This window comes from Brachyhypopomus gauderio, unplaced genomic scaffold, assembly GCF_052324685.1.
Source record: "Brachyhypopomus gauderio isolate BG-103 unplaced genomic scaffold, BGAUD_0.2 sc121, whole genome shotgun sequence".
Classification (NCBI taxonomy): Eukaryota; Metazoa; Chordata; class Actinopteri; order Gymnotiformes; family Hypopomidae; genus Brachyhypopomus; species Brachyhypopomus gauderio.
The window spans coordinates 172675-244763 of NW_027506942.1; the positions used below are offsets into that span (position 1 = coordinate 172675).

The following is a 72089-nucleotide window of genomic DNA, read 5'->3' on the forward strand; positions in this document are numbered from 1 at the left end:
CAGTTGAGTGGTATGATAATTTGGTTGTGACCTAGTAGTTTGCATGTGGGAGAGAAAAGTGAATAGTTTCAAGTAGTCCAACAGAAGCACTGAAAGTTACAGCAATGTAAGAACAACATTTAATGTGAGTGGAGGTGTGCAAAGCTGAATTTCACTCATTTCACTTACAGTAAAATGATCAAATTACTCCAGACCTGAATGTTACTTGCAGCAAGTGTGTAAAGGGACACCTTCCGTTTCCTTAATGTGCACTTCATATGTATGGAGTGCTGCAGTTTTGGAGAAAACCAGGGCTCATTGTGAGTCTCCTTCACTGAACAAGGTTTGCAGGGCTTGATGAGATGACTGTGACTTGAGGACCTGACCTGTCGAAAGTTCTTCTGTCCCCATCTATTTCTTTTCCGTCCTTATGGTGGAAGATTGTGCAACTTGAACTGTCAGTGAAGCACAAAACCCAGCTAGTCATGCAGTACGTTTGGGGCCAAAGTCCAAATTATTTTTAGATGGGCACCACTGGATGCTGAGAGGCAGAGCGGTTTAGCACTTATACCTTTATATAAGTGTAGTGGTTCTGGGTGCATCTGTTTGTACAATGCAGCCTGTGCAGGGTTCTCAAAATGCAAACTTTTCATCAGATATGCTACTTGAACATTTATGATTAAAGGGATTGCTTGTAGACTGACAGATCTAATGACAGATCAACCTTTCTATGAAGGCCAGAATTGGAAATTATTCAAAGATCATTATCAAGAGAAAGCATATTTGCTTAGCCATTTCATGCATCCCAAAAATGTTTGCCAAATTGCAGATGGGTTGGAAACAAGTCTTTGATGAAATGAAAGGGTTCCAAATGTCCCAGAACAAATCATGACAGTGTCTGGGAAATATCTTTGCAGGTTTCCTCCTCATGTGAAACAGCAGTGTTTATTCTCTCTGCTTTGCTACCTCATGTGTGACATGTGTTTAAATGACGAACAGAGCTGCGACGGAACACACTGCGGAGACACATGAGATAAACACGTGTTCTACATGTACTGTAATCCTAGTGAGTATATTGCTAAAAGACCTAAAAGACCATATGGTAGCAACCAAATGAATCAAAACAGGGAGGAATGAGTTATAACATATAGCATCCCACATTCTAGCTTCATCGTGTGCTCCAAATAGAGACCTAGCTGTGTGCAGATTTCACTTACTCAAAAGATATGGGATAATTCAGAGGAGAGGATATTCCTCGCTGGTCTCTCGACAGGTGAGCAGTGACTCACTCACCTGTCAGTCTTACCTGTCCATCAAAGAACGTGGTGGGAATCTTGATTGGCCAATTAGCACCAGCACTGTCGCCTCCTCCACTCTGGGCCAGGTAGGCTAGCCAAGGGCGACCCCAGAAGAAAAAAGAAAAAAAAAACCCCATAATCCATTTTTATTTGGAAAAAATCACTCACTCTTCCTTGCCTTAAAAAGGGTCAAAAGATAAAATTATTTTATTATAAGTGGGGAGACTGGCATATTATATGGTGAGGTGCCTGCCTGCTTAGGCAAAACCTTATCTCCACACATGCTAGCAGGCCTTAGTGGCATGTGATTACGGTGTTCCGTAAATCAAAAAGCCTTAGTGGCATGTAAACATGGTACATGATAAAGGATACATTTCTTTTCTTAGATCTTAGTGCTGCTTTCAACACCATCAACCACAACAATCTACCGGATAGACTGGAGACTCATTGGCATAAAAGGTCAAGCACTCGGCTGGTTCAAATCCTACCTGACAGACCAATTTGTCCTTGTACATAATGAAAGCTCAGATCACACAAAGTCAAAGATGGTGTCCCCCAGGGATCTGTACTGGGCCCCATATAATTCTCATTACATATGCTACCATTAGTCATAATCATTCATAGGCAGATGACAGTTGTATATATCTTCTAATCCAGCTGATGCCAATCCTACTTCCAAAATTGATAACTGTGTCCAGGAAATTTAAAAAATGTATGGCCTCTTAATTTTCTTCCTCTAAATTCCAATAAGACTGAGGTGTTACCTCTTGGATCCAAAGCTGCATGAAGCAATTTGTGTAATATTCCTCTTATCCTAAGTGGTTTTTTCAGTAACACCTAAATCTATCGCAAAAATCATAGGTGTCACTATCGATTTTGATCTTTCATTTGACACACACATATAATGTCACTAAGGCTGCCTTTTTTCATTTACGTAATATTGCAAAGCTGAGACATTTGCTTTCCATATAAGACGTAGAGAAACTGGTCCATGCTCTTGTCTCGTCATGAAGTGGAGTACTGTAATGGTCTTTTAATTGGATGCTCTAAAAGAAGCTCCAATTGGATGCTCCTTAAGAAACTCCAACTCATACAGAATGCAGCAGCCATAGTCCTAACCTGGGCTGGAAATTTTGATCACATATTGATCACATAGTCCTACTCTCTCGGCATTGCATTGGCTCCCAGTAAAATGTTGAATTGATTCTTTGGTTAACCTATAAAGTGCTAAATGGTCTTGCCCCATAATACCTGAGTGAACTCATTGCATACTATAACCCTTCTTTCCTGCTGCGCTCTAAAAATGCAGAGTTTCTCTTAGTTCCGAAAATGAGCAAAAGTACATCTGGAAGCCGAGCCTTCTCCTTTAAAGCCCCTCAGTTTTGGAATAGTCTTCCATCTTCAATCTGAGATTCAGACACAGTTCCAATTTTTAAATCTTGGCTTAAGACGTACTTATTTAATCAAGCCTTCAGTTAATGTACTACATATGAAGGTGTGGAGCTCGGGAGCTTTCAGTCATTGAGTCTTCTGGTAATCTGAGATGTTGATGCTGTCATCCAGCCATGTCATGTGTTCACTCTAGTTGTGATCACGATTTGGATGGAAAGCAATGGCTCAGTGAGCCCTCATGACTGTAGTCACCTCCAGGTCCACATTTTAGCTACTATAGATAAGCCAGCCAGAGACACATGCTAATCACTGGCATGTGTACTATATATACTGTATATGGATGTTTAATTCAATGTTTACATATTGAACCTGTATTTTGTATCCTGGTTATGATTCTACAAAGACAATTCCATAAAGCACCTAGAAAATGCTCTGGCATATCAGTGGACATGCCAAAGCCACCAGCAGACACGTTGATGCAGTCACCTACCTAAGGCTCAACATACTCATTGAAGGGACTGCTCATGCTGATGTAAGTATCGGAATTTGGCACGTCCATGTTGTCTGCTGTGCAGCCCTGTGGGACTACTGTGTAGACCACTGTGTAAACTGCTGTGTAGACCTGTACCAGACTCATTTACCCCCAAAACCTCTCCTCCCACAATCATGGATTGCGTTTCATGATACCAAAAACAATGGTATTCACTGGTAATGTTATAAAAGACTATGCTTCAGATACATAACAGATATCAGATGAGCTGACCATTTCTATTAAAGTTTTACCAATGCTAGACGGAATGCACACATGGTAATTTGCATATGATATTATCCTCTGTAATAGGTATACATTTGTCAATTACAATACCATGAATAGCTCTTAAAGGGGAGGCTTTATTCACATATTAGAAAGAACCTCATCTTCAGAACAAGGTGCAAGACAGGTACCATAAACCCCTGAGAGTTGTCAGTTTAAAAAAGGAATATAGAACAATGATTTAGTATGAAGCTTTGTAAGAAAACATTAATAAGATCTACCACATTCAGCAGCAACATGTCCTCGGCTACAAAGGAGTCACTCTTCAGACTCATTAAGTATTATTGCCCTGCAGAATAACATTTCACATATAAAACCCTGTAAATTGTCTTTTTGTGTTGTGTAACCTTTCGTTTTTGGAAAACTGTGACAGTTGAAAATAGGGCAACTTATTCTCCGGCCCAAAACGTTCAACGTTCAGATGAATTGAGCCTTGACTGTTTATGTATTCATCTCTTCTTCTCTTTTTTTGGCAACCTGATGCTGTATTACAGCTGTCAGAGATTTCCAAGGCAAAGTCCACTTTTGTGTGGATTGAACAATAACAAAGACATTTATTTGACCAAGTGCTGCTGACATGATGGGACTTAAACCGTATTGCACACAGAACAAGTTTCACTAGAATTGCATTAATACCAATTAATGCTGCTTAATTGATCAAAGTCATCTTTTTAATGAGGGCTGTCTAAGCAGGGATTATGTCATAGCACATGTCATATCTACAGCTAGATGTTTTTCAGGAATCATATTAATTAAAACTGGCAGATTTATAAACAAACCCCTTTTGTGGACAAGAAATGTCCTTGAACATTAATTACAAACGTTGTGATTCAGTAGATGTTTTATACATTTTATGTAAGTTTAAGCATTACACAGCAGTTTCATGTATGGACAGTGCTTTAGCAATAACATCCCACTAATCTAAAACTTGGCAGTTTTACAATAACAGGGGTCAGAGACCAGCCAGGCACACAGAGCACAGTGACAATACCCCAACAATTAGACTGATTTTTCATTCTGTCAGTCAGCAGTATGAAAGTTTTCCAGGAGTGGTCAAACACAAGGGGGATAATGGATTTGGAAACTTTAACCACTGGGAATTTATGGCTAGTCAATATTTATGTGAGATATCAGCAAAGTCAGCAGTCAGCACAGTTGCTTGAAAGAGAATGAGCCCCTCTCAAGATCATGATCAGAAACAGAATGAAGCACAGATGAACGTGGGTGAACGTCTAGAGGGGAATTATGCATTTGTAACTCTGCACACTTGCAGTTTTAGGCCCACATCACACCCACGGCATTACGGGAAAATGCTATTTTCCCCCAGACCTCTTCCAAAATGAAAACTTCAGAATGGCATTACCTGTATCACCAAATAGAATTGATCTTCATGGATTTAACAGATTTTAAATCTATTTACATACATTATTTGCAATTGTGAAATTAAATAATCATTGCCATTGAAAATGTTGCCATTATAGCTACCAATAAATATTTGAACCTGTTTGTTACCTGTTTCTCATTACTGGTATTACTGGTATTACTAGTATCTCTGGTAGCTCTGGTATTTCCCAAGATGCATTTCATTGTATCATGTCCAATACAACGTTGCTGTTGGATACCATGGTGACATCTTATAACAGAGTTCAGTGAGATTTGTAGATGTGACAAATAAGGGCTACACATGAAATGGATCTGTGAGCTGAACTACCATAGCTGAAGATGCTGTCACAACCCAGTTTAGGTTGGGTCTGTACCAGAAATGATGGTACTGGTGAACTGGTGTAAATGGGACACTTAACAACAGGAAAACTGGACATGTGATTAACAAATGTAACCAGCCTCAGAACATGATGATGTATCGTGCGTATCTACAATATGATAATACATACAAAACGGTAGTAAGACAAGTATCCAAACACACCAGAAGTCTTTGGGCTGGCCAACGCTGTGCACTGGATGATCAAACCTGACACACAGACTGTATAAGTAGTGACTTCCTCACCTAACGATGCAAAAGTGAGTCAAAAGATAACGTTTACTCACTGGATGGTTGCGATGGTGACACGGAGCTCAAGGGTATCAGGTATAATGAAAACCAGGCAGATGGTTGGAGGTTTGGGAGTTTAGATTTAGCTTGGCAGCAGTGCTATAAATGGGAGAATAACAAAGTGTTTATTTTCTGTTAGAGTGAACCCTGAGCATCAACGAAAACCCAGTAACCGGAACAACACTGATGGCTATCTGATGCTCACAGCCTGTTCTCTCTCTCGACTTCACAAGTGAAGTTTTTCACTGACACGATGAAAGATTAGACATATTCCCACTATAGTAGTGATGTCATTGCAAGTTGTTCTAGAGTTGAAATGCATGGATGTAACTGAGGGGCAGTCAGAGGGGACAGCAGTCAAGATGTCTTAATACCTTGTGCTCTCTCTGGTTCAAGAAAAGACAGAGAGTGTCTTGTTACTCCAGTAGAGACATTCTGGCTGGTCTATGAGTTATTTGCCTTATTTTCATGTTTCCCTAGATCCCCCTACCTTATCTCGACCTTGATGTTTGACGGACCAACAGAATAGATGGCTGAATTGTAGCAGCTGTTCTTATGGTGAGCAGAGTGGGTCTCCTAATATGTTGTAGTATTTAGCATTTAGTGAAGTTTAGCGAAGTTTTAATTTTGTAACACCACTCAGCCCAAATTGCTTTTGATTAAGTGGGGTTCGTATGCATAGACAGTTCTTTAAGCTTTGTTTTATCATGGAAACCTCAGTCTTAAATATGAATATGAAAGCTCATATTCCAACTCATATTTCACCTAACCCCTCCCCCCCAACGAAGCCACAATAAAAACTGTAAAATACAGAGTAATAATTGGAATTACACAGAGATGATCTCCACAAGTATGATTACTGCACCTTGGCCATAAAAATAGTTATTATAAGCTTAAGGCGGCTGGAAGTTTAAGTAGCTGAGCACTGGAAGAGCACCTTCATTAGCCAGACATGATTAGTAAGTGTTTAACAGTGCCAATAAATCATTATGACAACCCATCCATTACAAATATTGCCAATTCTTAAGTTCATGATGATTAATGAGAAGGTTTGCATTAATGAAGCTGCACGAACAGACGTTTTTTTGTTCCATTTTTTTTTTATTATGCTTTATAAGCATTACAGAAATTATGTCCAAGAGGATCATGGTGAGAATTAGAGTGTTTTTAAAGGCATTAACCTTAGGTGACTTCACTGAATGCATTCTTGTGTTAAGGTGAACACACACACACACACACACACACACACACACACACACACACACACACACACACACACACACACACACACAGAGCAGCATGTGTCATTATGGGAGTAGAGCTGGCTAATAGCTCACAATTTGTCTTTTAAGTGCCGAAGGGATTTAATGGGCTGGGGATGTTAATTAATAAACAACGCTCCATGGTACATAACTGGCCAATTAATAGCTGTCTAATGAACATGGTGATGGATGAGTGGGAACACGATGGTCCTGTGCTCCAAACAACTGGTCACCCAGTGGAGCCGTTGGTCTCAGGGTAGTTGAACCTCAGATGAAGAATGTGACTCAGAATATGTAATTTCCATAATTAAAAAAACTCAGTGGACAGCTTTCCAGCAGATGTCGCCTCATCTCTGAGCCAGTTGAATGCGTTTTTCAAAAGCCCTGCTTGAGTTGTTCTCGGGTCAGTGGTTTGTGTAAATGCTGGCTTGTTTGGGGGTATATATTTATATATTTATATTTATATTTTTTAATAGTGCATTTCAACTCCATATATATATCAAATCGTAGCATTTTAAGGACATACTAAAATATGTTACAAATGCCACACTTTATAACCTTTTATTTTCCTCTTTGACATTAGCAACTGCTATTTGGAACACAGTAGTTATGTAGTGGGGAAAAGAAGCAGAAACAGATGTTGCCTGAATAACTTTGTTGTAATTTTAATCTTTGCGTGATTCATTATTAGGTGCTTCCCTGATCAACAGTGATGTATTCCAAGGATTGTGTTTGTGAGTGTTTGTTATACTGGGACAATTTGTAATGCCTAGTTATGTATTCAGAGCACCAATATGAATATCAAACCTTTTAGTCTATCCATAATTATCTTACTCTCATCAGCTATGCAGTGCAAAGATAGGATTTCTCTGATGTGTTGGAGGGTATTTTAGAGACAACCTGGTTAAAATTAGCATTCTCCATCTTGGTTGTCAGTGATGGCATATGTGACCGCAGGTGTTTGTGTCTAACCTGTGCAGCAGTAATGAACACCCATCAAGAGCAGAGGCCAATTTAATTAGTATAACACGGTGTTGTAGAGCACAGAGGGAACACGGATCCCTGCGAATATATATCCTGAAGCCTGCAATGAAATCAGTATTCATGGTCTGCAAGTGTGATCCTGCATTCTGCCTCTGTATCCATCTTTACACAATGCTACTGGACTGGTACCGAGTTCCTTGTGCATCCACCACTGTGCTCACCTGAAAGTCACTGGAGTCCCCAGTGTCACCAAAACACCAGAGTGAGGCAGTGCATTTTAATATTTATTTCGTATTCCAGTATGATGACTAAAACACATCGTGACAAAATCCCGGTCCCAGCTCTGCACTCACAGCAGCCGCTGCAGTTCTCGCTGTCGAGATGGTGGGGAAATATCGATTGATCTTGTTTTTCCCCAACGCTGAAGCTTCAGGCGGTGGGAATGTGTCCGGTCCCCTGTGGCCTCTCCGGTATGCGCCATCCAGTGTGAGACATACACACATGGCTTTGTGATCCCTGGGTCATCCAGAACCGGTTCAGGAACAGAGAATTAGCTTAGGAGGAATGAGCATGTGTGTATAGTGAGATGTAGAAAGAAGCTTGCCAACACTGCACACAGCTAGCTAATGGTGATGTGGTCTGTGATGAACCTTTTCTCTCAGTCAGAATATGTTTTTGCCTGATCTTGTGGACAGCAAGTACTTTAGGACTAAGTGGTACTCCTGCTTCCTTCTACTACGGCCCATGCCTTTGCTTGCCTTTGCCTGCCCGTGCTAGAATCAGTGTACTTTTCTCCTCATGCAGTGTTATATGGAATGATCAAGAAACCGGAGAGACCCTTTTCACATGGTCGCTGAAATGCATTATTTCCTTGTTTATATTATATTTGTAAATGGCATTCAACTCTTGCAGTCATGGTCCTGTGTAAGGGGACTGGTCTTGTGACCGGAGGGTCGTGGGTTCGCTTCCCAGGCCTTGAGGCCCTTGAGCAAGGCATTACTCCCCGGATGCCAGGCTAGGGCTGTCCACCGCTCTGGGCATGTGTACACCAGAGCCCCCTAGTAATCACTAGTGTGTGTGTATGTGTGTGTGTGTGTGTGTGTGTGTGTGTGTGTGTGTGTGTGTGTGTGTGTGTGTGTGTGTGTGTATGTTCTAGCTGCACAGATGCGGGTTACCCAGGAGGCATTTGTCCTCCTGGGTAAATGCGGAGGACAAATTTCGATTGCGGTGAAAAATCACTATTGACAAATATGGCACATTTCACATTGTTTTTCACATTATTTTTCACTCTGTTCTTTCTCTTTGAAAGGTGGTATGAGGATGTGAAAAGAAGAATAAAGGCTAAATAAAGATGTGCAGAGGAAGGTGTCACCACTGTCTTTCTTTCTGTCTTTCTTTCAGACTTGTGAGTTGTTCTCTCTCTTGTCTCTCACTTTCTTTCCTGCTGTCTTTGGAATAACTCAGTGGCCATTCGGATTCCATGACTCACTATTCAGAAGCCATATGAGGCAAGGAAATCAGCTCGACATCTGCTGGTCTCCTCAGACTGGCGCTGCACAGCAGTTCAGAGCACGTGAGCCGTAGCCAGCTGGAAAAACAGACAGTGATTGCATCAACCTAATATTTAGTTTTTTAACCCTCTGAGGTCTGACACATCACCAGTGATGTGAAGAAGCGTGTTGTAACACTACATTCATTAAATTCGAATATATAATCCTATGCTCCAAGAACCATATATTGATTATAACTGCAAGTAATAACTCTGGACCACAGAGGGTTTTAAACACACATGAACACATGTTTAGGCACATCACACATTTACTGTTGAATCCAGCAGCCAACAGGATGTCAGAGACCCTCCCCACTGTACTCCTTCCATTTCCCAACACATAAACGTTAATCATAGTTATCAGCTCTGCAACACATTGTCTTGCCAAGCCAGTCTTACACTGAACACAAGCTTCTGTACAACAGCAATCCCATGCTGTCTCCACATACCTGAGTCCTGGTTCTATTCCGAAGTTGATACAGTCTCCTGTGTTTGTGCCAATATGTCTCCCACTAAACCCAGTTTAGCCATTAGCTCCATAATCCCCACATACTCCATGAGACTCCTTATAGCATTCTGCCTGGTGCAGGTGTTCTGCCAATAACTCCTGAATGATTAATGACGTGGGAGTTGTTGAGGGAAGGGGCAGAAGGCGTGGTGACCGGGGTGGGCAGGAGGCGTGGTGACCGGGGTGGGCAGGAGGCGAGGTGACAGGGGTAGGGGTGTGGGGGGTGTCAGGGTCAGCCAGGTGCTGCATTGCATGACATGACAGCTTTGGCACGTCCGCAATCTCGGGCTTGTTTGGTCTGCCTGGCTTGACATTAACAGATTAATGGATTGATTAAACGTTTGGGCAGGCACGAGGAAATAGGTAGGAATGTGATGCATGCTCGGTGGGGTCTTGAAATGCTAGGTACAATGTGTGTGTGTGTTGTGTGTGTGTGTGTGTGTGTGTGTGTGTGTGTGTGTGTGTGTGTGTGTGTGTGTGTGTGTGTGTGGTTTACATTGACCTCAGGAGTACAGCATTAAAGAGATGGGAAGTGACACAAATGAAGGCTCATCAGTGGCATATTAGTGTCTCCTTTGATGCAGAGTAATGTAAGAGAAACCCTGACTACAGCAGAGCTGCTCTCTGGAACACAGAAGTGCAGGTAAGAAATGACTTCATTTTGCTCAGTATTCTTCAGCCCAAAGTTTCAGATGAGAGATCACTAAATACACCTGTGTTTTTTGTGGATAGTTCAGTTTATTTCAAAAGACCAAAAATGTCTTCCCAGGTAATATAATCAAATAAACTATTCAGGTAAATATAAAAAATAACCCAGTTAAATATGTGTGAATATCAAAGAGAACTCTTAAAAACACACACACACACACAAACATAAATACGAATTTGTAAACAAGTCCAGGTTCAGTTTTTCTGTGAAAAAAAATGCATTCTTTGTTTTTAATTGTGCTTGAAACCAACAGCTTCTAAGGCACCAGTTCATCACTGTAGCCTGTGAGTATTCTATCAACACACAAACTCCACGTCTTTACACACAACTACGGTGCTTCTGTTAAATCCTTAATTACAATTCATTTCAGAAAAAAAACACGTATTTCTTTTAATTAGTTGGTGTAGCATTAGAAAGTTCATGTAATTGGCTCTAGTGTAAAGGGCTGTCGTGCATACATAAACTTGATAAATTAAATGCAAGCTAATAGGCAAAAAGTTTGAATGTGTTTTTAATCCCACCCTGCCTAGCCAACGTAAAGGTCTGCAGAATTAATTAGAGGTGGTGAGGTAGTCATCGATGCGGTCATCACAGCAGCATAAACAAACAAGCCATCAGAAGATAATGAATTAGGAGATCAGGAAGGTGGTGGTAAAAAAACACAAGGCTATCAGTCTGCATGACAGGAGGGTAATGCCAGGAACATAGACTGCATGGGAATCCAATTATACTGGTTAATAAGCTGACACTGACATATCCCAGAAGGCCTTGTCGCTTGGCCTAGCCTGGCTCATGGTTGCTTTTAATGCATCTGTATATACTGTATATATATATATATATATATATATATATATATATATATATATAGAAACAAGATGTTTTGGACAGAGGTCCAGCAAAGGTCAAGCAAGTTAATCTTGGTGAATCTATATATATTGGTCAGAAATCAGGAGATCTTCCAACTCTTCCTCAGCCATGGAGACATGCCTGTTTAGAAGCAGCTGACGGTAATGCTTTGGCTAGTAGTATAAACACATAAGTTGTCAAATAAAGTTTATCTAATTAATTAATGTTATTTTATTCGCTGGATAATTTGAGTGCTTAAATCTGCGTTTCATAAGAACGAATTTCATGGGAACAAGAGTGACTCCACAAACAAACCCTCATATGTTCCTGTTCAGTCCATGTCTGTGTATCTTTAGTCGGCAGCGACTCTCTACAGCCTGTGATCCAGAGTCCTAGGATCTCCTGCAGATCCTGCACATCTCCTGCAGATCCTGCACATCTCCTCCAGATCCTGCACATCTCCTCCAGATCCTGCTGTCACACCTCCAGCACTGCTGCTCTCCATTCTTGTTTCAGTGTTGTTTTAAGATCAGATCTTAATCTGACAGATTAATTGTAGATCTTCGTTTCATCTGTTCATAAACTCTGGTCCTAGGACTCTGCAGACTTGGCTTGCCAGTTTGCACTCTGTAGTGAATCTTTTCTGCTGGTGCAGTTATTCTTTCTGGTAGTGGTATTCTTTCTGACACACTTTTTAAAAACATTTTTGTTAGTGACTGAACGTATTCTTTGATCTTCCTCCATGGTCTATGAAGCTGTTTGCCAGTGCTATCTCAGCACTGTGTTGTTGCTCCGTAACAATACGCCAAGCTCGTGATTTTGACATCAGCTCTGTCCCTGACTGATGTGTTGTGGGTTGTTTTTTTGCTCCTTCTTGATAGCCGACTTCGTTGTTTCTGGCACTTCTTTTGTCTTCAAGCTAAGGAAACAGAAGCAGCCTTCAGATGCCAGTGTCACATGATCTATTCCCAACTCTCCTGTGAATGAACTACCCGTGCAACACACATATGGCCAAAAACTACATGGAAGTCAATTGTTCAGTTCTTTTAAAATAAATTCCAAAATGTTGTTTATATAAATATAAAGTCATAATTTTCACAATACATTTACACCCATTTGGGCCATTAAAGGTTTTCTGATCAGTTGGAAGTACATGTACATTTAATAAGTCTATCCAAAACTCATATTTTCAGTGTCAGTAATTTTTCAGGAGTATTTTAATAATGAAGTGATGTTGTCATTGTATAATATTGGGTGTAGTTGTTATTTGGAAAATAAAAGATGTTCACATTAAGGACTTAGAGAATTAGACTTAGAGCGAGTCAGAGAATGAATTAAGGTGTTAGATTCTACTTCTCAATACTCACTTTAATAAAAGAAATATGGAATTGCATAGCTGTCCAGTCAACTAACTAGCACTGTGTTAGCATGGCAGTTCCATAACACTGCATGTAGTGTAATTAAACATAATCTCAGATGAAGCCATTTTAGTCTTCACTAAATATATTAAAAATAAAATAGTCATGGACATGAGCTTGAATATTTCATTTGCTTGTCACTGCCCACCCGAAAAATATTCTAGTTTATAGATGACAAGATTAATTAACAATTTACTAGACACACAACTCACTCACATTGACCAACCCACCAAAGACATTTTTTGTCATTGTTATTACACACTTGAAAAAATTCAGCAATTTATTCATGCTTTCTCTAAATATCACCCAGCCTTAAAGTACACAGAGTATTGTGTGATTAAAAAAAAACTATATTTTGGTTGGTAGCCAGGAACAAGAATCTGATGGTTTTTAAATGTATGGTGGTGTTTTTTTTTATTCAGTAGAATTTAGAAAAATAACTGAAGTAAATATCTGGCTTTCTGTTTTTCTATGAAGGCTGACAGAGTGGTTAAATGAAGAGTGCAGTATGAGTTCTTTACCAGGTTCCCACAGCATGTTATCTCTGTAATATAAGTAATAAAATGTAATGTAGGCATGGTAGGGAAGTCTGGAGTGGTCCGAGAATGTTTAACAACAGCAAAATGTGAAATACAATAAGGTCATAGTGTCTCTTAATGGAATTAAAAAATTACATACATTGCATTTTAACATGGTGAAAGCTGAAACTGCATTACCTTTTATAACAGTGTGTGCAGAGGGAATATAACACAAACAATTACATGTGGCACCTTCCCTTATGTCTACCTACATGCACATTTAGCCCCAAACTGCGCTCAACTGATGAAGATGTAATCACCAGGGTGGTGTGGAGCTGTGCTCCGCCCCCTGCCATAGCCCCGCCTTCCACCCATCTTCTGTTGTGTTGCCTTTTTCTTCTTCCCCTCTAATCTGCTCTGAGTACATGTACTCAGGCATTAAAATATAAATGCGCACACGGAAACTGAAAATACGGCCTTAAAAACACCCTTTAGTTTCCTGCTCTGTCTGTTATTATATATATCATTTTGGTAATGTAATTTATCCAACATGTGTTGGATTGTTGTGGACTATGCAACAATAGGTAAATAATATCTGAGTTGAGGTCTCATGTTCACTCCAGTGTAGCTGGTAAAATTATTGATATGCTGAGTGTACTGTCCTGCTGTTTTTATGGACCATTTTTTCACTGAACTATTTCTCTTCTCTTCCCAGTGAACTCAGAGTTTCTAAGTGCTAAAATCATGGCTTTATCCGAATGCTGCTTCTTGTGATCACCTGCTCTGATGGCGAATGACTAGGTTCCCATTACCAGTCAAAATCTAAGATATTTATCTCAAATGGAAAAAGCTTGAAATGGTAAAATACAGAATGGAGACTCTAACATTTATTACACATATACAGGAGCCATAAGTGGCAGTCTGGTAAGGCACACTTGCATCCCAATTTCAGCTACAAATAATTTTCCTGAAATGAAGTTCAGTAAACGTATAACTCCATAAGCATGCAGTGCAGTCACCCTGTACTTCTTAATGAGAAAATGTGCACCCAAACCGTAGCCACTGACTTGTGTAATTAACTGAACAATTTCATGCAAAAAAGCCCCCTCTGATAAAATTAGAATATATTCCTGTTGAGAGGTGAAGGGAAACGCAATAAATCCATCTTGAAGATAGGAGTGAGAGGTTTGTTTTTTGGTATGAGAAATAACATACATAATGCATGAGTGAGCTCCACTTCACTCTGAATATGTTTGCAACTGACTGAGGCTAATTAAATTTTGCATTATTTCTTTCCTTTTTTTATATACATTGCCCAAATGTCTTTGTCAATGGTGGGTGAAATTTAGCATTGAATGAAGTAGTTCTGACCTTTTAAACAAACATATACTGCATAAAATTGTTTACAAATGTCAGAATCAAAATGCCTTTAGTCTTCTAATCATGTGAGTGAAACTTTCAACACGGCTTGTGAGATCGTACGAAAACACAGTATTGGTTAATAATCTTATTAACACACTTATGACATATTAAGGGTGGGCCCAGAGCACACGTGACATATTAAGGGTGGGCCCAGCGCACACGTGACATATTAAGAGCGGGCCCGGAGCACACGTGACATATTAAGAGCGGGCCTGGAGCACACGGCCAGCAACCTGCCTGGTCAGTCCTGTTCTCCCTTTTTGTGATTGGATTGGTATGCCAGATTTGTCTTGAGCAGTTGTGTGTGCTTGCGCTGCGTGGTGCGAGCTAGATTCTCTCTTTCCTGAGCTTCTGTTTCGGTTTCGCCGAGCCCTTCCGTGTGTTAGCATTTGGCCCCGCTGCTGAGCTCCTTAATGCATTTGTTCCTGTCGCAGACCCTCTGCTTTATCGCAGCTGTTCCTTTCAGCTCGTAGGAGTGAGTGTGTGCGTGCGTGCGTTTGTCTGGGGGGTGTAGGGGTTGTGTTTGTGTGGCAGCTGTTTCTGTCTGTATGTGTTACAGTATAAGTCAGGGAAAACAACAGAGTGGCCTTGAAAGGTTATTGGCAAGTGTCGCTCTAAGAACCCAGTAAGATCTACCACACATCTGCCCCCACTGCCTCCTGTGATTTTTCACAGTGCTGGTGCAGTGATCTGTGGTTTGTTACAGCAAGGTTGGGCTCTTTTGAAACAAACTAATGACGATATCGATTCACTGACCATGTCTGAGCATTTCAGTTGTTCAGTAGTTCAGGTGGGAAAAGCTGAAGACACACACTCAGTAGGGGGCTACACACAGCCCCGACTCACAGCCCAGACACACACAGGTCTTGTGTTCCGACACTGCTGAAGTTTTGATGTGATGTGAAATCTGTGAAGCTAAAACTCACATGCTTGCATATTTCGCCTTGTTCCAAATACATTTTATTCAAATAGTTACTGAAGGACTAGACAAAGCAGACATGAAATTGCCAGTTCAAGTGTATTACACTTTTATTTAAAGAGCTGCACAGCTGAAAGTTAATATAGTTCAAAAAATGTCAAGTACTTCAACACTATATTTAGTCAGTGTTCATGGTAAATGTAATACAAACGTTAGCATTTCTTTAATTTTGAGACATTTTATCTCCTTATTTTATCACATTTATAGCATGGCACAGAAGACATCAGTGGAACTCTTAAGTCACTCCTCAGACTATAGACATAATTTACTACAGCTGTTAAAATTAATCTGTGAAGAGAACATTGGAAGACATAACTTATGACTGTGGTCATGTCTTACATTGAGAATTGCACCTTTAGGATATTTCGATAACCCTCATCAGTTTTATATCAAGTACCTTTGCTTGGACTTCAGAATCATAAATACAAGAAGCCATTTTGAATAGCTTACCATGTCAGGCTCAATATCACACTGATAAAACCAGGACCATTCATGGTTCTAAAAATACCTCCCTACAGCAAATCTAATTAGAAGGAGCATTTCCAGCAGTAAAATCTAATGCCCTGCCGTCACTGTAATTCCCATTTGCAAGAGATGCAAGGAAATGTTTGGACAGCTAATGGGTTGTTAGGATGCTGAGGTCAGCAGGCAGGAGGGAACCAGTTTTCCCATAATGCCATGCTCAGCAAGTAGCAACTGAACACAAGGCTCAGGCACGAAAGACTCCGAATGTGCTTAGGGAAGTGATCAAGATTTTTCATTTTAAAGATTTTCAGATGATAAAGCATTTTCACAGCTGCAGAGCAAGAGCTGATGATTTATGCTGTCCTGATGGGGAGCGTATGTCAGACCTAGCTTGGTTCATGAGCCATTAAGATGAAGAAGTGTATATATCATATACATATATTCATATACAGCACATACAAACATACAGCAACTATAGCAGAGGTTTAAAAAGAAGTGTTCACATTCAAGGGTGAAGCATTTACATTCCTCTGAGTGACGTGGGAGCTGGAATGTACCTGAAGGACCTCTGCTGTGATGACACGGCTCCACTAGAGGAAAGCAGATATTATTGAAAAGGCATAGTTGACCATATCGTGTCCTTTGCTTTACAGCAGGTGTCAAACTTAACAAAGGCAGCAGGAGGTTTGATTGTAACTGAACTTAAGGCTGAAACAAGGTCAGAATTTTTCAGTGGCCCCTAGACATGAGTCTCCACAGCTGGTGAAGAGCAGCTTGACACTTAACAGTTTTCAGTGGGAGTAATTTAGAGCCTAGCTTCTCAACAGGCGTTTAAAAGCACAGCTCAGTGGCACCGCTAGTTCCAGCCATTCCTGAAGGTTATCTTCAGGGCTCCTCTCACATACATTTTGACCTTATCATACAGTATGACTTTATCGGTTTTATGACTGATATACAAGGTTAGCCTCCTCGAGTCCTGAAGAACGTGTGGGTCAATGATGAGTGAGTGTAACCATGGAAGCAGAGCATCACCACGGTGTCTGTTTCCTCAAGCAGGAAGTCCTGTCTAACCAGCAGTCTAACCAGAGTCCTTATATTGTCAAACCATTTCTGTGCCATGTCAGTCAACAAAGCATTCCTGCATGAATAACTACTCTTTGCATGACAGATGTTATATGACAGATGTTATATCATGAATGTTTCATTTTGAGACAAGGTTTAATGCAGTATATTGTGTCTTGTTAACAAAGCTAGTGATTAGCATGACTTTGGAATCAGAGCTTTTTGTGTGTTACAGTTAGTGTCTAACATCGTGGCTAAATTATTTACTTGTGCAGAGGATAAATGATTAAAATAGCAGAAATATGAAAAAGTACAGAAGACATAAATAATGAGAATGACAGCTGTTGTCATTGTGTGACATAATGCAAGATAAGGTGGATAAGGTGGTTTATTTGTATAACACCTTTCATTCAGTTCAGAGAGAAGATTATCACCTCAGGATGGCTTTTGAAGAAGTTGCATAAAACAATTTAAAATAAAATGCAGTTAACTTAGAAAAAAAAAACATGGTCCAGTCGGCATCTGTTCAGAGGGACATGTCCTGACACACATACACACACACACACACACGCACGCACACACCCACACACACACACACACACACACACACACACACACACACACACACACACACACACACACACACACACACTCCTCCTCACCAGCTCTACCAACTCCTCATGTCTTGCACATAAATTTTTCCTGTCTCCTTGACAATGTCACACAAATTTAATCATGAAAATGATTTAAAAATACAGAAAATCTGGAAAAATACCAATAAGAGAAATTATTAATAAAACATAAGATAAGTTTAATTAAGTAAGATTTGAATTAAAAAAATATAAATTAGCAATGGAAGATTGTAATCGTCCCTGACAGTTCTGCCTTGGACCTAACTGAAAGACTGAAAGCTAGCCTGAACAGATATGCTTTTAACCTTGATTTGACAATATTCATTGTTGGGGCCCTTCTGACATTCTCCTCTTGTATTTGTATTTATTTCACCTCACAACTGAACGAACTGCAGTGAACTAACCTTGCTAGCTGTTGACTAAAGAAAGTAAATGCACTAAACTGCCTTAGTGTCACAAGCAGCACCGTGTGTATACGATTGGCAGTTGAGGATTCTCATTTGCATTTTACCCAGCAGCCCCAGCGTGTCAGCCTGCCTGGCCATGAGACTGAGAGGAGGGCACTTTCCTCCGTGTGCTTCGGTGATCTGGGCTTGCCAGCTCTGCCGCACTCTCAAGGCTGTCCTACATAAACGTGCCTCGTGCCGAACTGCGACCATTCAACCAAGTTCCTGCTTCCGTCTCCCCCCGCTGTAAGATTTCCCCCAGAGAAGATCATTATCCTTGACATTATAATACCATCAAACAATGACAATAAACACTAACCTTCAAACACAAAGAAATATAACATTTTATCATAAGAAGGAAACAATGACATAGAAAAACAAATTGCGCTTATGATGAATAAAGTCTTACTAACTATGTTATTACGGTTACACCTAGCACTTTTCCCAAACATAATTACATGGGTCATTTCGTTTACCTTCTGCTGCTGTATTTTGAGTCATTCATAACATTTTCTATTGTGTTCCAATAATTTAAGATGAAAATGGCTCCTGCCAGCCTAATCCTTCTTTTCTGGCTAGTATTTGGAAGCAGAATACTGTTCAGTGTTACAGTGAGCATGCGAAGCAGTGATCACACCCACCGCTTCAGCACGGGTAATAACGACGCAGCTGAAATTGTGAGAGGGGGTTTGTTTATTTGCACACATTCATGTATCTGCCCGTGTGTGTGTGTGGCGCTGTCATCAACAGTGCGTGTTAAACTTTGCTTTAGCTAGTAACAGCAGATCGAGGAGAATAAACAACCCAGGGACAACAGGCTGTGGTGTTTGCTCAGAGTGCATCTCCTGCATGTGATACCTTCCAGGTCTCTGCTTTTCAGCCTGCATTGTTTCCCCCTCTGTTTGTTCCAGCCCTCGGGTCAAGCAGCACTCTTCCACGACCAGACTGTTCCTTCGGAGAGGAGACGAAACGTCTTGCAGGAGTCAGAGCTGGCAGTGCACAGAGTAAGCTACACAATCACAAATTCAGCTTTATCTTCCTTTCATGTGACACTAGCATGTTTACTGTGTCTCAAATTCAGTACACAGAGTTGTTTTATACGCATTTCACTCAGAAATTGGACCAAAACAAAATCTTCCAATTTTCCCCAGTTATAGGCCCTGTTGGACTGTCTGTGCAGAGAATAGATGGCATCTGTACGACTCGCCTTGTCAGGTATTAAAGTCACCAGTGCAAGCAGCAATTTCCATCCCCGCAGAGCCAAGAAAAGCATTGTCAGAAAGCTTGAATTGTCATTGGAGCTCAATAAATTGTGACTGTTCATATTTTAATAAGTCTAAGGGATAACAATCATGGTCAGACTATACAAATGTGAGATACAAGAATGTGATGTCCCCAACATGCACCAGGTCACAAAGCCATTTTGCTGCACAGTAAAAGGTTTATTGTTCAGGAAGTACAGCTCCAGTGCGCCATAATGTCAAGGAAGAATAGTGCTGAGCCCCATGTCACACGTGTCCTTGGAGCAGGAGTTTTCCTCTCTTCACAATGCAGCTCATTACATCTGACATCACATCTCACGTCACATCTCACGTCACATCTCACGTCAAATTTCCTCATGGATGGCTGAGTTTGAAATGTCTGGCAGGATATGTCATTGGGCTTTACTGCCATAATTACATTCTAGATGTCTTTCCTTTGAAGGTGTGTTTGGAATGGGGGCAGAACAGAGTATTACCCTCAAAAGCTCCATCAATACTTAAAATGTTGATAGAATTGTTACGTAAACAGTATTTCAATGTTAACATTTATATTTATATTACAAAACTTGTGTGGATGGTATTCCTAAGCAACATTCAGTAGAAGAGTTCTGCTCGTGCAATTTCTCAATCAGTTTCTCTGTGGGGGTGGGAGAAATGTCAGAAACATCTCACTGAGGCACAAGTGTCTGCGCTGATAAGGGAAGTGTCTGGCTTAGAATTACCCAATAAACGAATACAGCGAATAACCCAGCCCTGCTCCTCTCCTCTGGGCTTCGTTATGATACATTTAGACATCTCCCACACAACTCTTCTTCTTTGTTCCCGAGGACGTAACACTTCGCCAAGGGTCCACATAATGGCTTGTTTCCCCAAAGACAATGTCTGTTGTTGACAATATTACTCCCAGTCTTGACAGGAAAGAGTTTCATGACCAATGCATAAAGAATTTGGGCTGCCTATGATGGCTAACTGATGTAACCCTATAATGTGACTTATTCCATTCTCTTTTCCGAGGGGTGGGAAGAAAAATAGTTGGGTTAATATATATATATATATATATATATATATATATATATATATATATATATATATATATATATATATATATATATATATATATCCCCCTCACACTGACATGGCAGATGTTCGCAAATACTAATTACTTCTACTACTACTAATAGTAGTAATAGACTGGACATGTAATAATAATAACGATCATCATCTTCACCATCATCCTCATCATCACCATCATCATCTCAGGAATCCCATTTACCTTTATAAAGTGCTTTTGTGTGCAATTCAGTTTTTCACCATTCACTGATTTCATTTAATCATGCTTGTCCAGGCTGATTTGCAGGAGTGAGGGATGTCGTCTCAACTCTGGAGAAGTTCTGCAGGCCCTGCTAGATTATGGACAGGCAGGTGCTCATAGAAAAGCATGTTACTAAGCACTCAGGGTTCCAAAAGACCATCACAATCAACCACAATGTAAAACATATACTAGATATGAGAAATTACAATGGTCCTATGATCCTACACATTTAGAGATGAGTAAATATTACCCTGGGGCCTCTCATGGGCTGTTTGCAAGTGAACATGTTAGTGGCAAGACAATGCAGGCCAAGACAACATCAGTGTCATCCTATTCCATATGAAATGTGTTTCATGTAAATATCATCAGTGCTTAGGTCAGGGCAGGAACTGAGAAGCTTGAGGGAACGTTTTATTTTTGCTGTAAACTCAACCTAGAAAACATCAAAGCTTCTATACAATACTGCGTGATTGTAGAGAATCCTTTGATATAGATGTGGATGTGGTTTTGAAATAATATAGACAGGAATGAACACAAAGCCGCAGAATGTACTGCAATATAGTGATTAGAGGAAAGAAGTGGGGTGGTCCTGGACAAAGTCTTCAGAGAAACGATTACTGACAACAGTAATAATATTTAGGGGAAATCTATATAAAGTTGATTGATTGGCTTTGCAGGACTTAAGTAATTCAGTGATTGATGTTCTCAATTATGGAAAAAGGAAGAATATATATATACTATATATATATATATATATATATATATATATATATATATATAGTAGTATAATAGATATGTGTGACGAAAAGAGCGGCGTGAAGGACGAGACACGAGTCCGATCTGGCAGCTGACGTCACGTTTAATATGACACATATACAGCGCTCGAAGCGCACAGAGAAATGTATACATACACGGAAACGTGTAGACTCAGACAACGACGAGCACAGGACACTGCGCGGACGCACATTAAGTAGACAAACCACATAAGTCCCACGTGATTACGAGACGAGCCACAGGTGAGACAGATTATCACACGACATAACCATAACCACGTAGATCCACAGACGCAGACTAGGAGACGTAGACGACGTAGACACACGCCCAAAAGGGAGGGGCCGGGGTCCTCGACGTGACAATATGTATGCATGTATATATAAAATCCCTGGCTTTCATAGAGCTCCATAGAGACAACCAGTATAAATCATTACAATCATGTAGTGTGCAGTGACATGGCTTTATTTGCCTGACACCCTGGTGGTTATTCTATCGACATCCCATCTCAGAGAAAATTACTCCAATCCAGGTCCTCACTCAGCCTGAGGACACTATGAGGTAGCGTCTTACTCACCTCATCCTACTTATTGGGCAGGCAAGAGATCCCATAGACCTAGCCAGACTAACATACTTATTATATATCAATATGGGGTGTGATCACTAATATAAGAGCACAGGTATGGTCTCTTACTCTGTACTGTTTCTGTGGATGTGATAATGAGGAATGGTAGTCCAGGAAATATATTGGTTATATTAACAAGCGGCAAAATTTTAATCACTTTACACTGAGGTCTGTCAATTAGTGTAGCATGCCAGATTTAATTATACAAATGTTTATTGACTGACTGATTTATTAAGTGAGCAGAGACAGTGTTCCACTCTTTTTAAGTTGAAGAGCTATAAGTCAGCTGAGATCATGTGTTAAACCCACAACTCAAGGACCTAGTTAATTACTGGCATTTGCATTTGGGGTTTCCACAAGCTCACCTTGATGTCCTGTAAGGGAAATGAATTGGATCAGTTAATAATTAATTAAACTATGAATTTATGCTAAGTGGTACAAGATCCGATTGTACTGTGTAATAGAGCCTGGTAACATATTCTGGCATATGGAAGACAATAAGTTATGCTAATTAACAACTTTAAAATGGCAGGTTCTTCACTGGAAAGAGTGTTCTGACAAATTGTGAGGCTATGAATGGTTCTATGATCTGACACATTTCTTTTCTTTTCATAATTAGAGATAATCTGACATAGTCTTACATCACAAGAAAAGTTTTAATTAACAAATTTTCTCTCTTTTCTTTTTCTGTCTGTCTTTCTTTCTTTTCATCTTCAATTCACTCCCCCCATCTTGCCTCCAAACACATGCATGTTTGGTTTTTGCAGTGGTTCTGCTTCAATAAACTGTTTTGTGGGTTCTGCTCCCTTTAGTTGTGGCTGTGCGTGCTGACATAGTGAACCATACATAGAAACATGACTGGCTGGGCCTGAAGTCTTGAAGGGAAATGAATCATCTTATGCTCTTTATTCATTAGGCTGGAACACCATGTCAAGGCTGTGGTCTTTCAAAGTTGTTCGTTTGTCACCGACCTAATGTGGCACATGCGCACTTGTATGTGTGTGTGTGTGTGTGTGAGCACTTGTGGATTCTGTATGTTTGTTTTTTTTTTTTTTTGCAAGGTATACTGACAAAACAGTAATCATGCTTCATAGGTGGAGGCAGGGGTGTTCTTGTACTACTCCTAGTTATTATGCAGACATTGATTGGTCGGATTATCCCTAAATTTACCTCTCAGTCTTGATGACATTCAGATACATCTTAGCATGAAAACTACCTCCTTCCATCCCAGTCCCTAGTGGTATGTATCCATCAATTAAAACTATTATGAATGAAGCTTACAATTAAATCCTCCAATCCTACAATTACAATACGAAACAACATTAAGTGTTGTCAGTTAGGCCCACAAAACATGTTCCTGAAATATCTGTCCACATTGTTGATATAGACAACATATCAGTGAAGACTTCAACTCCTGCTAGAAATCTTGGTGTGCAGTTTGATTCTTCACTCATGTTTGAGGCACATGCAAGGTTTTGCCCACGTGACATGCCTGTGTCCAGTCCTCACACAGAATGACGCCAAAAGTCTGGCTCACACCATCCTACTTTCTCACACTGATTATTCTCTTTTATTTGACTTCTAGACAAAACCATTAATAAACTTCAGTTTATCCAATACTCAGCAGCTAGACTGAGTTTAGATTACTTTCACCCACATTACCCCTTATTCTTAGTCAGCCGCGCTGGTTACCACCTCCATCACATAGCCAGTATAAAATAGTCACTACCTTGAAAGCCCTTCGTGGGGCAGCCCCAGAATATTTAGGAGAACTCCTCCATCCCTACAAACCCCTCGTTCTCTCAGGTCCTCCAACAGCTGTCTGCTTATAGTCCCTCACACTAAACTCTTCTGTGGGTGGCGGAGCCTTCGGTGCTGAATAACCTATATGTGGATTTCTGCAGCCCCTCTCTATGAAGCCATGCTTGTCCTTGAAGTCTCTCCTGAATACCTACTTCTTTGAAACTGATTTTTATCTTTAAATGTCTTGGACTGTGTGGGTTTGTAAAGGATACTATATAAATAAGTATTAATATTATTATGTTAAGTTGGCATATTCATAGATTTTCACCCCAATCAGAATTAGTCATCCGCATTTCCCCATCCATGCAGTGAGAACACACACACACACACACACACACACACACACACACACACACACACACACACACACACACACACACACACACACACCTAGGTGGCTGTGGTACACATGTGCCCAGAGCAGTGGACAGGCCTATCCCAGCACCCAGGTTTAAGTGCCTTGCTCAAGGGCACTTCAGTCATGGCCTAGGGCCTGGGAATCAAACCCTCCAGTAACAAGATCGTTCCCTAGCCACCAGACCATTACTGCCATATTAGATCAATGTGCTGGAGAACCACAGGGATTTAGTGGCTTCACCACTTTCATTATTCTGTTATAATGCTTTCATTCATTCATTCATTCATCAGCTTGCTACCAACCTTCCAGAGTGAAATCAGATTTGTTAAACCTTTAGTGCTCTATTCACTAACAACTTTTTAAAGTTTTTAAGCCAAAATAGTTGCTGAGTCGAATCTCTATTCTGTTTATTACATGGACCAATTCATGGATCATAAGAGTCAGCAAAAGATGATCACCGATTGAAAGTGGAAAAAAGTTAAAAAGCAACATAGGCTGCACTTACCAGGACAGAATGAGAATGACATTAACTGTGGAGGGCAGAGAGAAGACTGTTCATCAAATTATGAGCAAAACACAACAACTTGTAGGACTGTCTGTCTGCAGGGAGCCATAGACAAGCAGAGGGCCAATTTGACAACAATAATAGTGGTGATGTACTAGTACAATGACTTCAAAACCTGGTTCTTCCTGGGATGATTTATTGCACAGCAATTCATTTATATAAGTTTTGATTTGGAGACATAATGAAGTCCACATGGACCTCCCACAGTAGTTATCATGATTTGGTCACAGTGAGTGAGCTCAGACACATAATGTGCTGTGGGTTATGTGTGAGACATTACCCCCAGACTAATTAGGAAGTTCCAAGCTGAAGTGTTAAAATTCGTGTTTCCAGACAGCTCCAGCTGTCTGCTGTTGCAGCCCTGGGAGCTCCGGCTGTCTGCAGCTCTGACAGACATGGGTGTGCTATGTGCTTGCAGGGTTTTGCCCCTGGATGGTTCACGTATAGAGGAGCATGCATCTCCATCTGTCTGTCTGGACATGCACACGTGAGAAGGACACTGAGTCAGATTACACCAGTGCTCGTGTGGGGAACAGAACGAGTGGTAAAGAAGTGTCCCAGAGCTCCCACAGAAGAGCAAGAACTTCCATGAGAAGATCGAGCCGCAGAGAGCAACCTGACTGACAACACAATCCAGTGGCACAAAGTCAGGCCCGAGGGGACAGGCAGCAATAAGGCAAAAGGTTGATTCTGCCTGAGCCACACACTTCAGCCCTTACACTGAACTTATGAGTCGGTCTCAGTGGTCCATGCTTTCGAGCACAGCCACGCGCCCTTTGACCCGCTTCACGCGAGACACCAGGGCGTCAGGCAGTGAAATTTGATGCCCCGTGTCACTTCGCAAGGTAAATGGCGAAAGAGACGTCACCGGGGCACCAAACATAGTGAGTGGTGCAATAAAGCAGCTTCGTTAAGAGAGGAGAGATCCGTGCCGTGCGCTATGAACACGTCCTCACACTTAGCATTCACTAAAGGAAAGAGATGAGTGCTGTGTGCTGGTAAGGCAGCTGTGGCCTTGAGGAGCAGACACTTTGTCCTGTGTGCAGAATGGAAATGAAGCCAGATGCTTGAAGGGTCAAGGCTAAAGGAAAACACTGCAAATAAATATTATCTCAAAGATAAGTGTGATGGCACAAAGAAAGTGAAGAGGTCAGAATTACAGAGGAAAAATAGAAAAGATATTTTTTCTGCTGCGATGCAAACAGGAAGACAAACAGACTCTCACATCCAGGTATGATGTGCAGATCCCCTGGGACTCGGATGGTCTGCTCTGTAATACCTCTGGCTCACACGGGTTTGTCTGCTAGCTATGATGAAAGCATAAAAAGCTAAAGTAAATAATTTTAAAATTACATGTATTTGGAGAGAAACAAAACGTGACTGGCTAGTTCACCTTCATGCTGAAAAAATATATAATTGTCATGGAAAAAAAATGATGATGTTAGATGAAGCTCATGGAACATAAATCTTTTCATTAAGCCTTCTTGTTGTTTTTTTGTCCTGTGGCAGACATGCTGTGAATTCTTTATTCTCTTTTCATTCCCAAACCCCATCAGCAGGTTTTGTTCTCATCTGATTGCTTTGACCCTGACCTCTCCACGTAAAATAACGACGACTGAATGCAATACACCCGCCATGCATATTTAAGCAGCTACCTTCAGATGGCAAATTCTGCTTCTCATCACAATCATTTAAATCTCGTTTCAGAGTTAGGAAAGCATTCAGCTTTCGCAAGATTACCATGACGGGAGTGTGTGAATGGCAGTCACAATAAACAAAAAAGAACAAATGCAATGCTAGTAAAATCTCATTACAGCTGTGTGGATTGTTCTGCAAACGGAAGCATCTAGATGCAGATTTAATCTGAAACGCTTATCTCAGTTTCTACCTCTCAGAGACTTGGAGATCTTACTGCAAGTATGCCTGGAAATTACACAGCGCCTGTCAACCTTCCATTAAAGGTATCATAGTTTAGCTCCTTAGAGCCCAGCTAATGCATGGAGACCTATTAAAGATACAGACACCATGGTACCCTACTAACACTGGCATTCCCGCCCGGATCATAAGTGGTGAGTGTGTTAGATAAGCTCTTTCACCCCTAGCTCTCAAATTATAGTGCCTGGAAACTGATGCTCTAAATTGCTAATATTTCCTGTTATCTAGCCAGCTAATGAACTTGAACTCACAACACAGTGAATAAATATGCAATTACAGTTACAAGAAAAAGTTTGTGAACTATTTTAAATTACCTGGATTTCTGCATGAATGGTTCCTTTGTGAATTGATCTTCTAAGTCATAATAATAATGGCAGTCATATTTAACAAACAACACATGCAAACTTTTCCATTTCCATATCTTTGCTAATATGGGTATGGAATAAATAATCAAAGGTCATTAATGAAGGAATAGGATCTTAGAAAGTGACTTTAAAAATAAGGCAATTTGAGCAACTTGGGGAATTTTTCACCAGGAGTGGAGATGCTTGACAGCTCAGCAAAGATTCCTGAATCCAGCTATCTACACAACAGCTACGTATCTACAAACAGAGCTTTGTCAGAACAGAAGAGAGCAATCTTGGTTTAGGGCTAGTCAGAGGGGCAGTTATAGGGGCAGGTAGATGCACAGCTACAAACACCATATGTTAAAGTTCCTGTCAATGAGAGTGAAAACACTAGTCAGCAAATAAACACTAAGGACTCCCAAACATTTTCTATCAATCACCCTTATTTCCCATTATGCCTAATGAAGATACAGCACTGTAAAACTTCACGTAGGTTGTGAAATAGGGATAATTTGACTATTATGGCCTAAATGATGATGCACTCATTTGAAGTGCCATTCAGAAATGCATTTCATCCCCAAAGAGTTTTCAGTGTTTTTCTTTTAGCTTTATTTTCACGGTTGTTTGAGAACCATCTTCTGGTTGTATCTAACTGATGCTAGTTAACACAATCGTGCCTGGAATTTCTCCATCCTGAGGACATCGCTCCCCTTCTGGCCAACAATAACACCCCCATCATCCACGTGTTTGTTTCTTTGAAAGATCCGTGTTGGAAGGCTTTGTATGTGAAGGCTTGAGAAAACTTTGATGGAGTTAAATATACAACAACCTGAATGGGGTTTTCCACCCAGATGACATCTGTCACATACTCCTCCTCCCAGGATCCAGGGTGACAGACACACTGCGGGAGGGGGAGTGGAGCTCCTATAGCTAGAAAGGGCCGTAACTCTCTCTCTCTCTGTGTTCTGGACCTGATATTAACTTTAGTACATCACCCCGGAAGGTGAAAAGAAATAAAGACAACAGACAGAGTCTGATTTCAAGTGAAGATAGTGCATCTTAACCCTCTGATTTTTGGGGTGCAGGCATAAAATAGAATTTTATATACATATAGTTTGGTTGGTTTCCTCTCGGTGTGGCTCAAATCTTTTCCCAAGGATATCTCAATTGATTTGTCTGCTTAATTGATTGCTTGAGCACTCACATGTGCTTCACATGAGTCTTTTACCTAATTGACTTTACCAATGCAGTTGTGGTTCTGTAACGCGGGGGTGCGGGTGGAAGGACGAGGCACAGACTCCAGCTCGCACACTCAAGCGTCACTTTAATGAGTGTTCAATTCAGCGCACATACAACACAAACACGAACGGGTGACACTCAGACAAAGACGAGCACAGGACACTGCGCAAACGCACATTAAATAGACGGTCAACACAGACCCTTGTGATATCGAGACAAGGCACAGGCGAGACTACGAACACGCTCACGGACAACCCACACCCACGGAAGTACAAACATGGACATAACGACACGCAGACAACATAGCGGCACGCCCACAGGGAACGGTCCGGGGCTGTCACCGTAACAGGTTCATTTACTTTTGCACATGCTCTGATTCCATGTGTCATGTAGTGTGCTGGCAACTCACACATTTTATATACAAAAACTGGTGTTGATAAAATAAGAGAATCAACAGATTCTGTTGTCTGTAAACAACAGAAAAATGTAAACTAATGTAAAAAGTTCACACACTTTCAAGCAGCTCTGTATTTTCTATTTTTTTTGTGCTTATTTGAGTGTGTACAAGTGTGTTTATGTGTGTTTGGTCATATATTTTGTGTGTGTGGGTGTGTGCTTACATGTGCGTGTGTGTGTAGGGGTTTACACATGCTTTTATGAAGGAGTGCCTTAATTGAATTGAAATATCAGTGCACATGGATTGCTTGATTCATCTTTTGTAATGAAATTTCTTGGAGCCCAAGCCGGCTGCCGGGTTGCCATGAGTCACGCTGTTCTAGTCCAGCTTTTCCAGCAGATGCTGCTGCTGGGACCCTGGTGTTGGTGTGTGGGCTGCAGCAGACAGGTGGAGAGAATGGCTCCTGTGTACATGCAAACAGCTACACATGACCTTACCCTTCTAACTGACCTTAGCCTTCTAATTGACCTTACCCTTCTAACTGACCTTACCCTTCTAATTGACCTTACTTTTTTACAATTTCACAGCAAGGAAGCATTTTCATGGCTGTAGCATCATTACAGTAAGTGTAATTCACGCACTGACTCTCTCTCTCTCTTTCTCTCTCTTCTCTCTTTCTCTCTCTCTCTCTCTCTCTCTCTCTATATATATATATATATATATATATATATATATATATATATATATATTTATATATATATATATATATGTCACACGCACCACACAAAAAATTCACTCTCTCTGTTTCTCTGGTACTCTCTCACTCACTCTATCTCTTTCACTCTCACTCACTTTCTCTCATTATTGCAATACATCTGTCTCTGTCTCTCTCTGCCTCTCTCTCTGTCTCTCCTTCTCTGTCTCTCTCTTTCTGCCTCTTTTTGGGTGTATGTGTGTGTGGTGATTTATATGTCTCGAGGCTTGTGAGAGCTGAGTTTATGATTTTGCTAATATTACTGTTGCTTTCAAGACTTTAGATTTAGGAGGTATCTAATATTGTCCTGGCATTCAATACTTCACATAAAACCTTTAATGGAAGAATCAGTGCAAATCTTGTTGTCATCCTTAATCTTAACAGTAAATCTATAAGTTACCCCTCATGTTTTCTTACATCAAAGTGAGATTTTTTAAGTACTGTAGAATCTCAGTCTGGAATGTGCACGTGTTTTTTTTCAATTCTATAAAATGACATTGATTAAAAACAGACTGACATAATAAAATGCAGTTGCATCTGAGCTGCTTCCCTCCAGAGGAGCTGCAGTCTGGTGCCTCTCGCTGCGTCTGAGCCATTCAGCCTGGACTCACAGCCGTTCAGCATGCTTACTGAATTAGGCATGTTCAGTTCATCACTTGGCACATTACTGCCTTGTTTAGGATTTGAAAACAAGCTTAGGGGTGTAGTTGACAGGCTCGTCTGTTTCATCAGTGTTCACAGTATGTGTGTTTAGGTATTTTGAGTTACTATCTCCCCTAAGCTCACTTTAATGTTTTTTTTTTTTTTTGGTTTATTGTCGTTTTTGTCAGTTTTTCGTTTACCTCCCTGTTACTGTAAACTGCAGTCTGCATATCCTGGAGAGAATATCAGTTATTGTCTCCCAGAGCTCTTCCGGTGCTGCACTCCTTTTTGAGATCTTGGTATCAGTAGAACAGATTATACTTTAAGTTCCCTTTCACTGTGACCTTTGTCCTTACTTATCTGGATACCAATAACATTGTGTTGTATGTACAGTCCATACATCCATTGATGTATTGCTGTAGTTCACCAGATCTACAGGGGCGTTCTTCCAAGTGAAACACATCCATGCAGGGGATGCAAAATGGGGTGTGAATGCAAAATGGGGTGTGAATGCAAAATGGAGTGTGGATGCAAAATGGAGTGTGAATGCAAAATTGGGTGCAGATGAGAAAGTTTAGGGATGCCCGTGGGTTTGCTTCACATTCAACCAGGTTGTCATTGTAATTCCCCCATTTGACAGGAAGAGACACTGCCCTGTTTCAAATTAATTACCATCAACTTTCAAGATGATCTAGATCCATAACACGCCAACTTAGATCTTTAAAAAGAACCTGGCCAACTCCCAGCACATCAGAGACTGCTACGTTATGTCATATGAATCTACTTGTTGCCAGTATTTACTGTGAAGTTCTTGAGGTAACTGACAAGATTCTTTGTTTGACCTATAGTATCTTATTAACATTAAAAAAGAATGAAAAGAAAAAAACACAACAACCTCTTCCCCAACAGCAACGACCTCCAGAACATTTAATACATTTAATATTTTAGCTTGGTGAGACTCCTATGAATCCTCTTTTACATATGGTAACCCCTTTAAAGTATTGTAGCCTCGATGTGAAGAAAGAGGAGTTGGCAAATATCATACCTTTTTTAAAAAGTAAATATAGTATAGTGTAGCATACAGAGAGGTTCAACAGTCCTTTGCCTCAAGGTTCTTTTGCAAGTAATCAAACCTCGGCTGCAAAAATGATCTTGTCTGCTCTGAGCAGGATAATTTATGTGAAGCGTTTTTTTTTTTTTTTTGCATTAAGCAAGTACCAAAAGGTTCAAAAGATCAGACGCTGTTGGGCACTGTCTCAGGACAGAGTTTTCCCACCATACAACACCTGGGGCTGCCTCTCGCCCTACTGCATATATCCTGCTCCCTGGTCATCAATAACAACAACAACACTTTGTTATTGTTTTATTATCATACCTACCAGGAACTTGCAAACACTGGGATGGCTGCCGCCAGACTAACGCTGAGTTACGATTGCAATAGTTAATGTACATATTCTGTATTATAGTGAGCCTTATGTAACTAAACACCAACAGACTTCTTGTAGCTGACAGACCAGTTGTTAGTGTCACCACAAATGAGGGTTTTGCGATAATAAATGCATTCTCATCAGAACATATGTCTTTGTTGACCATGCTGGCTTTTATTAAACTCAATGCTAGCAGTGGTGCGGCTAAGGTTCTAGTTCAGCAGGTCCTGATTGGAGCTCTAAAGCACTGCCGTTATTGGAGGCATGCATTATTCATGCAGCTCTGGTCTGATTGCACTTCAGTGCATCTTTGATTCCAGCAGCTCGGCCGCACACTCCTGTTCCCTTTGCCCATGCCCCTTACATGTAGGGGCCTTGAAGTCAGTGAAGCAATGAAGGCCTTATTGTTCATGTACTTAAGTAACATGATACATCAGAGGTTGGAATATGAAGACATTTTGTTAAACGTATGCCAAGCTCCCATTAAAAGTCAAATACCGGTAGTAACATCTGTAACTGAGTGCAAAGAACTAATTTTATGTTATTCAGAAACATCACACTTTAGTCATGGCTTTGTGGAACTTAATTGCTCATCTTTACTGCATGTTTAGTCCTGTAACCTCAAACAGGCAAAACAGTCCAGTGCTGTGTGTACAAATTCATTAAAGTTTGGCATGAGAATATAATGCATTGTTGGAAATGTTTGATGAACCAGGTTCACATGAACTGAACTGTGCTCAGGTGGTGTAGCAAAGCAGGGACTGTTAATGGTCAAACTTATCTGGACATCAGCTTTTGCTGTGCCAGCTCTGACCATACTGTGGTGTGTGTGTGTGTGTGTGTGTGTGTGTGTGTGTGTGCGTGCGTGCATGAATTTTATCACATTTTCAGAGAATGTGTGTCTCAGACAGTGCTTTAGTTCTTTGAAGTAGCTTCAGTGTAAAGGCATGGACAAGGGCAGAGAAGTGTGACTGTGTGTGTGTGTGTGTGTGTGTGTGTGTGTGTGTGTGTGTGTGTGTGTGTGTGTGTGTGAAGATCTGCAGAAGATATTTTGATGAATAGCTCTGAAAAGAAGCATTGAATTAGCATTGAAGAATTATTAAATTATTAAATGTATAATTTAAATAAATTTAAATAAAAGTTTGTATTTAGTGAATAGAGTGCACATTGTAAAATCAAAATGACAATGTCATATTACCATATCACCATTAGTCATATTACCTGATGCATAAAAGAGGAAAATCAAAATAAATAATTGAAAAACCTGTCAGTCAAGGTTTTTCTTCTTTTGTTCTTCCCATGTACATTGTTGTGTTGGTGTGTCTACACCTTGTTGTTTAAGACCACAACTCTTGTTATTGGTTTCACATGTTGCTAGTTTAGTTCCTTGTTAGTCCTTGTTTTCTGGTGTATTTTAAAGCTTGTGTTTTGTATTGCCGATTGTCGGTTATTGTAAGTGCTCGTGTTTGCTGTCTCGTGGGTTTTTTGGAGTATATTGTGGTTTGGATTATATCACTCTCTTCGGAATTCATCTTTCAGACGTAGATCATCGCCTCCTGGGTTCATAGACAGGATTATAAATTTGTTCAGCCCTCAATGTTCCATAGCTGGTACCATTCACAACACACGGGGTGTCAGAAAAGAGAGCTAAAGTTTAATGATAACACATGTAGGTAAATACAGAATAAAGAAGATGTGTCTTAACACAATTGGGTAAGAACAATAAAACATATATATGATTGGTGTTGGTACAGTAGACTGGATCTAGGGGTAGTGGAAAAATACAGGGAGACAGATAGAGACAGACAGGGAGAGAAGGAGAGAAGTTAGCAGACACACAGATAAGGGAGTGAACTGAATGTCAGAGTGTTCTGATTGAGGGTCACAGACAGTAAATCACAAATTCCCGTACACCCCATATTTTCCTTACTCGATGTGTCAGTGTTTTCACTTAGTTTTAGTTTGTTGGTGTCACTAGTGTTGTTCGGTTTGTCCTTGTTCGATGTTTTCATATTTGTCTAATGTTTATTTGTTCTTTTAAATGAATATCTTACTGCCACACTTACTGCAATTGCTTCCTGCTAATTTATTTCTTTTGACTGGGCAGCACAGACAGTGTGTTTTGACTGAAATGTTGACATAGCTACGTGACCTCCTGTTGAGGGAGATGAAAAATGTGCAAGCCGAAGGCTTTGCAGGGTAAACTTTCCAATATCCATGATTTTCCTGATGGACTCCAAGGAGAACTTGGTGATCATGATCACTGGTCTCTGACTGATTAAAGTGATTCTGCTGTAAAAATCTGCTGTGAGTGCTGTAGCTGATCAGAAGGTTCCTGGTAATGCTCGTCTGGAGTACATCAGCTTCCTCTCTCGTGTTTATGTAAGGCTTGAGCAGGCTTCCACACCTTAATATCAGGCCTTAAGGACAGACTCTGCTTTATGCTAGTGTGTGTTGGCAGCTACCAGGACATTTCAGGACAGCTGTCCAATATTGCTGTTATCCTGAGGATAACTGTTATCCTCAGGAGTGATGGTCAAGCATGCTGGGAACCTTGCATAGCGGTGCTGCTGCAGGGTCTTCTGACCTGGGCAGCCAACACACATTGAACATGCTTGTTGTGGTTCAGACAAGAGCTTGAATCTGGTTAATGTGTTCAAAATGTCTAACTCTGCCTTCGGAATGGTGGTCAGACTTGCTTTCTAGAGTGAAGTGCAGTCTAATTTCTAGCACAAATATGCAGGTCTTTTTACTGAAACCCAGAGTCACGCCCTGAGCTCCAACATCCCACCGTCCTGTATCTCATCTTGTTCCTGTGCTGCTCATCTCGCCTTCTAGCCACGCCCCCTCCCCGCCCACTTCATCACACTCACCTGTTTGCTATTCCACACAATATCTTACTTTCCTTCAGTTGTTCTTGTTCAGACAGAGTTTCTGAGTCAGGGTTGCTCGATCTGTCTTTCTATCTCACTTCTGGATTTAGCTCATCTCCCTCAGCCTGTCTGCTGGTGATGTGATCTATGCCTGTGTGACCACAATTTTTTTAGATCTCATTTTGAATCTGTCAGCCCGATTGTTTAATAAATCCCGTTCTCCTCACAGGCCTGCATCCTGGCCATCTCAACTCACACAGCCCAACACAAACATGGCTAATATTAAAAATGTACATTAGTTCCATAAGAAGAAATGCAGATGTATTTTCCCATGAGGTTGTCATACATACATCATGTAAATGCATTCATATAAATTTATTTTTTGTTCCAGCTATCCATAAGAATGAAGAAATTTCATTTCACATGTTCAGTACATCATTATTGATAAGGTTTTTGATCATCTTTCAAAAATCTCAAGTACCTTAATTTCTTCAAGGCTGTTCCTCTTCATGCCTGCTCTCTTCTGTACTGGTCTCCAAACATCCCACCAGGGAGTTTCTGATAAAGCATGCATGCTTTCATCCATGTGTCCACAGTATGTGCCCTGAAGACCCCAAACCATTTCCAAGGAGACCTGAAAGAAAAGAGCAAAAAGGCCAAAGTTCAAGTGTCAGATTTGATGACCCATAATGACAGGGGGTTATTCGCAAGGTCAGACATGTTTGTGTCTGTGCTTGTTAGAAGCACCATACAAGCGTGTGAATCCACAGCTTCCTGACTTGGATGCCACAGTCATGCTGGCAAAGATGAGAAGACAGACAGGTGTTTATCTAGCTCAGTCAAACTCAGTGCTGGCTCCAGCAGACAACCGGTGCGGACTGTAGCACTGGGGCTGAACAGACTCAACCAGGAAGAACACACAGCGGGATGCACAACAACACTTCCAGGACTTAGTTATTTCTTACTTTGTTCATCTATGTTGAGGTGGAACTCTATCTGTGTTAACTTAGCACTATAGCTACCCAAATAAACACAAACACTAGGTATTATGCTTTGGGGAAATCAGATTAATAAAACATTTCAAAAGCCTTACATGCTAGAAAAAGGACATATAATAGTAATAACTTAAACCTTTAAAGTAGATTGGAGATAGAAGTCTTTATTTTTTTTTACATCGCTAATAAAACCTGTAAAGGATGTGTAGTGGGCCCTGCACTGATCCTTTCAGCATATCTGACATTCTGTCCTACCAAATACAGGAGTGCCTGGGCAAGGGCAGTGATCTCTCTGCTGGTCAAAGGCACAGCTATCTGGCTCTGTGTCTGCCCTATATGCCTAGGATGGGCCTGCTTGTTCATCATTTAGAGGGAGCAATTCCCAGAGCACGTGTCCCACCCAGGAGCTTGCGGTTCATGCATCCATCAAGCCTGGTCTGGTATTGTAACAACTAGTGGGGAAACCCATTTCAATTGTATTGTTGGTAGGTAGAGGCACAAGTTATTTTCTTTGGTTGAAATAAATCTTTGTTTTAGTAAATGTCTATTTGAAATCCAGTTTAGATCATTGACATTTGACCATTGACATCTAAACATCTACATCTAAATGCAGCATTTAATATACACACTTCTACAGAGACAAAATAGTGCTCTGCTGTCTGCATGCTTGAAATCCTTAAGTTAGTATATGAATCTAGAGTCGAAGGATACCATTAAGTGAAACCCCTGTCAGAGGATATGCACAAAGGAAATGCATACAAGGGCAAGTGGTTGTAAGTGATTAGTGTGCGAGATAGAGCTTGATCTGAGACACAATGGAAAACCATGTGTAATCATTAGTGGTGAACAGTAAATGTAATTCGATACTGTACTTAAGTACGTTATGTGTGTTTCTTTACTTTACTTTAGTATTTAAATTTTTGAAACGTTTTACTGTAACTCCACTAGATTTCAGACATCCCAAGTTGTTGAGTGTAAGTTGTTGAGCGGGGGGTGTGGGGGTGGCGAGGGGGTGACTCTTTGCAGAGAACAGGCCAATCAGAACCCTCTCTGTCTTCTTTCTCTCCTTCCCACTCGCGATTAGAGAAAAAAAAGTATGTCGCCTGTGTGCGCGTTTGTGTGGGTCACTCGTTCTGAATTCCGGGAGATTATATGTGACTCGCGGGTATCAGGGAGCCACTACCGAAATGCGGGAGAGTCCCGCAGCTTCCGGGGGACTTGGGATGTCTGAGATTTAAATGTCAATTATGTTACGTTTTACTCCACCACATTATGTGAAATCTGTCATTGTCACAAACAAAAAAAAAAAACAGCAGAACAAAAGAAGCGCGAAGCACGCGCTCCAATCGTGTTTCGGTTCAACGGAAACACAGCAGCGTAGTTTTCTTTCTACATTTGTCCATACATAAAAATGGAAGAAATCTCTACATAAAAATGTAAGTTGTCACAAAACGCATGGTCTTATCTGAGTGAGATATTTGAATTAGTCAAAATTACTCCTTCGTTTTCAAGTGCCTTCTCTTCCTGCCTCAGACCCATAAGAAGTGTAGAGGCCTGTTTTCAAAGACCTACTGCTAATTTTTTTTAATGAAACATCCTGCAGCAAATCGTTTCTGTCACGTCCAGCCCCTCCCTCCTCCCTGGTCCCGCCTAGCTCCCCACTCCCATTCGTTCCTCCCTCTGTCTGTCACGCCCCCTCGTTAGTGCCCACACACCTGAGTCTCGTTTCACCGTCTTGTCTCTGTGTATAAAGAACCCCGAGTGTTTCATTCCCTTGTCGGTCATTCCCTGTACGTAAGTTCCTCAGTTGTACCGTGCTATCTGTTCATGCCTTTGCCCTTGTACCCTCTCTGTTTTGTTTCTAGTCTTTGTATGTTGGTTTGGTTCCCCCCCGTATTTCATGCTTGTGTTTACTTTGTGCTTGTTCTTAGTCTTAGGTAATCTCTTGTAGTTTATATTTCCTTGTCTGTTTAGTTCATAGTCTACGCTATTGTTGTCCCAGCATCATTGCTCCCCTCATTGTGTACCTCCCCCCACATATGTTTCGTAGTTCTCGGTCCATTGTGGTTTTTGCGTTTACGTTTCTCTGTAGTTTAGCTTACCCGTGTCGTTGGTGTTTTCTCCCTGTCGTTAGCCTAGCTCCCTCTGCCTTCTGTGGTTAGTCGTGTTTGTCTCTCTTTTCATTAAAACCCTTTAAATTCTGCAAGTGCGTCATGCCTGCCCGTCACAAACGTTACAGAATGACCGACCAGTTTAACGCGACGCAGCAGAATGACAACACGGTGGTTCTGTCAACACAACCGTTCGACCGAGACGCTTTCAACGAGCGGTTGGATTCTATCCAAGCTATGCTTGGAAAGGACGCTGAGGGGAAACCGGTGGCGCTACCCTCTCTCTGTCTCGTCCCTGAGGTATACGACGGGGAGAAAGGATTAGTCAGGAGCTTTCTCCTCCAATGTGAGGGTTACTTGCGTTTCCTCACGGTACCCCCACCACCCGAGAGCATACAGGTCGTATTCATGCGGTCACTATTAAAGGGAAAAGCCCTAGAGTGGGCTAACATTGTCCTAGCGCACCGGGTTACGGATGCATGGACTGTGAAGGGATTTTGTCGGACGTTATGTGAAAGGTTTGGTGGAGGTGTGTATGAGTCTGCCCCTCAGTGTCGACGGGAGATACCTGCTGATCTGTTGGTCAGTAGTGGGATCGAGACCTCCACACCTCCCGACGACGCCTGCACAGCCGCCCGGCCTCCCGACGACGCCTGCACAGCCGCCCGGCCTCCCGACGACGCCTGCACAGCCGCCCGGCCTCCCGACGACGCCTGCACAGCCGCTCGGCCTCACGACGACGCCGCCACGGCCGTCCGAGCCTACGACGACCGCATCCTGGAAGCCACTCCCCAACGGCCCCCCAAGAATTTTTTGGGGGGACGCAGTGGCCACTCACCCCAGGAGTGGCCAGCTCGGGCCCGTGATGACGTCAGCGTGGCGATCACGCCCCCCGATGACGTCAGCATAGCGGATACGCCCCCCGATGACGTCAGCGTGGCGATCACGCCCCCCGATGTCGTCAGCGTGGCGATCACGCCCCCCGATGACGTCGGCCCGGTGGACACGCCCCCCGATGACGTCGGCCCGGTGGACACGCCCCCCGATGACGTCGGCACGGCGACCCCGCCTGTTCCCGCTGCCCGCCAGCGGGCCCCGCCTGTTCCCGCTGCCCGCCAGCGGCCCCCGCCGGTTCCCGCTGCCCGCCAGCGGCCCCCGCCGGTTCCCGCTGCCCGCCAGCGGACCCCGCATGTTCCCTCTGCCCGCCAGCGGACCCCGCATGTTCCCTCTGCCCGCCAGCGGACCCCGCATGTTCCCTCTACCGGCCAACGGGTCCTGCCGGTCCCTGCGGCCCGTCGCCTGGCCTCCCAGGCCCCTGCGGCCCCTCCGCCGGCCTCCCCGGTTTCCGCTGTCCCTCAGCTGAACCCGCCAGTACCCATGAACCCTTCCCCGGCTCCCCTGGACCCTCCTCCGGCTCTGCTGGTTCCCCAGGACACTCCTCAGCTTACGCCAGCCCCCACAGTGACTGCCTTGCCCGCCTGTGGGCCTGGGGCTGGTCCCATGCTGAACTGTTCAGACACTGACACTCATGTTAACCCTGTTTTACAATCGCCTGTGTTCCCTCTTTTGCCCTGTCCCCTCCCTGGTTTCCTGTTGGTCCCCGTTCCTGTGTGCGTCTCTGTCCGCGTCCACGTGCCTGTCCCTGTGTCCGTCCGTGGTGTCCTCCATGTCCCTGTTCCCGTCTCTGTTCCGCAGATCGTCACCCACTTTGTTCCCGTCCCTGTCTCTGTCGTCCTCCACCTGTTTGCCTCTGCATCTCAGTCCTCCCTGGTGTCCGGTCCTGTGCCCTTGACCCCATCTTGTCCAGCTCCCTTGGTCCCGCCTCCTGTGTCGACCCCCTGTCCTGTGCCGTCTGGTCCCTTTCCCACGTCACCGCCCAGTCCTTGTCCCGGTCCTCCCATACGTCTGGAGTCCGGGCCGTTGTCTCCATCCTGCCCCGTGTCTGTTGTCCCTGCCCCGGCCTCGCCCGTTCGTTTCCCTCTGTCATGGTGTCTCTGTCCCCAGCGTCTGTCCGGCCCTCCCTGGTTGGCGTGCCCCGGAGTTGCACGCCTTGAGGGGGGGTTATGTCACGTCCAGCCCCTCCCTCCTCCCTGGTCCCGCCTAGCTCCCCACTCCCATTCGTTCCTCCCTCTGTCTGTCACGCCCCCTCGTTAGTGCCCACACACCTGAGTCTCGTTTCACCGTCTTGTCTCTGTGTATAAAGAACCCTGAGTGTTTCATTCCCTTGTCGGTCATTCCCTGTACGTAAGTTCCTCAGTTGTACCTTGCTATCTGTTCATGCCTTTGCCCTTGTACCCTCTCTGTTTTGTTTCTAGTCTTTGTATGTTGGTTTGGTTCCCCCCCGTATTTCATGCTTGTGTTTACTTTGTGCTTGTTCTTAGTCTTAGGTAATCTCTTGTAGTTTATATTTCCTTGTCTGTTTAGTTCATAGTCTACGCTATTGTTGTCCCAGCATCATTGCTCCCCTCATTGTGTACCTCCCCCCATATATGTTTCGTAGTTCTCGGTCCATTGTGGTTTTTGCGTTTACGTTTCTCTGTAGTTTAGCTTACCCGTGTCGTTGGTGTTTTCTCCCTGTCGTTAGCCTAGCTCCCTCTGCCTTCTGTGTTTGTCTCTTTCATTAAAACCCTTTAAATTCTGCAAGTGCGTCATGCCTGCCCGTCACAAACGTTACAGTTTCTTTGTGTGTGTTAGAATAAGTCCGACATTAACATTGTATACATGGCTAGCTAGCTACGCAGGCTACTGCTAGTACACAACGGAAAACTGCCTTAGCAACGCACTCCGCATGTGGCTAGCTAAGTTAGCTAGATAGCTAGTTATTTTTTTTACCATAATTCACAGCACTGTTGCAAACTCCTCAGTAAGGAAAGTCGCTATTGGTTGTCCTAAAAGTCGCTAAATGACGTCATCACCTAATTTGCATAATACATGTTTTTGAAGCTGTAAAGGAATAACGTTGGGAGAGAAAAAAATGAGTAAAAACACGTTAGCTAGATGTTAAGCTTTCACACAGACGCACATACTGTGGAGAGTTAGCTAAATGTTTAAGTTAGATGTTTAGCTTTCACAGAGATGCACTGTGGACGAGTCGAGTAACCGACTACGTGAATGAGGTGAAGAATGACAGAGACTGTGGGATAGTGATGTGTTGGTCGCGAACAAACCGGTTCAAAGAACCGGCTCTTTTAAGTGAACAACGAGAGCTGGTTCCCCTCTAAGACCGAGCCGGTTCCCCTCTAAGGCCCTGTCCACACCAGTGACTGTATATATAATGGACGGTACGTCACCGTTGACTCCCATTGTGAACTTTTGAAGCCACCAAGATGGCCGCACGGACACCGTCATCTGGAATGCGCTTGCGCAGTAGATGAAAATTGGAGCCAGAGCATGTGCATTAGAACCGGTAGGCAGGACAGTATCTCCGCCAGAGACTGCATCTCCGCCCCGACATTCGTTAGGATACGCCCACCAGTATAGACACTTTTAACGTTTTACAAAATAAACAAAGGTAAAAGGTTTTAATCAGACCCTCCAGAAAGTCGCGATGTTGCGATTTGCAACTTCAACGCAACTTCAAGCAAACCCCGCAAATTCAGGGCGGTGTTGCAACTTCAGCCAATCACCGCAACTTTCCCGCAAATTTGACCAATCACTGATGTCGTATTGATGTGACGTCGACAAACTCCCGCCTTACTTCCGTATATATGTTCAAGAGGAGCAGACTGAAAGCAGCATGAGCGACGAAAATAACGGCAAAAAGATCGAGAAAAGTAGTATCCCAGTACACTACATGAAAGCGGGGATAAACTGTCCAGATCCGACCTGCGAATTGATTATCTATGGCCCCCTGGATGATATTTAATTACTATTAGAACCGGCCCGCAGGCCACAGCCGCCCGATGGTGTTTTGCACGCACAAACACTACATTCCCCACAATGCAACGGTAGCCCGCGAAGTCACTGCAGCGCACGCAAGTGGCGAGGGTCTGAGATAAAGTTTATAAGTTGAAACTTTAAACTGAGATAAAGTTTATTTATCTCTGATCCATATCTGAGTTACTAGTTCGCTCTGGCGCCAACCACTGGCGATCGATCTCCATATAATACTTAATTTGTGTCCATTTTACAGGCCGCCCGGTAACAACTTACGTTCGCTAACCCCGCCCCCCCGTCAACAATTAATGTTCGCCACCCCCTCCAGGTTCAAATCTCACTTCAAGCGATCTTGAAAAGTTGGCAACCCTGAATAAATAGGTAAATAGATAATTAAAATGGACTACTAAATAGATGACGTCGGCCCGGTGGACACGCCCCCCGATGACGTCGGCCCGGTGGACACGCCCCCCGATGACGTCGGCCCGGTGGACACGCCCCCCGATGACGTCGGCACGGCGACCCCGCCTGTTCCCGCTGCCCGCCAGCGGGCCCTGCCTGTTCCCGCTGCCCGCCAGCGGGCCCCGCCTGTTCCCGCTGCCCGCCAGCGGCCCCCGCCGGTTCCCGCTGCCCGCCAGCGGCCCCCGCCGGTTCCCGCTGCCCGCCAGCGGCCCCCGCCGGTTCCCGCTGCCCGCCAGCGGACCCCGCATGTTCCCTCTGCCCGCCAGCGGACCCCGCATGTTCCCTCTGCCCGCCAGCGGACCCCGCATGTTCCCTCTGCCCGCCAGCGGACCCCGCATGTTCCCTCTACCGGCCAACAGGTCCTGCCGGTCCCTGCGGCCCGTCGCCTGGCCTCCCAGGCCCCTGCGGCCCCTCCGCCGGCCTCCCCGGTTTCCGCTGTCCCTCAGCTGAACCCGCCAGTACCCATGAACCCTTCCCCGGCTCCCCTGGACCCTCCTCCGGCTCTGCTGGTTCCCCAGGACACTCCTCAGCTTACGCCAGCCCCCACAGTGACTGCCTTGCCCGCCTGTGGGCCTGGGGCTGGTCCCATGCTGAACTGTTCAGACACTGACACTCATGTTAACCCTGTTTTACAATCGCCTGTGTTCCCTCTTTTGCCCTGTCCCCTCCCTGGTTTCCTGTTGGTCCCCGTTCCTGTGTGCGTCTCTGTCCGCGTCCACGTGCCTGTCCCTGTGTCCGTCCGTGGTAGTGTCCTCCATGTCCCTGTTCCCGTCTCTGTTCCGCAGATCGTCACCCACTTTGTTCCCGTCCCTGTCTCTGTCGTCCTCCACCTGTTTGCCTCTGCATCTCAGTCCTCCCTGGTGTCCGGTCCTGTGCCCTTGACCCCATCTTGTCCAGCTCCCTTGGTCCCGCCTCCTGTGTCGACCCCCTGTCCTGTGCCGTCTGGTCCCTTTCCCACGTCACCGCCCAGTCCTTGTCCCGGTCCTCCCATACGTCTGGAGTCCGGGCCGTTGTCTCCATCCTGCCCCGTGTCTGTTGTCCCTGCCCCGGCCTCGCCCGTTCGTTTCCCTCTGTGTCATGGTGTCTCTGTCCCCAGCGTCTGTCCGGCCCTCCATGGTTGGCGTGCCCCGGAGTTGCACGCCTTGAGGGGGGGTTATGTCACGTCCAGCCCCTCCCTCCTCCCTGGTCCCGCCTAGCTCCCCACTCCCATTCGTTCCTCCCTCTGTCTGTCACGCCCCCTCGTTAGTGCCCACACACCTGAGTCTCGTTTCACCGTCTTGTCTCTGTGTATAAAGAACCCCGAGTGTTTCATTCCCTTGTCGGTCATTCCCTGTACGTAAGTTCCTCAGTTGTACCTTGCTATCTGTTCATGCCTTTGCCCTTGTACCCTCTCTGTTTTGTTTCTAGTCTTTGTATGTTGGTTTGGTTCCCCCCCGTATTTCATGCTTGTGTTTACTTTGTGCTTGTTCTTAGTCTTAGGTAATCTCTTGTAGTTTATATTGTTGTCCCAGCATCATTGCTCCCCTCATTGTGTACCTCCCCCCATATATGTTTCGTAGTTCTCGGTCCATTGTGGTTTTTGCGTTTACGTTTCTCTGTATTTTAGCTTACCCGTGTCGTTGGTGTTTTCTCCCTGTCGTTAGCCTAGCTCCCTCTGCCTTCTGTGGTTAGTCGTGTTTGTCTCTCTTTTCATTAAAACCCTTTAAATTCTGCAAGTGCGTCATGCCTGCCCGTCACAAACGTTACAGTTTCTTTGTGTGTGTTAGAATAAGTCCGACATTAACATTGTATACATGGCTAGCTAGCTACGCAGGCTACTGCTAGTACACAACGGAAAACTGCCTTAGTAACGCACTCCGCATGTGGCTAGCTAAGTTAGCTAGATAGCTAGTTATTTTTTTTACCATAATTCACAGCACTGTTGCAAACTCCTCAGTAAGGAAAGTCGCTATTGGTTGTCCTAAAAGTCGCTAAATGACGTCATCACCTAATTTGCATAATACATGTTTTTGAAGCTGTAAAGGAATAACGTTGGGAGAGAAAAAAATGAGTAAAAACACGTTAGCTAGATGTTAAGCTTTCACACAGACGCACATACTGTGGAGAGTTAGCTAAATGTTTAAGTTAGATGTTTAGCTTTCACAGAGATGCACTGTGGACGAGTCGAGTAACCGACTACGTGAATGAGGTGAAGAATGACAGAGACTGTGGGATAGTGATGTGTTGGTCGCGAACAAACCGGTTCAAAGAGCCGGCTCTTTTAAGTGAACAACGAGAGCTGGTTCCCCTCTAAGACCGAGCCGGTTCCCCTCTAAGGCCCTGTCCACACCAGTGACTGTATATATAGTGGATGGTACGTCACCGTTGACTCCCATTGTGAACTTTTGCAGCCACCAAGATGGCCGCACGGACACCGTCATCTGGAATGTGCTTGCGCAGTAGATGAAAATTGGAGCCAGAGCATGTGCATTAGAACCGGTAGGCAGGACAGTATCTCCGCCAGAGACTGCATCTCCGCCCCGACATTCGTTAGGATACGCCCACCAGTATAGACACTTTTAACGTTTTACAAAATAAACAAAGGTAAAAGGTTTTAATCAGACCCTCCAGAAAGTCGCGATGTTGCGATTTGCAACTTCAACGCAACTTCAAGCAAACCCCGCGAATTCAGGGCGGTGTTGCAACTTCAGCCAATCACCGCAACTTTCCCGCAAATTTGACCAATCACTGATGTCGTATTGATGTGACGTCGACAAACTCCCGCCTTACTTCCGTATATATGTTCAAGAGGAGCAGACTGAAAGCAGCATGAGCGACGAAAATAACGGCAAAAAGATCGGGAAAAGTAGTATCCCAGTACACTACATGAAAGCGGGGATAAACTGTCCAGATCCGACCTGCGAATTGATTATCTATGGCCCCCTGGATGATATTTAATTACTATTAGAACCGGCCCGCAGGCCACAGCCGCCCGATGGTGTTTTGCACGCACAAACACTATATTCCCCACAATGCAACGGTAGCCCGCGAAGTCACTGCAGCGCACGCAAGTGGCGAGGGTCTGAGATAAAGTTTATTTATCTCTGATCCATATCTATGAGTTACTAGTTCGCTCTGGCGCCAACCACTGGCGATCGATCTCCATATAATACTTAATTTGTGTCCATTTTACAGGCCGCCCGGTAACAACTTACGTTCGCTAACCCCGCCCCCCCCGTCAACAATTAATGTTGGCCCCCCCCCTCCAGGTTCAAATCTCACTTCAAGCGATCTTGAAAAGTTGGCAACCCTGAATAAATAGGTAAATAGATAATTAAAATGGACTACTAAATAGAGGAAACCATACAACATTTACTCCCTATCGTAATGTACTCACAAAAAAGCAAAAACACACCGCAACTTCCATCGCAATTTTTTTGAAAAACACCCGCAACATCAAACATTTTAGCCCGCAACAATCACAAAAAAGGCCCGCGAAATCCTGGTGGGACTGTTTAATACTGCTGTAGAGAGTTTTGCTGTTGAGAGTTTTGCTCTTGAGCGCGTTCACGTTTGAGCGTCAATCTGTCAATCACCTTATCGCCACACCCCTTTAAGTAACACTTAATAACTTCCATAACATCTGTTTATCGTAGAGAAAAACACTGGGAGAGATAGTAACGCAATGGGGTCTTATAGAATTGACAAAATATAATTGCTCAAAAAACTTATTTTACGTGTAATAAAAAATCAAAGTTTCTTGTCCGGCCCGTTCACTTACATGGGAATGGGCGGGGTTAAAAGTTGTACTGCAGCCAGCCACTAGAGGGCAGCTGACTCAAGGAGGCTTCACTTTTCACTCATGTCGTCCAGTCCACTTATATATACGGTCTCTGGTCCACACGACGCCGGAGATTTTTAAAAACTGAGGTTTTTGTCTCCGTTGTAAAAAATATCTCCGTCCACACCATCAGCGTTTTCAAAAATATCTACGTCCACACGGCTGCGTATCACAACACGCACACCACTCAGAAACGCTGCAATTAACATGCCAGCCCAGTAGAGGGCGATCGTACTTCCCACAGAATGACATCAAAACACTTGAAGAAGAAGACTAATGTATTGCTGAACAACTCCGGTGCACCTGTGAAAAGTTTTACGAGTTCCTTTATCTGGACAGATGATGAGGTTCAGCTATTGCTATTAAAAACTGAACTCAGCGCATTTAGGCACCTCTGCTGTGTTATGTAATGGGAAAGTAAAATTAAATTAAACTGTAAACATGTTAATAATCCACTAATTGCAGAGACAACAAAAACAATCACGGAGCTGTCCATGCTGAACAAGCTGAGCGAATGTAAACAAAAAAAAAGACATGCGCAGACTCACTATGTGACGTCAGAGTTTTCCCTGTCCACACGAATACGCCGAGACCGGAGTTTTCAAAAGTCTCCACCTTGGAAGGTGTTTTTCGTGTGGATGGTAGGCTGAAACGGAGACAAAAACCTCCGTTTTTAAAAATCTCCGGCGTCGTGTGGACAGGGCCTAAGACCCTAAGACCTCCCCCCCGTCAACAAATTACGTTCACCACCCCCTCAAATAAGGAGCCGTTTGGGAGCCGAAAGAGCCGACTCTTTATGAGGAGCTGAGCCAAAAGATCCAGCTCCCTAAAAATAGCCAAAATTCCCATCACTACTGTGTGAGTTAAATGCAGTGATTTCTCAGTGTCTCACTGAAGACTAAACCATTTATATTTACATCCCCCGTCGGCGGCAGATTTGGGCATGCGCAGTTCATTTGCAGTGTGGACGTGGAGCGGTGAGGGTCTGCTCTTAGTGTGAGACTGTACTGAGTGTTGTGGGGCTCACGTCCATAGTTGCCAGGTTCGCGGTTTTCATGCCAAATTGGGCTTGATTGAAAATCCTGCCACGGGTAAAAATTCTGGGGTCGTGGGGTGCGGTTTTTTGGGCTACTTTTGAGTTGGGCCACCGCGGGAGTTACAAGACAACACAAAGAATCAATCGCGATATAATACTTAATTTGTCTCCATTTTAAACACTCGCCACCCCCCCGTCAACAACTTTGGGCTTTGGGCTAGTTTAGGCTGCTGAAGGGCGGGTTTTACACCGACTTTGTGCGGCAGCACCCGCCGGGGCTCACGACCCAGAGGACAGCAACTAAAGAACGTGTTTGTTCAGAGTCTCCAAAAGTCTCCAATAACACTGCAAAAAGTTGCTAGATTTGTCGCTAGTCGCTTTTTACTACAAAAAGTCGCTAGAGGGTCTGAAAAGTCGCTAAATATAGCGACAAAGTCGCTAAGTTGGCAACACTGATTCACAGTATTTGGAGCTTCCAGCTAGCTAAATGCATTGATATTGTGAAATAATAAACCTTTGAACGTAACACTGTACATTCGAAAACAAATTACATTTTGACAGGTTGTACATGCTAAATGTTACATGCTAAATGTTAGAGCCTTTACTTTTACTTTCAGTTCTTAAGTACATTTGAAGGCCAATACTTTTGTACTTTTACTCAAGTAGAGGATTAAAGGGAGGACTTCTACTTGTACTGGAGTAATGTTTTACATTGGGTATCTGTATCAAGTATGTCGTTTGTGTACTTCATCCATCACTGGTCATCACATCGCCAATATACAGCTGAAAATGATAGTTAGTTGAGGTTAGTTATTGGACATGTAATGCTGTTCATAATCCGTGGGTCTTATTTTTGCTGTTCAGAAGTATGGCGCTACGACGGTTTTCAGAAACCTGCTCTACTGTAGCCTGCTTCTCCTTGTCTGAGACTTTGGTTACTGGTTCAGTGATGGTTGAAATCGGCTCCTGTCTAATGTGAGGCCTGATGTCTGGATTGTCACAGCTTCACATTAGAGCAAATTTGGACTTCTGTGCCTCTGGTGAGCCATGATGTCTTCGGCCCATTGTACCCATACCCAGTGAGAAATGAGTCTCAAGTCAGCTTTTGTCCCATAAGAAAGGCATAGAGATCTTGTGATGTTGCAGGGAGCACAATGTTCTAGCAGCACTGATAATGAATGAGGACAATGCAGAGGGAAATTAGCTCACATTAAATAGCCACGGCTTTTCTTCTCGTCTGAAAGGATAAATAAGGTTCATGACAGGGTGCAAAAATAGACTAATCATTTTTCATATTTGCATGAGTTCTCCCTCATATGATGATTGTAATTAATGGTGAACTCGGTAGTCTCTTGTTCCCAGGCTGAGCTCCTGTGCTGTGTGTTAGGACTATTGCTAACTAAATGTGCTTTACATTGCATGTTAGTTCTGATGCCAAGATGTCAGCCTTTAGGATTTTACTTCATGTACTATGAAGATTTTCACTAGGTTTTCAGTCATCATTTTAATTTTTTTTTTGTTTTTTGCAAGAGTAGCCTAGGTGATCACTGAAAATGCATTAGTGTGTGGTGATTTTGCAAGACACTGGTTTTGCAGGCAGAGGACTTGATGAGACAAACTTATTTCACATTAATCACAAACTTTCATTAATCCAGTTCAGAAGCTCATAGGTGCAACATTTGATCATTTGCAGATACTTATGTGATTAGTGATTCACAGGGATGCTGGGATATAAATCAGTGTCATTGCTGTCTTATGCTAAACTGAAGGGGTCCATTAGTATAAGTGTTGGTTCACAATATCGGCCATAAACATACATACATGTACATGTACACCTTCCTCTACAGAATTCCAAGAAAAACTGAATTTTCATTCATTCATTTGGAAATTCAATTGAATTCAATTGGGGAAGCTTTCTTTTGGTTATAGGTTTATGAATTCATATGAATTTTAATAGAGAAAGAAACTGAAATGTATCCATGCCTCAAGGTTTTCAAACCTTGTTGCCAGCAATGACTACCATCATCAGTGCCTAACATCCTTTAAGGCAAGAAACACACTATGTAGTTTACTAGGTACTTTTAGCAATGCACATGTAGTTCATTAGACTGATCGCAAATTTTGTCTTAATCTATTCATAATATTTATATAAATTGTATATAAAAGTTGCTATAAAATATACTAAACTCCATTATTACCCGTGAGCGAAGGAATGAGTGCGGAACATGAGCCATTATAGCCGAGCTGTGCAGTATATCAAAGCAGCCATGCATATGCTAAAATATCCAGAAATGCAAGCTGGAGCCATTACAGTCCACATCATGCTAATTGCACTTATGCCTGAGTAAAAAAAAAAACTTTAACTGACTTCCTCCGTCATGCGTGTACCCTACAGCCCTTCTACGCACTTGCTGCTCAAACCCTAGCCCAGTGGCAATGATTGCAACTCTCACAATAGACAGCATTACATGCAATTGCTCTGGCTCAGGAGTGAATGAGGCTAGTTTCACCGGGGCCCACACAGCTGGGCAGCACAGCTGACAGGAACGCGAGTAGCAGATTGGCATCTTTTAATACCCAGCCTCACAAAAGGCCTAATCTTGCTCAATCAATGACCCATTGAAATAGCTTGTGGTGTAGGATGCTCGGGACTCGAGGGGCTTTTGCTGACATGCAGTTAGAGTTTATGACAGAGGCACATTTACGCTCCAATGGAGGCTATTTTACCTTTTCAGAGTGCAGTTGCTAACACTAATCATTTCCTGTTCCTACTGCCACAAGGATCTCTGATGCAATTACTCCACACTGAGTATTTTTTATGAAACGTGCTAATGGCTGAAGCCCAACAAGAGAGACATGTTTAATTAATGATCAGATAAATTATTTATAGGGGGGAAAAAACAACAGCGAGGTTTGCTTAAGGTGATTGTGGCTAACACTTGTTTAATCTATTATAAACGTGCTAGCATGGACACATCATAGTTTGTCAGACTCGACAGGTCATATACCAGCAAAAAGCTGACTCACAAGAATACAGAGAATCTGCTAAATGTTGACTGGTTACTCTCAACCAGATTTTCAATTTTTTTACGATCTAACGCTAAAGTGCATCCTAGAGTTTAATTACTTCATACTGTATTCAAATATGTAAAATATGAGTTCTAGAGGTAAACAACTGCAGAACATGCATTTGGGTTTTCTCTATTTATTCTGAGTTACTTTGTCTTCATGCTTTGAGGAACAATATGGCATCCACAATGGCTGAAATGCCCTTCGGCTAATCATAATGTCAAGAGAGTAATGGTGCTGCCTTGAGTCTGCCTTCCATCCGTCTTTAATATATGGTCTTATTGCATTCTCTCCTCATCAGCATTAGCACATTGTCCTTTGGTTTGATGATCACGTCCCATTCTTGTGGAGTTCTCGAATTAAAAATCAAGTCGAGCATGAAATAAACACAAGCAAGAAGAACAAAAGGACATCTTCTCCAGCCATTATTGAGAACTGAAGCGAAGCATCAATAATTATATTTAACATTATTAGGCTTGACTTTCCAAACCTCCTTCACACTACGCAGAACTATGAAAACGACTACAATGTGATAAAGAAGGATTACACAGTTTGCCTGTCTATCAAGGAAAATAATATATTCTGCAATTTCCAGCATCTTGTTTATTTTGTCATTTCAGGGCAGTGAGAAGAAAGAGTAGTTTGTATGAATTTCCTGGATGCTTTGAGGCTGTAGGGGGTTTGACTTATCTGCAGAACACACGGAGGAGCTGTATGATGGTGCCTGAGAGAAAATGGATTACAGGTGGCAATCTCTTTGTTCTGGATCTCCGTCTGACCCTCACATAAACATACACATTCCAGCCATGTCTTTGATTTGGATCCACTTCGATTCACATGGTTTCCCAGAAACGGAAATGCCTTATAACTGGAACGCTTTATTACCATTTTTCTTTCAGAGTCTTCAGTATTTTATCACCTTTCATGTATTGTTGCAATTAGTTGCTTAAGAATGTTTTTCATCTCTTATTGTCTGACATCTTATGTGGCAGTGTTTTAACCAGTATCTTACTCAGACTTACCCAGACTTTTAAATTTGAAGTTTATAAATTATGGACTATAAAAATTCCACCCTGAGAAACTGTGAAATTGAAGACATAATTATCACTTACTTTGAAAGTTGCACGGAGTGCTGAGGAAAAGGCCTAAAAATAACCCTGAGATTATAATCCTAAAAACTAACCCTAAACATTAAAAAGAGGATGTAATAGCATAGCCATCTTCTCACTTCACTATGCTGTCAATGCTGACTGAGATTCAGCACAGCCACAGATCATGATGTGAAGAGGCCCATTTGCACTCAGCTAAATGGCCATGAAACTCACTAACAAAAGCTTGAGTATTCCACATCAACATTACCTCCACCTGGTGGAACCATTACTGCAGGCTAATTCATAGTTCCCTCTTTTGAATTTTAACATAGTGTTCACTGGCTGGATAAAAACATTTGCTGAAAGTCTTGATTTCCACCATTTCATTCTGCTTGTTTTGTTCTTGACAGGCTGATTTTGTTATCCTGGTTTCACCACAAGGACTGAGGGCTCTTTGAAGTGCTGCTGCTAAGTAGCCCTTACATCGTGAGCTGAAAACGGAGAGTGCCTCTGCACACGGCTCCCAGCAGCACCGGACTCGGACGCCTCCATTTCCCTTCAGCAGGGGAGAAGAGGAGGAGGTGTGCATCTGTTTCTCAGACATATTTATGCCTTTAGGCGTCATCTGTTTGTCTTGCAAAGGGAGTAAGGTTTGGGGTTCTTATAGTTGTTCGTATGTTGAACCAGTCTACCATCCTGCATCCTAGAGTAAAGCAAAAAAACAAAAAAAACAAAAAAAAAAACCAGCATTTTCTGCACAGCTTTAAAGTTTTTGGTAGACAGACTTTAAAGACAAATGTGGCCATACTGTGTTCCTCTGTTGAACCTCTGGCACAACATTCGAGACAAACGTATCTCCTGTTGAGGCTTCCCAATATGCTCACGGGATAATCCTACGTATGACTGACAGTATAATGTTTTACCAGCCTTTCTTTTACCAAACAACTCTAAGCTTTCTTTATTCTGTAGTCTGAATTCAGCAACGATGTTATGATAATGCACAATGGTTTTATTCTGTTACATCTATAATTCTCAAGCACAGCTCAGCTATTTAGGTAGTAACATTCAGGCTTTATTTGCTATGATTAAATCTACTTTATTCATTAAGAAAACATCAAGTCAGGCAACATGCTATCTGAGTTCAAATCTCAGGTGTGATACAGTGTGGTTTTAATATCCTTGTCTTTTTTTAATATATCCAAGGATCGTAACGCTTTTTTCTATATTTGAGATTACAATCTGCTGCTTGAGAAGAAAGAGAAATTGAATTATACCTCTAGATATTTTATATACCCTTGGCTTCAAAAACATCATATTCAAATATTAGTATACAAAACAATAGAGAAAAGGTCTAGCAGCTAATACTGGATGTAGTGACTGGGAGGTGGTTTACGAACACATTTCAGTGTAAAGAGAAATCTTCATTATATACATACTAGGCACCATTTTTGTGATATCACACTAAACACACCAAATCTAAACTGGCTGTTCACTGGAATGATCTGATACTTTAAAACACAATTCAGGTCTGTCCAGAATTTTATTCATTCTGGATGAAGGTGACTTTTTTACTATCAAAAGCTTAGGGAAACGACATCTCTTTTGCACCAGTTTCTATGCTGCGCAATGATAAGTTACGTACAGAAGAAGGAGAGACTTGGTTTGCAGCTAAACTAAAATAACACCATGCGGTGGACTTCATGGTGTCACGGTGAGGCGGCCCCCTACCGGCCGCCTCTGTCCACAGCGGCTGTTGTTGTTGTTGTCTGGTGACATCATGTGCGTCCCTGAGGTGGGCGGAGCCCGTGATCCGTCTCACCTGAGGGTCGTTTGTTTGCCTATATATGTCTTGTCTTTGTACCAGTTGACCGCTGGTCATTATATCCTTAATTTGGAGATAGTGCACGGGTTTTAGGTTTGCACACTTTCTATTAAACCATCCTTTTTCCCTGAGACTTGGCGTGATCGCTTCCTTTTCGTTGCTCACCCCTGCCCGTCACACATGGAAGCTTTATTTCAGGAAATAGTCTTGATGAAGATCTGCACTGCACAAATTCATTGGAGAATTAATTGTTGAAGTTTTGAATAATCCCCATAAAGAGCTGACCGTAATATCAGAGAATTGTTTAAACCATAAGTGCACAAATAAATATCTGGGAAACTGTACTAATGTACATGAGGTTTGTTGACAGTGGAGTGGGACATAACTGCTTATTCAATAAAGTTTGAAAACGGAGAGAAAGAAATGTTTGCAGGGCATAATGTGTACACCCCTTCTGCACAGTCCTGTCCATGCATCCCTAAATTAATGTGTGCATTCCAAATACGGGTCATCAATCCTCAAAATATAACTACAGTTGTGGGGTGGGTGCTTCAAACTAACTGTTAGCCAAGCATGCGTCTCAAGAGCTAACCCTAAACCTAACCCTAGGTTTTACAGAAACTACGTGCATAACTTTTTCCTTTCTGGCTAAGGTTTATAGATTTAGTTGGTCAACCTTGCTGAATTATTCTGAGGTTTTCTTTGAAGGGCAGTAATGAAAAAAGCTTTAATTATGGATACCACATTTACCACATCTAACTTGTAGTCAGCATTCGAAGTTAGCTGGCTAAAGTAGCCAATGATAACAAGTGCATAGACAGCTGTATTTTTTATTGATGCCAAAGCCCCTCTTCAGAACACCAAAAAGGGCCAAACCCAGCAATGAAAATTCTGAATTTCATTGGTCTGATTTCCTTTTTATTTTCCTAATACACTTACATTTTCGAACCCTTCAAAATATCACCCGAAGTGGATGTAGAAACATACACCGACAGCATCCATACTAATGAACAGTTTGGATTAGTTCCAGTCTCAAACACAACTGTCCTACAGTAACCAAGAATATGTAGAGTAGCCTAGATGCATAATTTATTTATTTATTATTATTATTATTATTATATATATTTTTTTATTAAATGTATTTATAGATTCTTTCTGTCCTCTTTTTGTCACCCCTTTACTCAGCTAATTTCCTCTGTTCCTGGATAAAGTTGAACTGATGCCTTGCTGGATGTACTTTAAGGTCTCTTGAGAAAAGATTTCAGACTTCCATAAGTGACACAGAGTTTAGTTTGTTTTGTATATCTTCTGTCAGTCCATCCAAAAGTGTGGCTTGAGGAAATAGTTAGTTATATTACAGTGGTGTGTTTACAGCCGTGAGCACTGAACACTAAAATGCTGAACAGTAAAACGTCTTGCTTGTTTTTAAAGATCTTACTAATGATATTTAGTAGAGGCTGTAGGGAGGAAACAAATCTAATAATAGCACTGGCCTCTAACTACTGCTATGCTGCAACTTGCTTGGGGTCAGTTTGATAACTGACTGATGGTAGCTTGTTTGTTGGCATTTTGTTTGAAAATATGATCAAGGGTCATATTATAGGAGAAGCTAGGGTGTACAGTATGAAAATCCATCTAAATGATTGTCAATGTTAAGAATGCTTATTTAAAATTTGGCTTTCTTTATTTTTGTTTATGCAGTGTGATGGTTTATGTAGTGTAGGGAATGTGGTCAGTCTCATGATTTATGATTTTATAAGTCTCTGTGAGTCAGCTGTGAGTGGGTATACTGCACTACCACTGGCTCTGGGGTGCATGGTGATTATTATCATCCCTATTTCCAGTGCAATCAAATTATTGCTGTTATGACAGGTAATTTCACATTTACGTTAAAGAGATGTCGGAACCTCTCCTGTATCCTGGGCTGAGTGCTACTTCAACCAAGATGTAGAAATGGCACAGTGTTCATATTCATGCAGGTACTTATCTGAAGATGATAGATGATATGCCACTGTAAATTACCCTCAAATCAGATGAACAGGTGATTGACACTGCCATACACATGCAGAGTCATTTTCACAGCTTTGTCTACAGGTAAAGATCATTTAACAGAGAAAAAAACTGTTACAACAACCCTCTTAGGTAATTTCAGTTTTATTTATTTTTTATATGTAGATCTGTTTTGAATGAGTCTGCGAAAGGGGCCTTTGGATTTTGCATACATCTAACTTTGGGACTCACAATGCCATAATTTAAAGAGGTCTAATTCAGCTGAAAGATATGCAGAGGCATAATTTGCTGTGGAATGGTTGTACTGCTTCCACTCACAAAAAAAGGATGAGATCCCACAATGGGATAATGCCCAATTCTGCTCTCACTTAACAAAAAGCCTCACAGCAAAGAGTACTTATGGTAATTATGGTGCACTGCTCTGAATTAAAGGCAATTTTCACAACATGAGATCTTGTCAAGTCTGCAATTTCTCTCCAGATGAAAATGGTTGTTCGATAGACTGAATGGCATGAGAACGGAATAGAAAAAGGGGGTTTGGGGAGTTGGAAATGAAGTCATAGCAAAGACAGGGACGTCATGACAAGTGAGACAATCTGTCGCCTACCATGAGCATTGAAATTCTGCACATTTCAAGATTGTAATTTTGCTGAACAAAAAATTTTTGAAATAAAAAAGCAGCATTTCTAAACATAAATGAATGTAAATTACAATGATACAATGACATTGTAGACTCAAAGCACATAAAAAATAGATATTATTTTAAAATATGATTCCTCTTCGAATCAATCAAATTTCAGGCTAATATGTCAGTGAAGACTTGATTCTGAATCTGTTTAAATGATTTAAACCTATCATTGAGCTTAATCAGATTTTGCAGATTCGATATATTCAGGATACATTTGGCTCTTTTTTAAAAAGAAGGCAGTGACATCCATTTTAGTTGCAGAAAGCAACCAAGGAAGCAGAGAGCAGAGTGCCAAGCCAATCACACACAGCACTGACAAATGACACAAAATATGGGGATAGTGAACGGGACTTTAAAAAAAGCTCTGTGACTATTTGGAGATGGATAATAATTGGCCCCTGGGGTGTTGTGGGTAGGAATAAACCTGGGGTTCCCCGTTCCCATCATGCAGTGCAAAATGGAGTTATGCGAGTTGTGCAGATCTGTGTCTTTATTAAATGTGCTTAAATCGATTTGCAGCCACCTGCCCTCATCCTGTCTGCCCGCTGATACAACATGACACTTAGTTAGACGAGCAGCACATCGACAAGCCACAGCAACCCACCACGACCACCAGGCTGTATTTGTCAAAGTTCGGTTGAGGTAAGCAGAACTCCCTGTTAATCAACGCGAGGTGGACCAAGTTGTTGTTCCCCTCAGAGAAGAAGGCCTGGACATTATGACCGGAGATCCATCACCATGCCCAGTCCTGATGAAAACAAAGCTCTCTACTGCAGACAGTCCCAGAGAGACCACAGGGGCTGGTGAGTAGGGCAACGGCATAACTAGGTACATAAACCAGAAAATTATATGACAAACAGAAATGTGTTCCAATCTGAATGAGGTACTGCGTGGGTTTTATGAGAATGACGGTAATGTGCTTGTCCATATTACATACATTAATAATTATTACTTAGAATGCATAAATTAATCAGAAGGGTTTTTTCCCCTTGCTGTCTGAATTCTACAGTCATGGATGATCAAAGGAATAACAATTCATGTGATTCTAAGACTAGAAAAGAAAAAGGAAAGGAAAAAGACAAAAATCAGACATGATAAAAGTAAATACACAGTCTCTCTCTGTCTCCAAGCAGAGAGCATTCGCCAACGTGCTTAGTCAGCTTTGATGTGCTCTTTTGTGAGCTTTCGTGTCGTGTTGTGTCTGGGTTCCCTTTCAGTGAGCTAAATCTCCCTCCACACCTCTACTGTGTCTCACTCCAGTCTGCAGTCCCTAACTGATACGTGCCGCCAAAGTCTGCTTGCCGTTCGAGCTGGAAGATGTGGAGGCCCTCTGAGATAGGCCCGGGATATTTGGGAATACGAACACACAAAGTTTTGATAAAACTTTGGATAAGGCAAGTCAGCCAAATTTAAATTAAGTTTTGGTTCAGTTTTGATGTTATGGCTGCTTTTTTTTGACAATGCACAGAAAAATCTTTTTAACAAGGTCTTTGTAATGATATGTAATGGTACAGGGAAAAAATTAAGTATAAGAAGACTTGGAATCTAATAATAGTACTGGCTGTCAGCTAACACTTGTTTGCCAGTCAGTCCAGAACTGAATTGATTGATAGTGTCTTATTTGCAAGTCAGTCCAGAACTGAATTGATTGATAGTGTCTTGTTTTCTCAGTTGCCCTACTGTGCATTGCTTTTAGCTGACTAAAGGCAGGTGATGTCTGGAAATGGTATATGTGTATATGGAGGCGTGTCATTATATTATATAAATGTGTATTCAAATCCTACAGCTAAGACCTGCTCCTTAGTCTATACCGCATCTTTTGTGCAGTGGACGTCAGTCAGTGTTACAGCTAAAAGGTCTATCACAGTCTGTTACGTATAGCTGTGCTAAATGAAGATATCACCCAGTGTACATTTGTCTCGATATGCACTACAATGCAGCCTTTCTAGAAATGAAAAGATCTCTTTTTATGTTTGTGGGCAAAACATCCCCTCAGCTGTTGAATGAGGTTCTCTCTCTTCACATTGTAACATTTTTCTTTTATGTTTACTTTCAGTGGCCTTAACTGGCCATGGACCATGTACATATTATGGCCTTAAAATGATATTTTTTTGTTCCCAAACCTCTTTAAGGGACCTCTGTAACGACCTGTTCATAAATATTCAATATCGCTTCTGGCTTCACCACTTAGAGTGAAAATCAATGTTGTGGTAATGAACCTGAATAGAAGCTTTGGTTCAAAAACATTGTGCCAACCAGCATACCAATAGGAAACACCTCTCCAATGGGAGGGTACCAGAGTTACTCTCAGTGGTTTATCAACATCTAAAAGAACTTCATCCTTGGCCTTGTGGGAGCTTAAATATGATGAATTAACAAAGAAGAACAGGAATTTAAAAAACTGATTTGTATATGAAACAATCTCCTTTCAAATAATGAAACGTTTATGGAGTGCTAAGGCAGGCTGGTAATTTGACTGGGTGCTGGTGTCAGTCAGTGTGGTAGCCTTGGGTGTAAGATTGAAGGTTTATGTCTGTGCATCTGATGCAGTGTTGCACTGTGTTTATCTGTTTGCTTAAAAATATCAAAAGAATTGTGCCTTTTAATCCTTTTCATTCTTCTTTTTATAATTTTTTAAGGTAATAGTGTGGCCTTTAAACCTCTATAATAAATCTGAGCCTGTGTACCTAATTCTGTCCACAGAATAGACTAAGCATTTTATTATTATTATATCTACATTTTCAGTTTGTTAAAAAAGGAAACTGTTTCTTTTAGCAACTGTTGTTTATAGATAATCACTGGCTGTCATGACAGAATGTAAAAATGCAGAACAGTTGGTATCGGTCCAGGTCATGTTTTGGGCCTCAGTTTGGGACTGCTTCAGTTTTCATATAAAGGGGATTATTATATGTAAACGTGTGTTAATCCCAGCCACTCACTTTCAGAAGGGGATTATTAAACATGTATTAATCCCAGCCCCCTCACTTTCAGAAGGGGATTATTATATGTAAGTGCGTGTTAATCCCAGCCCCCTCACTTTCAGAAGGGGATTATTATATATAAACGTGTGTTAATCCCAGCCCCCTCACTTTCAGAAGGGGATTATTATATGTAAACGTGTGTTAATCCCAGCCCCTCACTTTCAGAAGGGCATTTTTAAACATGTATTCATCCCAGCCCCCTCACTTTCAGAATGGGATTATTAAACATGTGTTAATCCCAGCCCCCTTACTTTCAGAAGGGGATTATTAAATGTGTGTTAATCCAAGCAACAGTATCCATATCCACATGAACAGATGCAAATGATCATGGTGTCCAATTTGATAACCTTTTATGTCTGGTTATGTACATTATTAGTAATGTACAGTTTAGTACAATTTTAGTACAGTTATAGTGTGTAACGATCTGCGCAGGGCAGAACAGGTAGACGGACACAAACGCTGAGGAGAGCGAGATTTATTCAAGGAAATTCCATAGGCAGTGTTGTAGTCACAGGCATGGGTCATAACGTGCAGGCAATCAGAACACGAAACACGGACAGACATGGCAAAACACAACAAGGAGGACTCACTAAACAGCAGCACTAGGGCGAACAGGCAAAACACAGCGAAAAACAAAAAGACCGACAACTAGACCTGGGAGACACAGGGACTAATATACACAGGACTAAACTAGGGACAGGTGATGACAATGACACAGGGGCGTGGTAACAAACAAGGAATCCATCAAAACCAACGAGCAGGGCGGGACAAACAGGCAGGGAACACGGACATGAGGGAACCCAGAGTGACAGCTACGAGAGGGGGCGTTGCCCTACGTGACATAACCCCCCCTCAAAGCGTGCCACTCCGGGGCACGCAAGGGCAGACAGGACAGGGACAGCGGACACAGGACAGACCGGAGGGACAGGACCAGACAAAATAGGACGAGGGACCCGGGACATGGCAGGGACTGGAGACAGGGAGACAGGCCAAGAGCTGGGCCGGGACACGGCATGACACGGGACACAGGGAGACCGGACAGGGCCAGGGCGAGGCACAGGAGCAGGGCTGGACAGGACAGGACCGGGGACAGACACTGGAGGGGGGCCAGGGGACAGGGCAGAGGTAAACACTGAGGCAAACACGGCCTGGACGACGGAGACTGGGACAGGAACGAAGTGGGTCACAATCTGGTGAACAGACACGGGAACCGGGACAGAGAGGACACCACTGGAACCAGACACAGGGACGGGCACAAGGACACGAACAGGCACACACACAGGGACTGGGACCAACACAAAACCAGGGACAGAACATGGGAGCAAGGGGAACATGGGCAAAGAGACAGGGGCACATGGCAGAGCAGGGGGCACAAAGAGTCCAGGCCCAATAGAGGGCAGCACAGTCTCTGGGGACACAGGCGCGGCCGGGCGGCGGGCAGCGGTCACAGGCGCGGTCGGGCGGCGGGCAGCGGGAACAGGCAGGGTCCGCTGGCGGGCAGCGGGAACAGGAGCCGGCAGACAGGCAGCGGGAACAGGCAGGGTCCGCTGGCGGGCAGCGGGAACAGGCAGGGTCCGCTGGCGGGCAGCGGGAACAGGCAGGGTCCGCTGGCGGGCAGCGGGAACGGGAGCCGGCGTGGACGACCTCTCTCGGGTCGCAGGGACAGGAACCGGCACGGACTGCCTACGGGCAGCGGGGACAGGAACAGGCACGGACTGCCTACGGGCAGCGGGGACAGGAATCTGAGGTGAGGAGATGCACTCGGGGGGCGGAGCCGCCAAGCCGACGTCCTCGGGGGGCGGAGCCACCATACTGACGTCATCGGGGGGCGTGTCCGCCAAGCCGACGTCCTCGGGGGGCGGAGCCACTATACTGACGTCATCGGGGGGCGTGTCCGCCAAGCCGACGTCCTCGGGGGGCGTGTCCGCCAAGCCGACGTCCTCGGGGGGCGTGTCCGCCAAGCCGACGTCCTCGGGGGGCGGAGCCACTATACTGACGTCATCGGGGGGCATGTCCGCCAAGCCGACGTCCTCGGGGGGCGGAGCCACTATACTGACGTCATCGGGGGGCGTGTCCGCCAAGCCGACGTCCTCGGGGGGCGGAGCCACCAAGCCGACGTCCTCGGGGGGCGGAGCCACCAAGCCGACGTCCTCGGCAGTGTTAATTTCGTTGACGAATAATTTTCGTCATAGTTTTCGTCAACGAACCTTTTTTCATGACGAAAACGAGACGATAACTAAATAAAAAACTATGCGAAGGGATAAAAACGATGACGAAATTAATGGACATTTTCGTCAACGAGTAAAAACGAGACGAAAATATTGGCCAGCGACGACATCTAATCAGACCTGATTTAGTTTAGTGAAAGGTAGGGATAAGTTAAGAAGAGATCCAGCTGTAACTACTTTAGCGTACACGGATAGGCGGGACAAACCGGGTAACCGTCCAATCAGAACTAACGTCTTCACATCGCACGGAACCTGGTAAGAACACACCAGCCTGTGAACTGTGGCCACTCATGAAATTCAACTCGACGTTAACTCGACAATGTCAGCAGGGAGAAAGATGAGCGGCGATATATGGACACATTTCTCCTTTGACTTTGAGAAAAAGAATACGGTGTGTAAACCATGTGGGACGATGATGTCGGGAAAATACGACAAATGAAACGACATCAGCGGTCTATGGCATTGTTGTTTTTACGGCACCCAGTTTTATATACAATGTAATATGCATTGTTCATAAACTACATATGCTTCTACATATGCTTTTCAGGTAGATCGGACCTACTGGTCATCAATGGTTTATTATTGTTATGCTCAATAACTATAAGTTCAGGTCAAAAAAGTTGTTTGGAAATTTGTTTTTGTATATATTGCAAATACAAACAATAATATTCTGTAACTGGTTAATAAATGTTTCATTTTGTGCAAGAGTATATAATGACTATTACATCATATATTTTAGTCAACTAAATTCTTTGAATAATTAGTCAACTAAATTCTAATGATAATTAGTCGACTAAAACTAGACTAAGACTAAAACAAATCCAAAGACTAAATTATGACTAAAACTAAATGACATTTTAGTCAAAAGACTAAGACTAAAACTAAATCAAAAATTGCTGTCAAAATTAACACTGGTCCTCGGGGGGCGGGACCGCCAAGCCGACGTGGCTTGTACTCCCCCCCAAAAAATACTTGGGGGTGTCGTGATGTGTAGCTGGCGGGATCAGCGGCGGTAGGTCCTCCTCCTCAGGGTCCTGGGTGAGCCTGGAAGAATACACAGACACAGAAGCCCCTCGGTGGCTCTCTCTGCGACGGCTCCGCCTCCTCTGAGGCGTCGGGAGCTCGCAGAAGCCATCGAGAGCCAACCGAGGGTTAAGCAAACGCCAGTCTGTGCACTCAATCCGTCTGCCCGCGACTTGTACTACAGGTTTCTCCTCCCTATAGTGATCAAGCCGGGCAGACACGTAGCGCTCAACAGGAGTCTCGACGCGAAAGCCAGTCGAAACCGAAAGTGACTGGGCTTTCGTTGGTGCGCGTCGAGACTTCCGTGTTCCCACAGCGCCAGGGGAATTTCTGTCTCTGGTTCGTTCACGCTGCGATATCGGAGAGTTGAACTGGACCGAACCAGCCAACATCTCATCACAGCGATTAAACTCACCAGAGTCTCGCTCCCTCGCTGTGTCCTTGTAGGGTCGGTCTTTATGTAACGTTCTGCGCAGGGCAGAACAGGTAGACGGACACAAACGCTGAGGAGAGCGAGATTTATTCAAGGAAATTCCATAGGCAGTGTTGTAGTCACAGGCATGGGTCATAACGTGCAGGCAATCAGAACACGAAACACGGACAGACATGGCAAAACACAACAAGGAGGACTCACTAAACAGCAGCACTAGGGCGAACAGGCAAAACACAGCGAAAAACAAAAAGACCGACAACTAGACCTGGGAGACACAGGGACTAATATACACAGGACTAAACTAGGGACAGGTGATGACAATGACACAGGGGCGTGGTAACAAACAAGGAATCCATCAAAACCAACGAGCAGGGCGGGACAAACAGGCAGGGAACACGGACATGAGGGAACCCAGAGTGACAGCTACGAGAGGGGGCGTTGCCCTACGTGACATAGTGAGTGTATTTTAGAGATAGTATGTAATTAATGGGATCTCTGCTTTGTGAAACCTGCTGTTGTTTTTAGAACGCACAGGCATCCTGCTGCTGTGTCTTTGCCGTACCAGGTGCGGCAGGACACTCATAACGTGATGAACATTCATCAAGTTATGACCAATCTGGTGCAAATGCCAGTGAAGCTGTGAAGGCTTTTGAAAAGGTGATTTCGAAGTGTGTTGGGTAATGACTCGTGTGATGCTTGATGTATGCAGAGGCGGTCTTTGCATAGAGGCGTTGCTAGGCAATTGCCTTGGGCCCCTCCCACTGTAGGGCCCCCTTGTCTAGCTAAAGCCAGGTTCACACTACACGACTTTTCAGTCATCAGGTTTTTGTGCCGTTCGCACTACACGACTGGTTGTGCTGTAATCGCAAGTCTTTCAGTTGTTGTGGCTTTCACACTACATGACTGATTGGTGACGTGGGCTCACGAATTAAACGACTGGGGAATCGCCGACTCATCTGGCTGCCCTCCAAAAACACGAGAACACGAAAATGAAACACTCGCGAGAACCAGCAACACCACGAAGAAAATAAAAACAACGTACATGTGCTCCACGTTTTCGTTATTATTAATATTAATTATTTTTTTTTTACCGTTTAACCACTCCATAGTCCCAAATTGCCAGAATTATTTCATCTCTCCGTTGCAGTGAACATATATATAGTCAATCGCACTATTTCTCCAGTGCTGTCACAATAACTTAAACACAGTCTTGTAGTAAAGTTGTATGAAGCTAGACGCTGCTGTTGACTCACAGTCGCCGACTGGGCTAGATATGAAACATGCTAGATATTAAACATGCTAGATATCTGCCGGTTGTCTGCGATGAGTTGGCGGCCACTCGGCGACGGCTCGGCGAGCGTCTTTCAGCAGTTCACACTACACGACTGAGCGAGCGCCGAATGATCCCCGATTTGCCTCCGACCACAGTTTCTGTCGGCGATCTACAAAAACAGTCGGCGACTGAAAAACCAGCCTAAAATCTTGTAGTGTGAACCTGAACTTATTTCTCGCATATTAATGTTGATGGGCCCCCTAGCTAAATTCGCCTTGAGCCTCCAAATTGCTAAGTCCGCCACTGGATGTATGATCCGTGATTCATAGCATTTGATTCATGAACGCTGTTTTAACAATCAGTGAAACAATAAACAAACAAGAATATGTAATATGTAATTTACCTATAGCTCTTTGAATATCAACATGCATCTTGTGACAAGTCCAAACTGGGAAAACAAAAGGATCTACATACAATGTAAATGGTAACATGTGCTTAGGATTGGATGGAAGGATTTGGTGTGTTAGTTAAAACACCAGCTCATGTTCTGCTCCTGTGAAATGTCCTCTTATGAAAAAGAGTCTTGTCTGATGAATAATGATAGTGGTGATTACTGCCTATTTCATGAGAAATCAGGAATCAAAACTACACTTGTGCCTTTAGGTATCCCAGAAGCTTGAGTCACTAATGAGAACAAAGTGGCTAAGTCCAAAGTGCAACCCTGAAAAAAGGGTGTCAGAACCTTCCCCTTTAATAATACACCTCCCTTTTAACAGTGCAAGGCCAGCAGTGACCTGTAGCCTTTTTGTTTGCACCATCCAGCCAGTGATCCTGCAGCATTCATATTTCAAAACCCAAACCAAGTTTTGAAAGTTCTTGTTTCCACCAAATGCTCAAAATAATTTCTGTGAAATATATCTTTTCACTTACCTTTCAGAGATCATGGAGATGCTGTAGTTACATTGTAGTGACATTTGATCGCATAATTCAGTCAGGATTTGCTGGTGTGTTGTCTCATTAAGCCTGTGTGCATACATTATTAATAATAATTGTCACGTTGAGGACCCCGGCCCCTCCCCTTTGGGCATGTGTATACGTAGTCCACGTGCTTTGTCTGCGTCTATGGATATCCGTGGTTATGGCATGTCGTGTGAATAATCAGTATCACCTGTGACTCGTCTCGTAATCACGTGGGGCTAATGTGATTTGTCTATTTAATGTGCGCTCGCGCAGTGTCCTGTGCTCGTCGTTGTCTAGAGTCTACACGTTTCTGTGTAAGTGTCAGATGTTCCTCGTGCGCTATTGCACAATCTATGTGTGACAAATTAAAAGTGACGTTTCTGCAAGGATTCTGTGTCTCGTCCTTCGCTCCACCCCGATCGTCACAATAATAATAATAATAATAATAATAATAATAATTGTTACGGAACAGCTCCGGACCCTTCCCTGTGGGCGTGCCGTTACGTTGTCTGCGTGTTATGTCCATGTTTGTACTTCCGTGGGTGTGGGTTGTCTGTGAGCGTGTTCGTTAGTTACACCTGTGCCTTGTCTCGAGGTCACGTGGGTCTGTGTAAATCACCTATTTAATGTGCGTTCGCGCAGTGTCGTGTGCTCGTCTTTGTCTAAAGTTTCGTGTCAGCGTGAGTGTGTCTGTTGGGCTTGCGCTCCGCACGGAGCTTTCACGTCAAGAAGTGTTTAATAAACGTCTTGTGTTGCACCGTTCTCGCTCGTCGTGTCTCCTCCATCGAGCGGGACATAAAGACGAGCCGACCAAATGCCAGGGTACACCGCAGCAAGGAAAAAGGGAAAGAAGGCCAAGCGCCGTCACGCCGCTTCCCCTGCGCGTCGCTGCGCGGTACCAGTACCCGATGGGGAGATGCAGCAGGACCCCGTGTGTGCGCGCCTGCTGCGTCAGGCTCAGGCGGCCGAAAGCGCAGCAGGGGCAGCGTGCTTCCTGCTGGCCGCCGAGAGGATGTGGAGCGTCAGGCACGGCGCTCCAGCCCAGGCATGCCCCGAGGTGGAGAAGAGCGCACCGCACCTGGTACTCCCCGAAGAGAAGGGATCCAGTGAGCCCCTAGAGGTGGGTGTAGGCGCCTTTGCCCTCACCCCTCCCGAATACGAGTCCGGGAGTGAGGATCCCGAAGAGGAGTCGGATGCGCCTCTGTTCGTGAGCGTGGGCTCCCTCGTCATGTCCCCACCCGAGAACGAGTTCGGGAGTGATGAGTCGGGAGGGGAGGAGACGGACGACGGAGCCAGTCACGCCCCATCCCTGTTCTCCGCTCCGACCGTCTACTATGGTGAGGAGGGCGATGACGTCAGCCCTTCGCCATCGGTATATTCGTCACCCACCGTGTACTACGGTGAAGGGGAGAACAACGTTAGCCCCCCTCCATCAGTGTCTTCGGCTCCGACGGAGCACTCCAGCGAGGAGGAGGGTAACCTCAGCCCTCCGCCATCGGAGTGTTCGGAGTTCACCGAGCGATCCGACGAACAGGAGAGAGCCAGTCCCTCTCCCTCCGTTCGCCTGCTTCCCTCCGAGCAAGATAGCGAGAGCGAGGAAGACAGCGACGCTCAGTGCTCGGAGGCTACCATGAAGTCCGCGCGGGAAGAACATCGGGTTCCTTCGGAGGAAAGCGGTATGGACTGTTCTCGCTGCCCGACCCCGGAGGAGCCTATGTCGCTTGGTCGCAGCGTCTCCGAGAGTGAGGAGGAGATGGAGACGGCGACTGGCGAGGCGTCGGCGTCCTCGGGAGTGCGAAGAGGTTCCGGTATAGCCAGCGGTTCAAAGCGGGCGTTCAGCGCGCCCTTGGAGACGAGGCGGACCCCAGCCAGTGCGCGGCAGAGAGCCAGGACTCCGGTGGCACCCAGAAGAAGGGCAGACGCTCCCCGAGGGAAGCCATCGGGAGCAAGGCAAGCGGGAGCCCCGAGCAGCGCAACGCGCGCGCGGAGTCAAGCCCCGCAGACCGGAGGGACTCCGCCGCCTGTACCGCCCGCTGCGTCTGTGCCCCTAGGACAGACTGCACCTCTGCTTGCGCTTTGGCAGGCAGCCGGAGCGCTGTCATGGCTGTCTATACCTGTCTGTTTGTCTGTCCCATTGTTATTCCCTAATCTCATTTTCCCTCTTGTGCCTCGTGTTTCATGTTCCTGTGTGCGTTTTTTTTGCTTGTGCCCGTGTTTAATGTTTTCTCCCCTGTCTTCCCAGGGAGGGTGTGCTAGGGCTGTTTGCGGCGGTTCCCGCCGTCGGGGGTGACTGCTCTCGGAGGCTCGTGATCCCGGCGGCTCCGGACCTGCCTGTCGGTGTTGGTTCGGGGCTTTCCAGCTGCGCGGGACGCTCCGGGAGTAGCGAGCCCCTGGTGGGGGGTTCTGTTACGGAACAGCTCCGGACCCTTCCCTGTGGGCGTGCCGTTACGTTGTCTGCGTGTTATGTCCATGTTTGTACTTCCGTGGGTGTGGGTTGTCTGTGAGCGTGTTCATTAGTTACACCTGTGCCTTGTCTCGAGGTCATGTGGGTCTGTGTAAATCACCTATTTAATGTGCGTTCGCGCAGTGTCGTGTGCTCGTCTTTGTCTAAAGTTTCGTGTCAGCGTGAGTGTGTCTGTTGGGCTTGCGCTCCGCACGGAGCTTTCACGTCAAGAAGTGTTTAATAAACGTCTTGTGTTGCACCGTTCTCACTCGTCGTGTCTCCTCCATCGAGCGTGACAATAATAATCTTTATTTATTTGCATAGCACATTTCATACATACATGCAACTCAAAGTGCTTTACAGAATAAATAAAAAAAGAAACATTAAAAGGAAGCAAAGATAAGAAGATGTTGTTAAAAGATATTAAAGATAAAAAGGAAAAAAAAAACATAATTGTCACGTTGAGGCGGCCCCCTACCGGACGCCTCCGTCCCCAGCGGCTCTTGATGTTGTTGTTTTGTGACGTCATGTGCGTCCCTCAGGTGGGCGGAGCCCGTGATCCGTCTCACCTGAGGGTCGTTTGTTTGCCTATATATGTCTTGTCTTTGTACCAGTTGACCGCTGGTCATTACATCCTTAATTTGGATCTTTTGCACTGGTTTTGGTTTGCACACTTTCTATTAAACCATCCTTTTTCTCTGAGACTTGGCGTGATCGCTTCCTTTTAGTTGCTCACCCCTGCACGTCACAATAATAAAATAATGTAATAAGGTGACAAATTATTAAATAATAGACAACATAATGTAATAAAGTAAATAAGATGGCAATATTTAAAATAATTAGAACAGACATAAAATGTAACTAAATAAAATATGTAATAAAGTAAAGTAAATAAGATAACAATACGATGGAAAACTATTAAAATAATTAGAACAGAGTTAGTTACTTAACTAAAAGCAGATCTAAACAGGAAAGTTTTGAGACTTTTCTTGAAGATGTGCAGGGAAGAAGAGAATAATGCAGCATAGGTACACAGTAGGTGAAATATGAGAACACATGCTTGAGATTTACAGTCACTTGCACCTGGCTGTTTAGCCGTTTCAGCTGTACTGCACTGATCACTCTGCAAACAAGTATAAATAGCTAAAGGATTGTGCTTAATAAAAGCAGATTGATCATCAGTAGAGCTTAATCTACAAGAGCTTGATCTTGGAGATGAGCAAATGGAATTTGTAATGTTATTTGCATTACATAGGCAAATAACAAATGTAATGAGTTTTCTGCCAATCTTGTTCATCGGTTGTGTCCTTGTGACTCAGCATCTCTTAAACATCCGTTTTCACATTGATAAATATTCTGAACAGCTCCTCACTCTGTGCTTCATGAATGAAAAGCCAGTGTTTAAAATGTGTTTAAAAATGCCCTTCTTCTAAAAATGCTGCTTCCTCTTTCTGCTATATATATATATATATATATATATATATATATATATATATATATATATATATATATATATATATATATATAAGGTTGTTTATGGGAAGGTTTTGAATAACAATAGACACATACTGTATATCACTATGGTGTATGGACATGTCATTCAGGGGCTAAATATCACCTGATTGGTCAGGAGGACCCTGCATCAAGTTGGAATCATTCTTACCTTTTTTTTTACTGAGGAAATCAGATAAGTAACAATTACACTGAGACTTCAGTAACTCACCTGTAGATACCTGAAGTACTGAGCACCAGTACCAGCACTAACCCCATCTCTTACTCATAACCAACCCCATCTCTTACTCATAACTAACCGCATCTCTTACTCATAACCAGTGTTGCGAATAACGCAGTTAAAAATAACGGTGTTAGGTAACGGTGTCATTTTGTCAGTAACGGGATAATATAATTAATTACTTTTCCTGTCGTTTCAACGCCGTTGACGTATACTAACAGTAATCCGAGAGGACACCTGCCCAGGCTAGTGAGGAGTAACAGATTTCGATAGGTCACAGTTCTCGGTGTAACACCTGTTTAACTTAACAAGTCAGTAAGCGATTGGCTAAGGCAGCGTTATGGTAGCCAATCAGAGCCTGTGTTTTCACGCACATGCCGAAGCACACCAGTGACACACCAAATGGAGACGAGGCAGAAATGGTGAGTCAGGAGCAAGCCGAAGAAAAATTTGCATTTTCAAGGTGGCGATATAAACATTTAAGAAAATAATTGAAGCTCCTGAATGTCTACCAGACTGAGTATTTCATTTATTTAATTAAGAATAGAGGTTTTATTGTTACGTTTACTTCTGTTGTGAACAAACCAGTTGTCTCAGGTTGAGTGAATTTATAGATGTAAATGCAAACTGTTTACTACATAGCACTTTTGTAAGTCGCTCTGCATAAGAGCTTCTGCAAAATGCCATAAATGTAAATGTAATGCAAATAGTTACTTTCCATGGTAACGAGTTACTTTTATTATAGAGTAATTCAGTTACTAACTCAGTTACTTTTTTGAACAAGTAGTGAGTAACTATAACTAATTACGTTTTTAAAGTAACGTTCCCAACACTGCTCATAATTAACCGCATCTCTTACTCATAACTAACCCCATCTCCGCCTCCCATCTGTCTGTCTTGTTTTCACGTTTCTAGTCCTGCCTCTATTCCGGTTTTCCTTGTTTACACTTTTGCTCTGTCTTTCTGCCTTGGTTATTGTCATCAGTTGTTTCTAGTTTGGTTTATCATTGTCCTGGGGTTTAAGCTCTGTGTTTGGTGCCTTTGGTTGCAGATCATTGTGTTTGTGAGTATGCTCTATTTGCCTGCCCTGCTTTATACATTTGTAGCTCATTGTTTCTGGTTCTGTTCTGTGTTAGTGTTGTCTGTAATTTGTGTTCTAGTTAATTATGTTTACCCGTATTGGTAACTGTTCATTGTCTGATGGATTCTCTGGTAACGATCTGGATTGTTTTCATGACCCTGCTAATGGGTTTGCCCATAATAAATCTCACTCTACCAACCCTTAACTCTTGCTCATAACTAACCCCAACTTTTGCTCATAACTAGCCCCAACTCTTGCTCATAACTAGCCCCAAATCTTGCTCATTACTAGCCCCAACTCTTGCTCATAACTAACCCCAACTCTTACTATGGACTATCGAAATTCAAAGGCTTTAAAAGACCGCAAAAAATACAGGCTATACATGGCCTATTAATATCGACGGTGTTAAATGTACAGTCCTGAACTGAATGAACGCTTGCATAATGTAGCCTGCATTTTTAGTAAAGTACCCCAAACTGGTATATTTCCCCAGCTAAAGGGGAAAGTAAATCTTGTGTTTTCTGCCCTGTATACTGTAAAATAGGTAATTCAATATAATGCAAATGATGCATTTCCTGGTAAGACACCCAACTAATGCCAGTGAGTCCACTTAAGCAATTACCACTACTTTATATTAAATGTGTTCCTATCTGCTTGAAACCACATTAGCCAGTGACTGTTATCGACTCACTTAAAGTGTTTGCACTTCAATTCGATTAGGAATGACGCTCCCCCTAACTGCTCCCTTCTTGAGCTCTTTTTCAGTCGCTGTGTTTGGAAGGCAGCTCTGCTTTGCCCTGATGCTCGATTGTGTCTGTCGTGTCTGTACGAGTGTCTGTTTCAGCTTAGAACAGAGATAACCAGGCAGTCATGCTAGCTTAGCTTCTGTGAGGCCACTTTAGTGTTGTTCTCTGACACTGTAGTACTGCTTAACACTGTCCAGAGAGTGAATTGTCTTCCTCAGGTTTTGAGTATGGCTGGTAGAGGGTCCCCCACTCTCTTATTCAGGGTGTCATAGCAAAAAATAGCCTTCCAGTTTGATGTGCATAAGTAATATTTTAGTTATACTGTAAACAGACAGTAGTGTCTGATGGGAAAGTCAAAACAACAACAAAAAAAATTCAGTCAAAAAATAAGTTAAAAAATAAAAATGCAATAAAATAAAAAGTTTTATTCCTAAATTTAAATGGATTATCAGGCTGCAATTTCAGGCAGCAGTGTCCCAGCATGTTTACTGATACAATTTTACAAATGAAAATTGATGACCATTTATTGTACCTCAGTACATACACAAACTACTAGGCAGGAATTTATAATGATAAATACATTAAGCTAAGAAGCCTAGATGAAACGAGCATCAGTAGTGTAGCCAAGAGGAGCTGAAAGAGCTACCAGGGACACGGTGCTACTGAACCAGCGCAAAGTGGGATGGAAAGTGTTAATAATATTTCCAGAGGAAAGTGTTAATATTTCAGACATCCGTCCATGTGTATGAGCCAAGTCTTTGTTCCATGCAGTTGGTCTGAAAATCCAGCATCTGTATATGATTCCAAAACAACAAGAAGCCACTTGTATCAGAAACCCGATGAACATTATAGTCCCATCAGGGCAGCAGGATTCATTTTCTCTCAGCTGCTTTTTCACGTCACATGTTCTACCTAAACTACCGTCATTACCCTAAATAGACTCAGAATGCTCCCCGCTACACACTCTAATGCCACTGGTAACAAACGTAAACGCAGGTAGACTGCAAAGATCACCCCTGAAGCCAGATACCTCTCTCCCTGTCACTTATTCTTTAAAATGTAGTAATATCCAGTTTTTCATTAACTGTGAGGTGTGTGAGGTTACAGCCAGCACAGCCATTTTGAATCACCAAACATTAGTGGACTAGGTGAAAAGCTTCACTTGGACACCATATGGGTTCAGTCAGCAAGCCTGTGCGTTACCTCATGAGTGAGAGAGGTCAATACCATTTAACCCATCAATGCCGGAAATGCATCCAGCTGCATTAGCATGGATTTCAGGCCCATCACATGGCACAGCATGTATTCGAACCCAGCGCTAATGCGTGCCTATAGCACTGCCATTATGTTTACTGGCACTACTATTGGGAGCCTTTCAGCTTTCGAGTGTAATCAGCATCTATAACATGTGAGTGCTGCTCTCTGGAGACTGAGCAAACCTTTGCATTTTAAATGAACATTTTTTTTTCTTTTTAATTTTTTTTTTGTTTGTAGCATCAACTCTTTTCACTCTCCGTACAATGCAATTGCACTTCAGCTGAATTAATTACTTACTGTGTTTATTGT

At 43.2% G+C, this 72089-nt stretch overlaps 1 long non-coding RNA gene across 4 annotated transcripts; it reads left to right on the top strand.

Annotated features, from left to right (window-relative positions):
* Window positions 1-14930: 14930 nt before the first annotated feature.
* On the top strand, window positions 14931-56982 carry LOC143498876 (uncharacterized). Of its 4 annotated transcripts, none has more exons than XR_013125976.1 (7): window positions 14931-14989; window positions 18403-18579; window positions 19245-19337; window positions 19485-19548; window positions 51514-51684; window positions 56143-56426; window positions 56884-56982. It is a non-coding gene; the product is annotated as an uncharacterized LOC143498876 (long non-coding RNA). The 4 variants fall into 4 exon arrangements; XR_013125975.1 differs by having other exon boundaries at window positions 56841-56958; XR_013125974.1 differs by lacking the exons at window positions 56143-56426; window positions 56884-56982 and having other exon boundaries at window positions 51514-51861.
* Window positions 56983-72089: the final 15107 nt, after the last annotated feature.